This window comes from Rhinatrema bivittatum, chromosome 3, assembly GCF_901001135.1.
Source record: "Rhinatrema bivittatum chromosome 3, aRhiBiv1.1, whole genome shotgun sequence".
Classification (NCBI taxonomy): domain Eukaryota; kingdom Metazoa; phylum Chordata; class Amphibia; order Gymnophiona; family Rhinatrematidae; genus Rhinatrema; species Rhinatrema bivittatum.
Window position 1 is genome coordinate 2,282,828 of NC_042617.1, and position 72,089 is coordinate 2,354,916.

The 72,089-nt window shown below is 48.9% G+C and overlaps 2 protein-coding genes across 6 annotated transcripts in view; both read right to left on the bottom strand.

Annotated features, from left to right (window-relative positions):
- LOC115088464 (cullin-9-like) overlaps positions 1 to 9,395 on the bottom strand; it is a gene marked incomplete in the record, with an annotated part of 195,027 nt that extends 185,632 nt beyond the window's left edge. The window contains 1 exon segment of the mRNA XM_029596738.1: positions 9,276 to 9,395.
- Positions 9,396 to 22,062: 12,667 nt separating this feature from the next.
- Positions 22,063 to 57,118, bottom strand: MRPL2 (mitochondrial ribosomal protein L2). Of its 5 annotated transcripts, none has more exons than XM_029592800.1 (9): positions 56,905 to 57,118; positions 54,596 to 54,717; positions 52,845 to 52,925; positions 46,458 to 46,662; positions 45,549 to 45,690; positions 43,928 to 44,043; positions 43,631 to 43,741; positions 24,253 to 24,326; positions 22,063 to 22,433 (listed from the first exon to the last, which is right to left on the bottom strand). In XM_029592800.1, exons 3-9 carry the CDS (start codon positions 52,914 to 52,916, stop codon positions 22,221 to 22,223), a joined length of 933 nt encoding a protein of 310 aa, XP_029448660.1. In that variant the 5' UTR covers positions 52,917 to 52,925; positions 54,596 to 54,717; positions 56,905 to 57,118; the 3' UTR covers positions 22,063 to 22,220. The 5 variants fall into 5 exon arrangements, with proteins under 5 accessions (XP_029448660.1, XP_029448658.1, XP_029448657.1 ...); XM_029592798.1 differs by lacking the exon at positions 56,905 to 57,118 and adding an exon at positions 54,811 to 54,994; XM_029592797.1 differs by lacking the exon at positions 54,596 to 54,717.
- Positions 57,119 to 72,089: the final 14,971 nt, after the last annotated feature.

Genomic DNA, 72,089 nt, shown 5'->3' on the forward strand with positions numbered 1-72,089 from the left:
GAGGCTCAAATGGAAGCCCACATAAGCCTCGGAGAACTAAATTCAAGCTCCACGCCAGACAAATCTGTCTGACTAGAGGATGCAAATGCTTGGCCCCCTTTAAAAAACGGGACACATCTGGATGAGCTGCCAGCGACAAAATTCAAGCTCCACGCCAGACAAATCTGTCTGACCAGAGGATGCAAATGCTTGGCCCCCTTTAAAAAACGGGACACATCTGGATGAGCTGCCAGCGACAAAATTCAAGCTCCACGCCAGACAAATCTGTCTGACCAGAGGATGCAAATGCTTGGCCCCCTTTAAAAAACGGGACACATCTGGATGAGCTGCCAGTGACACCCCGTCAATTATGTCCCGCAGACAACCCAGGGCCGCGACTTGCACCCGGAGAGAACTGCAAGCCAGACTTTTCTTCAGACCCTCCTGCAAAAAGGCTAGAATTTGCGCCACAGAAGCCCGACGCGGGGGCAAATTTACCCCACCACACCAAGAGTCAAAAACTCTCCAAACACAAATATAGGCCAAAGAAGTGGACGATTTTCAAGCTTGCAGAAGGGTAGAAATGACAGAATCCAAATATCCTCTGTTCCTCAACTGCCTCCTCTCATAAGCCAGGCTGCTAGACAAAAGCGATCCACACGGTCGAAAAATACTGGACCTTGTCGCAGTAGATTCGGAAGATGGTTGAGACGTACTGGACAGTCGATCGCCAAGGTGATCAGATCCGCAAACCATGGCCTTCGGGGCCACTCTGGAGCTACGAGGATCACAGACTCCATGTGGTTTTCTATCCGACGCAAGACCTTGCCCACTAGGGGCCAAGGAGGAAACACGTAAAGCAGAATGTCGCGAGGCCACGGCAGGACGAGGGCATCCACCCCTTCCGACCCGTGATCTCTCCGATGGCTGAAGAAGCGAGCCGCCTTCGCATTTGTCCTTGTTGCCATCAGATCGAAGTGTGGGACCCCCCAGCGATGAGTGAGAAGCCGGAAGGCTGTGTCGGACAATTCCCACTCGCCGGGATCCAGTCGCTGGCGGCTGAGAAAATCTGCCTGAACATTGTCTATCCTGGCTATGTGCGAGGCCACTATCCGGACCAGATGGAGCTCTGCCCAAGCCATGAGCCGTTCGGCCTCCCAGGCCACCAGTTGGCTTCTGGTTCTCCCCTGATGGCTGATGTAGGCCACTGTCGTTGCGTTGTCCAACAAAACTCGAACCGAACACTGAGCTATCAGAGGGAGAAAGACGCACAATGCCAGGCGCACCGCCCTGGTCTCCAACCAATTTATGGACCACGTCGTCTGATAAAGTGTCCAACAATCCTGGGCGGATTGTGACTGGCAAACTGCCCCCCAACCAGTGAGGCTGGCATCCGTCGTGACTATTACCCAATGCGGTTCCTCCAGGTCCATCTCCCGTAACAAATAGGCCAGGATCAACCACCAACCAAGACTGGACCTGGCTGGTTCCAGCAGGGGCAACGGCAGATGGAACTCTTCCGATTTCGGATCCTAACGAGAAAGCAACGTGTGTTGTAATGGTCTCATATGCGCAAACGCCCAAGGAACCACTTCCAGGGTTGACGCCATGGAACAAAGTACCTGCAAATAATCCCATACTATGGGAAGGGGTAAGGACAAGAGCCGACGGATTTGCGCCTCTAACTTGAGCATCCTCTCCTGAGTGAGGAAGACCTTGCCGACCGAGGTATCGAAGTGTGCGCCCAAGAAGTTGAGGACCTGAGATGGTACCAACTGGCTCTCGGCAAAATTGACCACCCAACCAAGGGACTGGAGCCTGAGCAGAACCGTGTTCACTGCCAACCGACAGAAGCACTCCAATTTGGCCCGGATGAGCCAATCATCTAGGTTGCTCTCTTTGTTAACGGGTGTACCCCCCTAGTTTATTGTAAACTGGTACGATAAGACATGGTCTTAAGCATCGGTATATTAAAAGAATTTAAATAAATAAATAAATAGGTAGGGGTGAACCAAGATCTGCTCCCGCCGAAGGGTCGCTGCTACTACCACCATCACCTTGGTGAAGACCGGTTTAGCAACAGCTCCACAGAACAGGAGTGCTTGGAACTGATAATGCTCTCCCAAGGACCATGAACCTGAGAAACCACTGATGGCGCTCACAGATTCCGATATGAAGATACGCCTCGGTCAGGTCCAAAGAAACCAAATATTCTCCCAAGAGGACGGCCGTAATGACCGAGTGGAGAGTCTCCATGCAAAAAACGGGGAACCCAAAGAGCTCGGTTAACTGTCTTGAGGTCCAATATCAGACGGAAGGACCCCTCTTTCATCGGGACTACAAAATAGATGGAGTACCTGCCGGACCTGCGCTCTTCTGGAGGAACTGGAACAATGGCCCCCAGGAATTTCAACCGACTCAGGGTTTTCCCGACCACTTCTTGCTTGGTCAGAGACCCGGCGGGAGAAATCAGAAAGAGATCCCTTAACGGGCGGGCAAAATCCAACTCGTAACCGTTTGCGATGATACTGAGGACCCACTAGTCCGACGTGATCTTGACCCACTCCTCGAGGAACAGGGAGAGGCGGCCGCCCACCACTGGAACTGGGGAGAGGGTCGGAACACCTTCATTGGGACGGCTTAACTCCGACGGCTCCTTGGGAGCCCCCATCCCAAAATGGCCTACGGCCACGAAAGGAAGTAGGCCAAGATTGAGATCTCTGAGTCTGTTGGCGGACGGGAAAGGCGGGTGGCAGCCCCAAAGGGTCTGGAATACTTGGGCTTATCGTCAGGCAACTTATACACCTTGTTCTCCCCACTTTGATTCAGATGGACTGAATCAAATCACGGTGAACCTAGAAGATGTGGTAGGCCTGATTGACAAACTGAAGAGTAGTAAATCACCTGGACCGGATGGTATACACCCCAGAGTTCTGAAGGAACTAAAAAATGAAATTTCAGACCTATTAGTAAAAATTTGCAACTTATCATTAAAATCATCCATTGTACCTGAAGACTGGAGGATAGCAAATGTAACCCCAATATTTAAAAAGGGCTCAAGGGGCGATCCGGGAAACTACAGCCCGGTTAGCCTGAATTCAGTGCCAGGAAAAATAGTGGAAAGTGTTCTAAACATCAAAATCACAGAACATATAGAAAGACATGGTTTAATGGAACAAAGTCAGCATGGCTTTACCCAAGGCAAGTCTTGCCTCACAAATCTGCTTCACATTTTTGAAGGAGTTAATAAACATGTGGATAAGGGTGAACCGGTAGATATAGTATACTTGGATTTTCAGAAGGCGTTTGACAAAGTTCCTCATGAGAGGCTTCTAGGAAAAGTAAAAAGTCATGGGGTAGGTGGGGATGTCCTTTCGTGGATTGCAAATTGGCTAAAAGACAGGAAATAGAGTAGGATTAAATGGGCAATTTTCTCAGTGGAAGGGAGTGGACAGTGGAGTGCCTCAGGGATCTGTATTGGGACCCTTACTGTTCAATATATTTATAAATGATTTGGAAAGAAATACGACGAGTGAGATAATCAAATTTGCAGATGACACAAAATTGTTCAGAGTAGTTAAATCACAAGCAGATTGTGATAAATTGCAGGAAGACCTTGTGAGACTGGAAAATTGGGCATCCAAATGGCAGATGAAATTTAATGTGGATAAGTGCAAGATGATGCATATAGGGAAAAATAACCCGTGCTATAATTACACAATGTTGGGTTCCATATTAGGTGCTACAACCCAAGAAAGAGATCTAGGTGTCATAGTGGATAACACACTGAAATCGTCGGTGCAGTGTGCTGCGGCAGTCAAAAAAGCAAACAGAATGTTGGGAATTATTAGAAAAGGAATGGTGAATAAAACGGAAAATGTCATAATGCCTCTGTATCGCTCCATGGTGAGACCGCACCTTGAATACTGTGTACAATTCTGGTCGCCGCATCTCAAAAAAGATATAATTGCGATGGAGAAGGTACAGAGAAGGGCTACCAAAATGATAAGGGGAATAGAACAACTCCCCTATGAGGAAAGACTAAAGAGGTTAGGACTTTTCAGCTTGGAGAAGAGACGACTGAGGGGGCATATGATAGAGGTGTTTAAAATCATGAGAGGTCTAGAACGGGTAGATGTGAATCGGTTATTTACTCTTTCGGATAGTAGAAAGACTAGGGGGCACTCCATGAAGTTAGCATGGGGCACATTTAAAACTAATCGGAGAAAATTTTTTTTTACTCAACGCACAATTAAACTCTGGAATTTGTTGCCAGCGAATGTGGTTAGTGCAGTTAGTATAGCTGTGTTTAAAAAAGGATTGGATAAGTTCTTGGAGGAGAAGTCCATTACCTGCTATTAAGTCCACTTAGAGAATAGCCACTGCCATTAGCAATGGTTACATGGAATAGACTTAGTTTTTGGGTACTTGCCAGGTTCTTATGGCCTGGATTGGCCACTGTTGGAAACAGGATGCTGGGCTTGATGGACCCTTGGTCTGACCCAGTATGGCATTTTCTTATGTTCTTATGTTCAAGAGACTTAATAAGGGTGCCCAGCTCCTCACCGAACAACAATTTACCCTTAAAAGATTACCCAACTGAGTTTTGGAAGATTACCCAACTGAGTTTTGGAAGAAACATCTGATTACCCAACTGAGTTTTGGAAGAAACATCTGCGGGCCAGTTCCGGAGCCAAAGAAGCCGCCTAGCCGAGACTGCCGTGGCCATGTTGCGCGAAGAAGCCCGGTAGTAGATCATATAACGCATCTGCCGTGTAAGCCAATGCGGACGCCATCCTATTTGCCTGATCTGCTTCCTCCGGTGGCAATTCCTGTGAAGTGAGCATTTGCTGGACCCACCCGAGGGTCGCTCGCTGCATGAGGCTACTGCAGACCACCGCCCAAACACACAGCGCTGACACCTCAAAGATGCGCTTGAGGAGGACCTCCAGTCGCCTATCCTGCAAGTCTTTAAGCGCAGTCGCTCCAGTGACAGGAATGGTTGTCCGCTTAGTGACCGCGGTAACTGACGCGTCCATCTTGGGGATCCTGAGGATATCCAAGGCCTCCTCAGGTAAAGGATAGAGCTTGTCCATCGCCCGTCCCACCCGCAGGGTCGCGTCAAGAGATTCCCACTCACGAGTGACCAGCTGCTTAAGCATTGGGTGGAAGGGGAAAGTTTGGGGAAGGGCACGCAGCCCAGAGAGTACTGGCTTCCCCTTAACCGGCGCCGAGTTGGGGCTTGGTGCCTCAACTTCCAGCTCCTAGAGCACATGGGGGATCAAAGGATCCAACTCCTCCCGCCGAAATAAGCGGGAAACCTGGGGATTGTCCCCCTCTACTGGGTTGGATTCATCGACACCCCCTGTCTATACTTTGGAGAAGAGGATCCAGAAAAGAAGACAGAGCCTAAAAACTCTGTAGATAAAGAAAGTTAAAGAAATCTTAAGAAATTCAAAGGATCAGGACCGCAGGTTCTGAGAACTCCTCTGCTGAGAGTCAGAGAAAATAATGAGGGATTGCAGGTGGCACACCAAGTTAAGAGGGGGTGCCTTCTCAGTTTTTTCTCTGACTCCACCTGCTGAAAGGGAGACACAACCCAGCGGTCTGGACTGATCCTGGTACTTACAGGGAATGGGAAAATTTAATAAGAGCTCTGAAATATCCATTTATTACAGCATCCTTTCTCCAACAAACATACAGAAGGATGCTTAGAGAGATACTGCCAGCCTCTCCCCATGGAGCACACAGAGATCCCCCCCCCCCCCTCCCAGAATCACTCATACCCCCAGGCCCTTCCTCCAGGGGTCACAGACACACACCCCCCCCCCCCCAGCCCTTCCCCCAGGATCACTTGCAGCCCCAGGCCCTTCTTCCAGGGTTCATAGACACTCCCTCCCCAGCCCTTCCCCGGGGATCACTCGCACCCCCAGGCCCTTCTTCCAGGGGTCACAGACACCCCCCCCCCTCCCAGGTTCACTCGCACCCCCAGGCCCTTCTTCCAGGGGTCACAGACACCCCCCCCCCCAGGTTCACTCGCACCCCAAGGCCCTTCTTCCAGGGGTCACAGACACCCCCCCCCCCAGCCCTTCCCCGGGGATCACTCGCACCCCCAGCCTTTCCCCGGGGATCACTCGCACACCCCCAGGCCCTTCTTGCAGGGGTCACAGACACCCCCCCCCCCCCCAGCCCTTCCCCGGGGATCACTCGCACCCCCAGGCCCTTCTTCCAGGAGTCACAGACACCCCCCCCCCCCCCCAGGTTCACTCACACCCCCAGGCCCTTCTTCCAGGGGTCACAGACACCCCCCCGCCCAGGTTCACTCGCACCCCCAGGCCCTTCTTCCAGGGGTCACAGACACCCCCCCCCCTGCCCAGCCCTTCCCCGGGGATCACTCGCACCCCCAGGCCCTTCTTCCGGGGGTCACAGACACCCCCCCTCCCAGGTTCACTCAACCCCAGGCCCTTCTTCCAGGGGGTCACAGACACCCCCCCAGGTTCACTCGCACCCCCAGGCCCTTCTTCCAGGGGTCACAGACAACCCCCCCCCCCCCAGGTTCACTCGCACCCCCAGGCCCTTCTTCCAGGGGTCACAGACAACCCCCCCCCCCAGGTTCACTTGCACCCCCAGGCCCTTCTTCCAGGGGTCACAGACACCTCCCCCCAGCCCTTCCCCGGGGATCACTCGCACCCCCAGGCCCTACTTCCAGGGGTCACAGACCCCCCCCCCCCCCCCACCAGGTTCACTCGCACCCCCAGGCCCTTCTTCCAGGGGTCACAGACACCCCGCCCCACCCAGCCCTTCCCCGGGGATCATTCGCACCCCCAGGCCCTACTTCCAGGGGTCACAGACACCCCCCCCCCCCCACCAGGTTCACTCGCACCCCCAGGCCCTTCTTCCAGGGGTCACAGACACCCCCCCCCAGGTTCACTCGCACCCCCAGGCCCTTCTTCCAGGGGTCACAGACACACCCCCCCAGGTTCACTCGCACCCCCAGGCCCTTCTTCCAGGGGTCACAGACACCCCCCCCCCCAGGTTCACTCGCACCCCCAGGGCCCTTCTTCCAGGGGTCACAGACACCCCCCCCCCCGGGTTCACTCGCACCCCCAGGCCCTTCTTCCAGGGGTCACAGACACCCCCCCCCCCAGGCCCTTCTTCCAGGGGTCACAGACACCCCCCCCCAGGTTCACTCACACCTCCAGGCCCTTCTTCCAGGGGTCACAGACACCCCCCCCCCAGGTTCACTCGCACCCCCAGGCCCTTCTTCCAGGGGTCACAGACACCCCCCCCCCCCAGCTCTTCCCTGGGGATCACTCGCACCCCCAGGCCCTTCTTCCAGGGGTCACAGACACCCCCCCCCAGGTTCACTCGCACCCCCAGGCCCTTCTTCCAGGGGTCACAGACACCCCCCCCCCCAGGTTCACTCGCACCCCCAGGCCCTTCTTCCAGGGGTCACAGACCCCCCCCCCCCCCAGGTTCACTCGCACCCCCAGGCCCTTCTTCCAGGGGTCACAGACACCCCCCCCCCAGGTTCACTCGCACCCCCAGGCCCTTCTTCCAGGGGTCACAGACCCCCCCCCCCCCCCGGGTTCACTCGCACCCCCAGGCCCTTCTTCCAGGGGTCACAGACCACCCCCCCCCCCCCAGGTTCACTCGCACCCCCAGGCCCTTCTTCCAGGGGTCACAGACACCCCCCCCCCCAGGTTCACTCGCACCCCCAGGCCCTTCTTCCAGGGGTCACAGACACCCCCCCCCCCCCAGGTTCACTCGCACCCCCAGGCCCTTCTTCCAGGGGTCACAGACACCCCCCCCCCCAGGTTCACTCGCACCCCCAGGCCCTTCTTCCAGGGGTCACAGACACCCCCCCCCCCCCCAGGTTCACTCGCACCCCCAGGCCCTTCTTCCAGGGGTCACAGACCACCCCCCCCCCAGGTTCACTCGCACCCCCAGGCCCTTCTTCCAGGGGTCACAGACACCCCCCCCCCAGGTTCACTCGCACCTCCAGGCCCTTCTTCCAGGGGTCACAGACACCCCCCCCGGTTCACTCGCACCCCCAGGCCCTTCTTCCAGGGGTCACAGACACCCCCCCCCCCCAGGTTCACTCGCACCCCCAGGCCCTTCTTCCAGGGGTCACAGACACCCCGCCCCCCCAGGTTCACTCGCACCCCCAGGCCCTTCTTCCAGAGGTCACAGACACACCTCCCCCCCAGGTTCACTCGCACCCCCAGGCCCTTCTTCCAGGGGTCACAGACCACCCCCCCCCCAGGTTCACCCGCCCCCCCCGGCCCTTCTTCCAGGGGTCACAGACCACCCCCCCCCCCCAGGTTCACTCGCACCTCCAGGCCCTTCTTCCAGGGGTCACAGACCACCCCCCCCCCCCCCCAGGTTCACTCGCACCCCCAGGCCCTTCTTCCAGGGGTCACAGACACACCCCCCCCCAGGTTCACTCGCACCCCCAGGCCCTTCTTCCAGGGGTCACAGACACCCCGCCCCCCAGGTTCACTCGCACCCCCAGGCCCTTCTTCCAGGGGTCACAGACACCCCGCCCCCCAGGTTCACTCGCACCCTCAGGCCCTTCTTCCAGGGGTCACAGACACACCCCCCCCCAGGTTCACTCGCACCCCCAGGCCCTTCTTCCAGGGGTCACAGACCCCCAGGTTCACTCGCACCCCCAGGCCCTTCTTCCAGGGGTCACAGACACCCCCCCCCCCCAGGTTCACTCGCACCCCCAGGCCCTTCTTCCAGGGGTCACAGACACCCCGCCCCCCAGGTTCACTCGCACCTCCAGGCCCTTCTTCCAGGGGTCACAGACACCCCGCCCCCCAGGTTCACTCGCACCTCCAGGCCCTTCTTCCAGGGGTCACAGACACTCGAACCCCCAGGCCCTTCTTCCAGGGGTCACAGACACCCCGCCCCCCAGGTTCACTCGCACCCCCAGGCCCTTCTTCCAGGGGTCACAGACACCCCACCCCCCAGGTTCACTCGCACCCCCAGGCCCTTCTTCCAGGGGTCACAGACACACCCCCCCCCAGGTTCACTCGCACCCCCAGGCCCTTCTTCCAGGGGTCACAGACACCCCTCAGGCCCTCCTAACCGGAGGACACAGACACCTCCCAAACATTTCTCACCGGGGGAACAGACATTCACACCCCATCCCCCCTCGCCTAGGGGACACAGCCACTCACGCCCCCAACCCCTTCCCGGAACACGCGCGCGCGCCTCTAGCCCCGCATCGCTGGAAACAAACACAACCCTTGCGCCGGGTCACAACCCCGAATCCTCACACACACCGGTACCTGCTCCCACTCCGGCCTCAGCCGCCCACACTTCCGGGTGTCACTGCGGCTACGAACTGACGTCCTAGCGTACGCAACCAACCAGCACCACGTCCGTCTCCTGCGCATGCGCAGCCACCGCTCCACGCGCCTTCATCTGTTCTATAACCGTTTACATTCTTACGGTTTACACCCTAAATCCTTCTCTACCTCAACACGTCACCCCAATTACACAGAGACTCCGCCCTCTGATCATACCCAGTCACACAGCCACCTCCTGTCACACCAAGCCCCGCCCCCATCTCAGCCTCCATTCACTGACTGCCCCCAATTACACAAACCACACACCCAATTGCATCAATCATACACTGACCCCGCCCCACCACACCCAGTCACACACGATCCCCAATCACATTCATCACCACTGACCCTGCCCCACCCTCAGTCACACACTGACCCCCAATCACATTCATCACACACTGACCCTGCCCCACCACACCCAGTCACACACTGACCCCAAATCACATTCATCACACACTGAGCCTGCCCCACCACACCCCGTCACACACTGACCCCAAATCACATTCAGTCACACACTGACCCTGTCCCCACCATACCCAGTCACACACTGACCCCAAATCACATTCATCACACACTGACCTTGCCCCAACACACCGTCACACACTGACCCCCAATCACATTCATTCACACACTGACCCTACCCCACCACACCCAGTCACACACTGACCCTGTCCCCACCATATCCAGTCACACACTGACCCCAAATCACATTCAGTCACACACTGACCCCCAATCACATTCAGTCCTACACTGAGCCTGCTCCACCATACCCAGTCACACACTGACCCCAATTCACATTCAGTCACACACTGACCCCAATCACATTCAGTCCTACACTGAGCCTGCTCCACCATACCCAGTCACACACTGACCCCAATTCACATTCAGTCACACACTGACCCTGTGCCCACCACACCCAGTCACACACTGACCCCAATTCACATTCAGTCACACACTGACCCTGTCCCCACCATACCCAGTCACACACTGACCCCAATTCACATTCAGTCACACACTGACCCCCAATCACATTCAGTCCTACACTGAGCCTGCTCCACCATACCCAGTCACACACTGACCCCAATTCACATTCAGTCACACACTGACCCCCAATCACATTCAGTCCTACACTGAGCCTGCTCCACCATACCCAGTCACACACTGACACCAATTCACATTCAGTCACACACTGACCCTGTGCCCACCACACCCAGTCACACACTGACCCCAATTCACATTCAGTCACACACTGACCCTGTCCCCACCATACCCAGTCACACACTGACCCCAATTCACATTCAGTCACACACTGACCCCCAATCACATTCAATCCTGCACTGAGCCTGCTCCACCACATCCAGTCACACACTGACCCCCAATCACATTCATCACATACTGACCCTGCCCCACCACACCCAGTCACACACTGACCCCCAATCACATTCATCACACACTGACCCTGCCCCACCACACCCAGTCACACACTGACCCTGTCCCCACCATACCCAGTCACACACTGACCCCAAATCACATTCATCACACACTGAGCCTGCCCCACCACACCCCGTCACACACTGACCCCAAATCACATTCAGTCACACACTGACCCTGTCCCCACCATACCCAGTCACACACTGACCCCAAATCACATTCATCACACGCTGACCTTGCCCAACACACCCAGTCACACACTGACCCCCAATCACATTCATTCACACACTGACCCTGCCCCACCATACCCAGTCACACACTGACCCTGTCCCCACCATATCCAGTCACACACTGACCCCAAATCACATTCATCACACACTGAGCCTGCCCCACCATACCCAGTCACACACTGACCCCCAATCACATTCATTCACACACTGAGCCTGCCCCATCTCACCCAGTCACACACTGACCCCCAATCACATTCATCACACACTGACCCTGCCCCACCACACCCAGTCACACACTGACCCCCAATCACATTCATCACACACACTGACCCTGCCCCAACACACCCAGTCACACACTGACCCCCAATCACATTCATTCACACACTGACCCTGCCCCACCATACCCAGTCACACACTGACCCCAAATCACATTCAGTCACACACTGACCCTGTCCCCACCATATCCAGTCACACACTGACCCCAAATCACATTCATCACACACTGAGCCTGCCCCACCATACCCAGTCACACACTGACCCCCAATCACATTCATTCACACACTGACCCTGCCCCACCACACCCAGTCACACACTGACCCCAATTCACATTCAGTCACACACTGACCCCGCCCCACCACACCAGTCACACACTGACCCCCAATCACATTCATCACATACTGACCCTGCCCCACCACACCCAGTCACACACTGACCCCAATTCACATTCAGTCACACACTGACCCTGTCCCCACCATACCCAGTCACACACTGACCCCAATTCACATTCAGTCACACACTGACCCCCAATCACATTCAATCCTACACTGAGCCTGCTCCACCACATCCAGTCACACACTGACCCCCAATCACATTCATCACATACTGACCCTGCCCCACCATACCCAGTCACACACTGACCCCAATTCACATTCATCACACACTGAGCCTGCCCCACCACACCCCGTCACACACTGACCCCAAATCACATTCAGTCTCACACTGACCCTGCCCCACCACACCCAGTCACACACTGACCCTGCCCCACCAGACCCAGTCACACACTGACCCCAAATCACATTCATCACACACTGAGCCTGCCCCACCACACCCCGTCACACACTGACCCCAAATCACATTCAGTCACACACTGACCCTGCCCCACCACACCCAGTCACACACTGACCCTGCCCCACCACACCCAGTCACACACTGACCCCAAATCACATTCAGTCACACACTGACCCTGTCCCCACCATACCCAGTCACACACTGACCCCAATTCACATTCATCACACACTGAGCCTGCCCCACCACACCCCATCACACACTGACCCCAAATCACATTCAGTCACACACTGACCCTGTCCCCACCATACCCAGTCACACACTGACCCCAATTCACATTCATCACACACTGAGCCTGCCCCACCACACCCCGTCACACACTGACCCCAAATCACATTCAGTTTCACACTGACCCTGCCCCACCACACCCAGTCACACACTGACCCTGCCCCACCACACCCAGTCACACACTGACCCCAAATCACATTCATCACACACTGAGCCTGCCACACCACACCCAGTCACACACTGACCCTGTCCCCACCACACCCAGTCACACACTGACCCCAAATCACATTCATCACACACTGAGCCTGCCCCACCACACCCAGTCACACACTGACCCCAAATCACATTCATCACACACTGACCTTGCCCCAACACACCCAGTCACACACTGACCCCCAATCACATTCATTCACACACTGACCCTGCCCCACCATACCCAGTCACACACTGACCCCAAATCACATTCAGTCACACACTGACCCTGTCCCCACCATATCCAGTCACACACTGACCCCAAATCACATTCATCACACACTGAGCCTGCCCCACCATACCCAGTCACACACTGACCCCCAATCACATTCATTCACACACTGAGCCTGCCCCATCACACCCAGTCACACACTGACCCCCCAATCACATTCATCACACACTGACCCTGCCCCACCACACCCAGTCACACACTGACCCCAATTCACATTCAGTCACACACTGACCCTGTCTCCACCACACCCAGTCACACTCTGACCCCAAATCACATTCAGTCACACACTGTCCCTGTCTCCACCTTTTGTTGTGTATGTGAGGGTGCTAGCCTGTGTGAAGGGATTGTGTATGTGTGAGACAGAGCCTGTGTGAAGGGGAGCATGAGAGAGAGACATAGGTAGCCAGTGTGAGGATGTATGTGTGAGAGAGAAAGGGAGCTTGTGTGTATGTGAGGGTGCTAGCCTGTGTGAAGGGATTGTGTATGTGTGAGACAGAGTCTGTGTGAAGGGGTGCGTGAGAGAGAGACATAGGTGAGGGTGTATGTGAGAGAGAGAAAGGGAGCTTGTGCAAGAGAGGGAGTCTGTATGAGGGATGTGTGTATGTGTACTAGAGAGAGGGAGCATGTGTGTGAGAGAGGGAGGGACAGAGGGAGCCCATGTGAGGGGCAGTACTGAGAACGGGGTCAAACTGTGGGTCTGGAGATAGAGTGGAAGGGGGTTGAGCCTAGAGATGGAGGGGAGAGATACTGGCAGGTGGAGGAGTTGGGGCCTGAGAGGGCAAAGTGGCCAGGGGAGTAGGGAGAGCAAGTGGAAGGGACACTCTTACAGTGAATTTCTAGGGAAATTCTGCTCAAAATATTTAAAATTCAGCATCTCTTTTTTCTGTATTAATTAAAAATGTAATTACTTAAACACTGTCATGTAAATTCTGTTATTTTGACCAATATAAAGTTTGCAGAATTTTGCAGAATTTTAAATTTTTTTGCGCAGAATTCCCCTAGGAGTATCCAGTTCAACTATATCTTTTTTGAGATGCGGCGACCACAATTGTACACAGTATTCAAGGTGCGGTCTCACCATGGAGCGATACAGAGGCATTATGACATTTTCCGTTTTATTCACCATTCCCTTCCTAATAATTCCTAACATTCTGTTTGCTTTTTTGACTGCTGCAGCACACTGAGCCGACGATTTTAAAGTATTATCCACTATGATGCCCAGATCTTTTTCCTGGATGGTAACTCCTAGGATAGAACCTAACATCGTGTAACTACAGCAAGGGTTATTTTTCCCTATGTGCATCAGCTTGCACTTATCCACATTAAATTTCATCTGCCATTTGGATGCCCAATCTTCCAGTCTTGCAAGGTCCTCCTGTAATGTATCACAGTCTGCTTGAGATTTAACTATAATATTGTGTATTGGCTTTGAACTCAAGCATTCGGGGCTCACAGTCACCCCTTTTTTGGTTTTAATAAAAGGCAAAGAACTTCATATTGCTGCATGTTAGACTACAATGACAGGATGTTGCGACATGGACCTGTACCTTGCCTCCGGGGACTGTCTCCTGGTCCGTCATCAGTGGCATCATGGCTGTGCACCGCACCGTGGCGTACGAATCAGCTGGACCGCACTCCTCCCCTCACGCTGATGTCCTTCCCTGCGCTAGCACGGGAAATTGTAGTATTTAGCCTGGCGTTGCAGCACAAGCCTTGCCTCGGCTACAGGCTTGCATGTGCTGGTGCTGCTACTCTGTGATTCTTGCGTTCCTTTGAAACTGGAGCACCTACTGGAGTTTCGCCTGCCGCCTGCCTCTGATCCGGATTGAGAATTGGATTCTGTTTTGCCTGCCTTGACATGGATTGGAATTGGATCCTTGCTTACCTGCTGCCTGCCCCTGACCTAGGACTGGATCTGGTTTGCCTCTGAACCTGCATCTGGCCCCCCTCAGCCGACCCTTGACGCTGACCTGGCTCAGGTTAAGGCTGTTATAGGAAAATTGATCCTTACAAACTAATTTTCATTCCTCCCCTCCAGCAGATGGAGACAGGGAAGTTTCTGACTGACACTGCCAGTTAAGTTGAGGTGCCTCCTGCAGTCTGCCAGTATTGAACTGTACCCAAAGCCAGATTAACATAAAAAAAGAACCACACTAACTATATACAACTGTTCCCCAAATGAGCAGAGGGAAGAAGAAACCTTGTATATTTAAGAACTCCTGCGCGCACTACACACCTGCACGGGACCAGAAACTGAAACCAAACACTGATCGAGCTGGACTCTCGAGTGATCTGTGGTACTACAGGAAGGAACATTAGCAGGTAAGAACCAATTTTCCTTTCCCTGTACCTACCCGGATCAGTCCAGACCTCTGGGATGTACCAAAGCTCTCTCACACTGGGTGAGACCCCGAGAGTCCCGCTCGAAGCAAACTGTCACCAAAACCTGAGGTCTGGATGTCCAGACGGTAATGTCTGGCAAAGGTGTGCAAAGATTTCCAAGTGGCCGCCCTACTGATTTCCTGTGGCGAAACCTGATGACACTCAGCCCAAGAGGCCGCTTGTGACCGGGTAGAATGAGTGTGAAGCCCACTAGGCACCGGTCGCCCTTTGGCAATGTACGCAGAGCTGATAGCCTCCTGCAAGCACCGAGCAATAGTGGCCCTAGAAGCTTCTGTCCCCGCCTAGGGCCACTCCACAGTACAAACAGGTGATGAGACAGGTGAAAACTGTTAGTAACCTCCAAGAAATGCAACAGAGCCCGTCGCACGTCCAACCGACGTAAATCTCTGGACTGAGGGGTGGAAGGGCCAGACACTAGGAAGGAAGGGAGCTCTACAGACTGATTCAAATGAAAAGATGACACAATCTTAGGTAAAAAGGAGGGAACCGACCTCAAAGACACCTCGGAATCAGAAATCCTCACACCCGACGAACTGATGATATAGCCACCAGGAAAATCACTTTTAGAGTAAGATCCTTCAGCTTTACACATTTCAAAGGCTCAAACGGCGGTGTACACATAGCCTGCAACACTAGACTGAGACTCCAGGAAGGACAAGGATTCCGAATGGATGGACATAGATGTTTAACTCCCCATAGGTAGTGCACGACGTCGGGGTGAGCTGCCAAGCAAACTCTGCTTACCTTACCCCAAAAACAAGCCAGGGCCGACACCTGAACCCTCAGGGAATTAAAGGATAAGCCTTTGGCCAGACCAGCCTGTAAAAAGGCCAAGACATTGCCCATGGAGGCACGAGTGTGGACCACCTCGCATTCCACGCACCAAGTCTCAAATATACCCCACACCCTGAAATATGCCAGGGAGGTAGAGGTCTTTCTGGTCTGCAAAAGGGTAGCAACCACCGCATCTGAATAACCTTTACTCCTTAAGCGTTCCCTCTCTAATGCCATGCCGCTAGACAAAAGCGATCTGCCCCTTCCAAACACCTGGGACCTTGTCGGAGGAGATCTGGCCGGAGTAGAAACCGCAATGGTCCATCTACGGCTAGGTTTACGAGGTCTGCAAACCACAGCTGCCTCGGCCATTCCAGTGCTACAAGGATTATGTCCCTTCAGTGAATCTCTACTCTTCGCAACACCTTGCCGATTAGTGGCCATGGCGGGAACACATACAGGACATCCGACGGCCAAGGGAGGACCAGAGCGTCTACCCCTTCTGCGCCTGTCTCCTGACACCGACTGAAGAATCTTGGAGCCTTGGTGTTGCTAAAGGTCACCATCAGATCCATGCAGGGGCGGCCCCACCTGTTGCAGATAAGGTGAAAAGCCTCCTCCGACAGCATCCACTTGCCGGGATCCAGGCAGTGTTGACTCAGGAAGTCCATTTGAACACTGTCCACGCCTGCAATATGAAAGGCCACTATCTTTTGCAGATGCAGCTCCGCCCAATTGATCAATTCCCGGGCTTCCAGGGCTACCACTCTGCTCTTGGTGCCTCCCTGGCAATTTATATAAGCCACTGTTGTCACATTTTCCAACAGGACCCTTACCGGATGGCCCATACCAGGGAAAGAAAGGCTTGAAGAGCAAGACACACGGCTCTGGTCTCCAATCAACTGATTGGTCACGAGGACTCCATCTTCGATCATTGGCCCTGGACTGATCTGCCTTGGCAGACGCACCCCAACCGGAAAGGCTAGCATCCGTGGTCACTACCACCCAAGAGGGAACCTCCAGGTCTATCCCTCTGCGAAGCCTGTCCGGGGTGAGCCACCAGGTGAGACTGGACCGCGCAGAGTCTGTAAGTGTGAAGTGGGTAGCTGAAACTGCTTGGAGACTGGGTCCCAACAGGATAGTAAAGCTGACTGAAGAGGCCTCATATGACCTTATCCATTTGGAGCTGCTGCACCCAATGAAGGCCTGCCCTCAACATAAAAATACTGCACATAGCCGCCCGAGCCCCCAGAGCAGAGACCTTGAAGATCTTCTTAAGGTGAACCTCCAACTTCCTATCCTGGAGGTCCTTGAGCGCTGCGGAACCAGTGACAGGGATAATCGTCTTCTTAGTGATGGCGGACACAGCCGCATCCACCTTCGGTATTTTGAGAAACTCCAGTGCCTCATCCAAAAGCGGGTATAACTTCTCCATGGCTCTGCTCACCTTCAACCCGGCATCCGGAGTGTCCCACTCCCTAAAGAGCAGGGCACTGAATGACATATGGAAGGGAAAAGCCGTAGTGGGCCGCTAGCCCTAACATCACTGGATCCACGGCTCCGAGCCCCGAGCTTTCTTGCGGGGCCTCAATACCCAACTCCTCAAGCACAGCCAGAATTAGGGGGGCTAGTTCTTCAGTGCGAAACAAACGCACCACCCTGGGGTCATCCCCGGCAAGGCCCGACTCATCTGGAAGGGACTGGTCTGGGTCCTGGTGACCGCATCGGGAGACCCCCGGGGGAAGCAATGCCTGGGCAGTACCGGGAGAGAATCCATGGGCAGGGGGAAGGGGGGGCCAGAATGAACTGGCCGAACCCCTTTGGAGGCCCCTGACCCCTCTGGGGCCCCAAACTTAGTGGGAGCCACCGGGGTCGCTTCTTCCCACCGTGGTCGCTTGGTCCTCCGAGCCTAAGAACTCCCCTTATGGCTGCGGCGCCGGGAGGATCGGCTCTCTTTAAAGACCTGGCTGAGAGAGCTCATAAAATCAGCCGAAATAGAGGAGGAAAAATCAGATCCGTCCTCCGCATCTTCCTCCAAGGAAACATCCCTGACCGGCACCACATAGTTTGCCCCAGCCCCCTGCGGCCGCGGCGACAATGAGAGGGTGGCATCCCCTTCCCCCTCAGTGGGCCGTGAGAACATCGCCAAAATGGCGTCCGTTCCCGCACTAAGCGGGAATGGGTCTCCCAAGGGCTTTCGCGCCGAAACGAGCCTACCAGGCTCCCGGCGCACAGAAGGCATCCCTGCCACAGCCGCTCCAGAGGGGCCCTCCCCACCGGGGAGGCACTCCATGCACAGGCTGTCGTGTGAGAGTTGCACGCGGCATGGTCCAAACCCTAAAGAATGATGCGCCGAAGGAGCAGGGGAGCCGAGACACCAGAGCTGCAAGCCGGGATGCATTGCCCTACCTGCAGCAAAAAACGGCGAAAAGAAAGAGCACTGATTTTTTGGTTTTTTTTTAAAACACCACTAGAGTGCCAAGCTGCAGGTTCCTACGTCCTCTGGCAGGGTGAGTGAATCGGGCTTCCCGGTGTCAACCCTGGCAGCCACTGGAATGGGAGCGAACGATAAGGTCTCAGACCCTCTGCCCGAAATGCGTCAGCTACCAGGCGGGATGGCCCCCTGGGACCTAGCGACCATCTGGGAGGCGGAAGACTTCAGAGGTCCAATCTTCTCACTATTGTCTTCTCTTTTGCTATTTTCTTTTTTTTAAACTCAGACTGCTGGGATTTGCACCTCCACCATCTGCTGGAGACAGAGAAATACTGTCAGACTACAGGTGGCAGCTCAACTTAACTGGCAGTGTCAGTCAAAAACTTCTCTGTCTCCATCTGCTGGAGGGGAGGCAAAACCCAGGAGTCTGGACTGATCCAGGTACTTACAGGGAAACTATCATTGGGTCCATGAAACGTAGCACAGGAACTCATCAAGGTGCACCAAGCAAAATCTTAAATAGTAAACGAACCCTTTATTATCTGGTAAAACCCCCAGAAGTGCAGGCCAAAGGCAGAGCCCTGAAGTGGCTAGCAAACCATACATCACCCAGGCCTGCACCAGATTAGTAAAGTTAAGCTTATTTGAAAGTACAAACATTTCAACGTGCTGGGCACTTTGCATTAAAAGTGTTAGCAGAGAACAGGGACAATTCAAAGAAATGGAGAAGTTCCCCTATGCACCCGGTAACTACAATTCATTTACGTCTTCATGGACGCAGTATTCTTCCTCCCATTTGCCCACACAAAACAAAGGAGAGCGCATTTTAATGTTCTGCTCATCTAACTCTTCCACCCACTCACAGCAATTTTTGAAATGATCATGGAGGTTTAAATTGTAGGGGTCAGGCCAAAAATAAAGATTCTTGGATCATTTAAGAGCATAAGAACATAAGAACATGCCATACTGGGTCAGACCAAGGGTCCATCAAGCCCAGCATCCTGCTTCCAACAGTGGCCAATCCAGGCCATAAGAACCTGGCAATTACCCAAAAACTAAGTCTATTCCATGTAACCATTGCTAATGGCAGTGGCTATTCTCTAAGTGAACTTAATAGCAGGTAATGGACTTCTCCTCCAAGAACATATCCAATCCTTTTTTAAACACAGCTATACTAACTGCACGAACCACATCCTCTGGCAACAAATTCCAGAGTTTAATTGTGCGTTTAGTAAAAAAGAACTTTCTCCGATTAGTTTTAAATGTGCCCCATGCTAACTTCATGGAGTGCCCCCTAGTCTTTCTACTATCCGAAAGAGTAAAAGACCGATTCACATCTACCCGTTCTAGACCTCTCATGATTTTAAACATCTCTATCATATCCCCCCTCAGTCGTCTCTTCTCCAAGCTGAAAAGTCCTAACCTCTTTAGTCTTTCCTCATAGGGGAGCTGTTCCATCCCCTTTATCATTTTGGTTGCCCTTCTCTGTACCTTCTCCATCGCAATTATATCTTTTTTGAGATGCGGTGACCAGAATTGTACACAGTATTCAAGGTGCGGTCTCACCAGGGACCTATATAGGGGCAATATTACCTCTGTTTTCTGCTGACCATTCTTCTCTCTATATAGACAAGCATCTTTCTTGCTTTTACTGTCATTTTATCTACCTGTTTGGCCACCTTAAGATCATAAGATACAATTACCCCCGGATCCCGCTCTTCCTTTGTACGTAAGAATTTCATCTCCAAAACTGTACCTTTCCCTTGGGTTTTTGCATCCTAAATACATGACTCCATATATTTTAACCTTAAATCTTAGCTGCCATACCTTAAACCATTCCTTAAGCTCTTCGAGATCCCACCCCATGTTTTCACTCCTTCCTGGCTGTCCACCTTGTTACAGATTTTGGTATCATTGGCAAAAAGACCCTTCTGTTATGTCACTCACAAAAATGTTGAAACGAACAGGACCAAGGACCGATCCCTGAGGCACACCCACTAGTAATAACCCCTCCTCAGAGAAAACGCCATTAGCAATACCCTTTTTCGCCTCCCACTCATCCAGTTTCTAACCCAGTCAGTCACTCTAGGATCCATGCCAAGGGCACACAATTTATTTATAAGTCTTCTGTATGAAACCGTGTCAAAGGCCTCGCTGAAATCCTTTGATCCAAGTCTCTGGTCACCCTGTTAAAGAAATTGATCAGATTTGTCTAACAAAATTTATCTCTGGTAAAACCATGCTGCCTAAATACCTAAAATTTGGCAAATTTGCTTACTGATTTGGTTGCGTGCCTTAGATGTCATTCAAATAGCAGCTGCCCAGGTTATAATCATGGTGAAGCACAGAGAACTTTCAGTTAAAACGTGGACCCTTATCCAGAACGTGGCTTATGGGGGTAGTGAAAGTGTCATGTCCCGCATATTGCATTCTTCTAACCAACACTTGCTTCTTCTGCCAAATTTTAACCTTTTTAATTTGCAGAAAACTAGGGATTGCCTATCTGCACTTACAGGTCCACAATCGTGGAACTCGTTGGCCAAGGATTTGCGGGGGGAGGATAATTTATTTATTCAAGCCTCTGGCTGAGTTTTAATTGAGATTTGTAATTTTTTGGTTATTTATTCATCCTGTGTTGTTTCTTCCAATGATTATATGAATGTTCTACTATTCTCTGCTTTGGACAGGATTTCATGGAAACAGATTATAAATGTATTTCCATAAATAAAGAAGGCAAGCACCAGATTCTGATCATCTGCGCAGGCTTTGTCTCTGGCCTTCAGAAATGTAAACGGAAATAAGACTTCGATATTTTAAGGAAGCTCCAGTCCTAGTCTTTATTTATTTAAAGGCTTTTTATACCGATATTAGTGGGTACATCATATCGGTTTACATCAAAAATAGATGGAAAATACAAAGAACAGGGAAATGGGGAGGGGACAAGATAGTGCAACAACTAGAGAGAGCTAAGTAAATTCAATTGTGAATAGGTCAGCAAGAAGAGAAAAACTGGAGAGATAACAAGTTAACTTAATAACTTAGAAGGCATGAGTTGGGATGAATTTATGTGCATGGACCTAGTCAGGGTAGGCTTGGTGGAAAAGTCAAGTCTTTAGCTTTTTCTTGAATTTGAAGGAGCAGGGCTCAAGGCGGAGGTTTGGGGGTAGTGCATTCCAATGGGTGGGGCCAGTAATTGAGAGTGCATGATCCCTTGTGGAGGAGAGGCGAGCATTCTTGAAGGATGGAGTGTGCAGGGTGCCTTTAAGAGTTGCTCTGGTAGGGCGGGTGGAGGGTATGAATCAGAGGGGCTCATTGAGCCAGCTGGAGTTGTGTTTGTAGACGGATTTGTGAATAATAGTGAGGGTCTTGTAGAGGATATGTGATGGGATAGGGAGCCAGTGGAGGTCTTTTAGGAGGGGGGTTATTTGGTCGTATTTACGGGCATTCATGATGGTTCTAGCAACGGCGTTCTGTAGCATTTGGAGGGGTTTGATGGTGGATGAGGTAGAGTAAGGTCACAAGGCTTTGCAACAGGTAGAAGATTGGTTTTCCTAACGTAAGAGACTCATATATATGACCAATCTACCCCTTCTTTGCAAAAGATTTAAAGACAGATGCTGCTATTTAGAAACAAGTCTTTAATATTTAATACAATCCAAGCCAATGGCTTGCTGATGCTCTTGGGAAGCTCGCATCGCAGAGACAGTAAAGTGCTGGGGGCCCCAGTGGCCTTGTGCACACCCTTTGCCCATGTCCTCTCTGGAGGCCGCAGGAGCTCAGAGTCTTGTGGTCACAGGGGGCAGATTCACGTAACTCTTCATAGGGGGCAGTGGCCTAATCTTGCGACCTGCCCAGCCTCCTTTTCTTTTCCACTTCCCACTGGATGGGCGTATGCCAAGCCAGCGGTTCCTCCCGGCTTTGCCAATGATACGCTTGTTATGATCGACGTTTGAAACTCGGCCCACAGTGACCATGCAGGTCTCCAGCACCTAAAGAGAGAAAAAGGCAAGAGTTTGGCCTTGGAAAGAATTCTGTGGTCCCTCTGTGACCCACATATAGCCATCACATTTTTCCAGCCCCCCCTGTTTTTTCCCGTCTTCTCTCCCTCGAACAATCGCCTGAAACAACATTGTACCTATTTATGATGCCTTGTATATAACCCCACCCCCTCCTTGTTTTTCCCACCCCATCCCAACCTTTGTTGCTCCCTGTTGACTCCCTCCCCCAAATTTATTTAGTTTTTGTTTTACTACTGTTTTTACTTGTTCTTTGTTCTATGTAAAGGCTATGCCTATATATTCCCTGGTTTTAAGTTATATGTAAACCGACACGATGTGCAAACGGTTGTCATAAGAACATAAGAAATTGCCATGCTGGGACAGACCAAGGGTCCATCAAGCCCAGCATCCTGTTTCCAACAGAGGCCAAAAACCAGGCCACAAGAACCTGGCAATTACCCAAACACTAAGAAGATCCCATGCTACTGATGCAATTAATAGCAGTGGCTATTCCCTAAGTATAATTGATTAATAGCCATTAATGGACTTCTCCTCCAAGAACTTATCCAAACCTGTTTTGAACCCAGCTACACTAACTGCACTAACTACCTTCTCTGGCAACAAATTCCAGAGCTTTATTGTGCGTTGAGTGAAAAAGAATTTTCTCCGATTAGTCTTAAATGTGTTACTTGCTAACTTCATGGAATGCCCCCTAGTCCTTCTATTATTTGAAAGTGTAAATAACCGAGTCACATCTACTCGTTCAAGACCTCTCATGATCTTAAAGACCTCTACCATATCCCCCCCTAGCCGTCTCTTCTCCAAGCTGAACAGCCCTAACCTCTTCAGCCTTTCCTCATAGGGGAGCTGTTCCATCCCCTTTATCATTTTGGTTGCCCTTCTCTGTACCTTCTCCATCGCAACTATATCTTTTTTGAGATGAACCTGACAAGTCGGTATATAAAAGCGTTTAAATAAATAAATAAGAACATGCCATGCTGGGTCAGACCAGGGGTCCATCAAGCCCAGCATCCTGTTCCAACAGAGGCCAAACCAGGCCACAAGAACCTGGCGAGTACCCAAATATTAGATAGATCTCAAGCTACTATTGCTTATTAATTACCATCATAGCAGTTTATGGATTTATCCTCTAGGAACGTATCTAAACTTTTTTAAACCCAGTTACACTAACTGCTGTAACCACATCTTCTGGCAATGAATTCTAGAGCTTAACTATGTGCTGAGTGAAAAAGAATTTTCTTTGATTTGTTTTAAATGAGCTACTTTATAACTTCATGGTGTGCTCCCTGGTCCTTCTATTACCTGACTTGTGCAAGTCCTTTCATTATATTGTAGACTTCTATCATATCCCCCCCCCCCTCAGTCATCTCTTCTCCAAGCTGAAGAGCCCTAACCTCATAAGAACATGCCATACTGGGTCAGACCAAGGGTCCATCAAGCCCAGCATCCTGTTTCCAACAGTGGCCAATCCAGACCATAAGAACCTGACAAGTACCCAAACACTAAGTCTATTCCACGTTACCGTTGCTTTCCTCATAGGGGAGCCGTTCCATCCCCTTTATCATTTTGGTCGCCCTTCTCTGTACCTTCTCCATCGCAACTATATCTTTTTTGAGATGTGGCGACCAGAACTGCACACAGTATTCAAAGTGCGACCTGGGCATGTACAGGCCATGCGGACTCTCTAGTTCTACATATTTACAGTTACATGAACATTGAGTCTCTCACCTAGCTTGCTCTCTAGATAGTTCTCTTTTTCTCTTCCTCAGGGTCTCTCCCCAGTTCTTACCTGGATCTGTCTCTTGGAAGGTAGCTGTACGATGGCTGTTCCATTCACCTTCCTCAGTAGCACCCCACAGGTTCCTGCGATAGAAGAGCACAGAATGTGTGTGTGTGTGCGTGTCACATGGAAAGAGAGAATGATAGCAGCAAGGCCCACCTAACCTGCCCAGTCCTGATCTCAGGCTTCATCCTGAATTCTGTAAGAATCCTCTCTGCCTATGTCAAGCTTTTTTGAATTCTGAGATTCATTTGGCCTCCACTCCTCCCTCAGGAGACAGCTCCATGCATCCACCACACTTTCTACAAAGGAACATTTCCCCACGCTTCTCCCGAGTCTGCCATGACCTCTTGGTTTAGAGCTTTTTCTCCACTAAAGCCTTCCTGCTTCTGGTGCACCTTTTTTTTTTTTTTCTAATCATTCCCTTTGCTGTTCTAGATGATGTGCAAGGTGGACACTGGTCACTGAGCAGTGAGGAGATAACAGCGACTGATTGGAGAAAAGATGCCTCATCTCTGCTCTTCATTTTATTTATTTATTAAAAATATTTATATTCCGCATATTATGAAATACATTACACCAGGCCAATTACAGATTTTAAGCAAAAACATTAAACAGTAATTAAAAATAAAATGCAATAATAAAATATAAACAAACAATAAAGCTAATAAACTATAAAAACTAAAAATAAGCTGTCTGAAATAATAGCCTTCAGCTGTTTCTGAAACGCCTTTATATCATCAATTGCTCGATGAGAGCCTGGCAAGGAATTCCAAAGGGGAGGGCCTGATTCCTAGCGTCTTTCAGAGGAAACCTCCAATAAGAACTTCCACTGAGAACGCAAGGCACGTGTCACTTGACAGAATTTTAATGAAGAGATGAAGTAACTTGGGCTTCCTGCTTTATAATTTTAAAGATAATTGTAAACAAATTAAATTCAATGCGCTGTTTTTTAAGATCGGTGTTATATGACCCTAGGGAAGGCCACTAACAATTAGATGTTCTGCAGAGTTTTGTAAAATCTGTAAGGCACAAATAGAGGAATTTGGAAGACCTATGTACAGTGAATTACAGTAATCTATAACAGTAAGCACAAACAATTGCACAATAATAATACAAAAATCTGTCCAATCTAATATATATTTCAAATGAAGCAATAAGCAACGTTTATAATATGCAGATCTAAGGACTTACAATATGTGAGTTTTAAAATTCATGTAGTACAATCTTGGACCATAATCCCCCATAGTTGAGCTGAAATACGTTTTCTAACTTAGGGCCAATTTTAACTCCTAGGTATTCCAGGCTTTTATGGACCACCTTAAACGGAAACTTCTTCTGTAACCTGTCAAATTGAGCCGATGGAACAGAGATATTTAACAGTTCAGATTTTTCTGCATTCAGGCGGTATCCAGAAACTGCACTGAATCTGGTCAATGCAGACAATAAATGTTCCGACGACAACTCAGGATGAGAGATGGTGAATAAAATGTCATCTGCGAGAGTTGATATTCTTGAGCTCCCACTTGTAGGCCCTGTATCTCCCCCTTTGATCTAATCACCTCCGCCAAGGGTTCAAGATAGAGTGCAAACAACAGCGGCGAAAGAGGGCATCCCTGCCTCTTCCCCGTTCAATTTGAAAAGTTGGGGAGTAGCCCCCATTTACTTTGATACATGCATAGGGACTTCAAATACAGCTCCATAATCCAAGTAGAAAAGTTGCCTCCAAGCCCCATTTTATCTAATACAGTTAACAGAAAGTCCCAATGCAGCATATCAAATGCCTTCTCGGCATCAACTGTAAGAAGGACCATGGGCACCCGCTCTTCCTGTCCCCACCATATCAAATCTAGTACCCATTGCACATTATCTGATGCAAGCCTGCCAGGTACAAACCCGGTCTGATCCGGGTGAATTAAAGAAGTCGCGACTCCCCTCAGGCGTTTAGCGTTTAGCGATATAGGCCTATAAGACCCACACTGTGTCGGATCTTTGCCTGGTTTGGCCAGGATCGTGATTCCCGCTTTATTAGCATGAGCTGAAATTGTCCCGCCATGGAGCAGATGGTTAAAAGCTCTGGTTAGGGGCCCGGAGACAATATTACCTAATTTTTTATAAAATCCCGCAGAGAAGCCATCCACCCCAGGTGACTTACCCATTTTTAATCCCTTAATGGCTTGCTCAACCTCAAATTCCGTTATTTCCTTGTTTACCATCTCCTGTTGGAGAGCCCCCAGTTGTGGGAGGTTGATATCAGACAAGTAGGCCTGAATATCGCCCTGTGATATGTCCTGTCGTCTAGAATATAATTGTTGGTAAAACTGGGTAAATCGATCTCTAATGGCCGCCTTCTCTGACAGCATTTCTCCCTTCTCATTTTGGATCTTAAGGATTTGATTAAGATTCATCCTAGCTTTGAGGTGTCTAGCTAACAGCCTGCCCGCTTTGTTACCTCCCTCAAAGTAATCCTGTTTCGCCCTGTCTAATTGATGTACAATAGTTCACACATCTAATTGCTCTATGTCTTTCCGTAGGCATTTCAACTGAGAGCTTACTTGGGGATCCGGACTCCGCTTATTGCGTATTTCCAGTTTCCCTATTTGTTGGAGTATTGTAAATCTCTGATTTTCTCTCTCCCTCTTAACATGAGTGGCTCGCGCAATGAGCTTGCCTCCTGCTACCGCCTTAAGGCAATCCCAAACCGTAATAGGAGATATTTCCCTAATATTGTTTTCTGCGACATATTGTTCCATTTCCTGACGGAATTGGAGTTCATACTGGCTATCTTCCAGTAAGCTCTCATTAAGTTTCCAGAATCGTTCCCACCCCCCCGGATCACCTAATCCTTGTAGGGAAATACTAATTGCCGCGTGATCAGACCAGGTAAACACGTCAATACTTTCATCCTTTACAAAATTAACCACATTTTTATCTATTAAAAACATGTCGATCCTAGAGTATGAACCATGAGCTGCAGAAAAGAAAGTGTAATCCTTCTCGGAGATATGAATATGTCGCCATATGTCCACCAAATCCCATTCCTTCATAAAGTTCCTTAGACATTTTCTATGTGTCTTAGAATAGGCGAAGCTGCCCGTACTGGTATCCAGGTATGGATAACAGGGCAAATTGAAGTCTCCACCAACTATCACCATTCCCTCTGCCCATTGCCTCAGAACTGCAGCAATTTTATCTATAAAGGGTCCTTGGCCCGTATTAGGGGCGTAAATATTCACTACCATGTAAACTTGATGGCCAATTTTAAGTTTCAAAAGAAGATATTGACCTTCTAGGTCCCGAACGACTGTCTGCACATCAACAATTATATTTTTAGAAAAAAGAATGCCAACCCCACTATATTTGCCTTTGACCGTAGCCGCCGCATAATACTGAACTGGGAAATGATGGGAAGTCATTAGTTTCTCATGTAAATGTGTCTCTTGTCAAAACAGAATATCTGTTTTGGCATTAAGGGCATCCTGTAAAAACCGTTTACGTTTGTAATGAGTATGTAAGCCCTTCACATTCCATGATAACACTTTAATTGTGCCCGCCATAGTTAGTAGCACCCCCTATTGCCCATAGTGCTATACACCAGTCAAACAAATTATAAGATCCACCCCACTTCCAAACCTGCCTAACTTCCCCTAAACCATATTTTACAGGCCCCCTAACTACCCCTCCCTGCTCCTCCCCCCCTCTTCTTCTATAGAAGGAATGGTCACTCAAAGTTCCCCCTAGGGACCCTAATCCGACCTCTCAAATACTGAATACCATAGTGGTATAATACTGGCAGCATTAATAAGCCAACACTCTAACTCTGTCCATAACATGCAGCTATATGCCTGATGTATAAAGTCTCAAATGTCCATGAACCTCCAACAGTAGGAAAGAAAGAACACTGTGCTTGAAAAAGCTTGCAAGTGTAGTACTTCAGCTATTGAGATCTAAAGATGGAGTGGATCCCTCTGAGTTCCTATGTAGCCTTTTGCCTCCCGATTGCACTCTCTGCCATCGCTGAGGATTATCTCTCCGGTCGTGCTCTGCGGTCTGTGAGTTATCCTCTCCATGTGATGATATCATCCCAGCAGCAGCAAGGATTTTTCTGGCTTCTTCCACCGTATGGACTCTAGTTGTTGTTCCTTGAATGGTGAAGGAGAGTCCAAAAGGAAAGAGCCACTTATAACGCATGTCCCATTTACGGAGGACCGTCACAATTTCCTTAAACTCCCGTCGCTTCCTGATGGTATGAGCAGACAAATCCTGAAATACCTCAATAGGGTATCCCTGCCAGATAATGTCCTTCCGTTTTCGTGCTTGCGCCATTACTCTTTCTTTTATCTGATAAGAGTGGAACCACACCACTATGTCCCATGGCTGATTGCCCCGGAACTTAGCCAGGGCTCTATGAGCCCTATCCAGGATGATCTCCGATCTCCATTCCGGGGATTATTATCAAATAAGATGAGCTCACATATGTCTTTTATCACCACTTTGCAGTCCAAATAGGCAGATTCCTCGGGGATCCCCCTGAACCACAAATTACCCCGCCTCGAGTGGTTTTCCAGGTATCAACCCATGTCCTCAATTCTTTATTAGACTTTTGCAACAATTTCACCTCCCTCTGCAGAGACTCCTGATGTTCCTCCACGTCTCCGACCTGCTGCTCGCTCCTCGTGGTCATGGCGCAGCTCCACAGTCATCGCCTTAATCTCAGCTTTCATGGTGCCCATCCCCTCCTTGAGGTCCCCAAACCAGGCTTGAAAGTTGCCGCAGGTAAGAGGAAGCGTGTCCGCAGCTGAGGTCGAGGGCGATGGCACTTCACTCACTGCTGCTGACGCGGTCTCGCCGCCATTTTCGCGGGCTTCTCCCTCCTCCAGCACTGCTCCGGGAGGCCGTGACTTCGCATGGTCGAAGGAGAAGTGTTTTCAGTCGGTAATTTTCTTCCTTACTGACATCCTGCATATTATAGTCTCGCGGTCCGTCCCCTCGTTTCGCCGCTAAATGGGAGGTCCTGTGCTCTAAACGTTGCTATTTTGAAGATCGAGTTCGGGAGCTCGTTCCCTAGGCCGCCATTCGGTGGAGTGACGTCACTTCCTCCTTTCACCTCCCCTTTTAACCATGCCGGTGATCGTTTTGCCTTCTTTCCACCTTTCTTAATGTGTGGAATACATCTGGACTGTGCTTCTAGAATGGTTTGTTTTTTTTTGGTTTTTTTTTTTTTAACAATGACCACGCTTCTTGCACACTTTTTACCTTTGTAGCTGCTCCTTTCATTTTTTTTCTATTTTTCTCATTTTATCAGTTTCCCTTTTGAAAGTTTAGCACGAGAGCCTTGGATTTGCACACTGTCCCCCTTCCAGTCATTAATTCAAATTTGATCATATTATGATCACTATTGCAAAGGGGCCCCACCACTGTTACCTCTCTCACCAAGTCCTGTGCTCCACTGAGAATTAGATCTAAAATTGCTCCCTCTCTCGTCGGTTCCTGAACCAATTGCTCCATAAAGCTATCATTTATTCCATCCAGTAACGTTATCTCTCTAGTGTGTCCCGATGATACACTTACCCAGTCAATATTGGGGTAATTGAAGTCTCCCATTATTACTGCACTACCAATTTGGTTAGCTTCCCTAATTTCTCTTAGCATTTCACTGTCCATCTCACCATCTTGACCAGGTGGACGGTAGTATACCCCTATCACTATAGTCTTCCCCGACACACAAGGGATTTCTACCCATAAAGATTCAATTTTGTATTTAGTCTCATGCAGGATGTTTATCCTGTTGGACTCTATGCCATCCCGGACATAAAGCGCCACACCTCCTCCCGGGTGCTCCTCTCTGTCATTGCGATATAATTTGTACCCCGGTATAGCACTGTCCCATTGGTTATCCTCCTTCCACCATGTCTCTGAGATGCCAATTAAGTCTATGTCATCATTCACTGCTATACATTCTAATTCTCCCATCTTACTTCTTAGACTTCTGGCTTTAGCATACAAACATTTCAAAGTTTGTTTTTTGTTTGTATTTTCATTCTGCTTTTTAATTGAAAAGGATAAGTTAGAATTTTTTTTAGCTCAGGTGAGTTTTTAGTTACAGGCACTTGGACTACTTTTCTAATTATTGGAACCTCACTGTCGGGATGCCCTAATTCTAATGCATCATTAGTATCCTTTGAAGATACCTCTCTCTGAACCATGAGCTGCTGAGCGACTGTCGGCTTTCCCCTTTGTTCTAGTTTAAAAGCTGCTCTATCTCCTTTTTAAAGGTTAGCGCCAGCAGTCTGGTTCCACCCTGGTTAAGGTGGAGCCCATCCCTTCGGAAGAGACTCCCCCTTCCCCAAAAGGTTCCCCAGCTCCTAACAAAACTGAATCCCTCTTCCTTGCACCATCGTCTCATCCACGCATTGAGACGCTAGAGCTCTGCCTGCCTCTGGTGACCTGCGTGTGGAACAGGGAGCATTTCAGAGAATGCTACCCTGGAGGTTCTGGATTTAATCTTTCTACCTAAGAGCCTAAATTTGGCTTCCAGAACCTCCCTCCCACATTTTCCTATGTCGTTGGTGCCCAATGTACCACGACAGCCGGCTCCTCCCCAGGACTGTGAGGTCCGCCACCTTTGCACCAGGTAGGCATGTTACCAGGCCTTAGCTAAGAGATTTGGTGTACTCCAAAGTATTGAAAGCCTTGTAAACTGATTGAATGAGGTGGCACATGCATTCTTCTGCATCCAGAAGTTGCGGATACACATCGCAACCTGATGAATTGTCTCTGGGCTTGGCGCAAATGACTCCCTCTTGAGGAAGCATGACCAATACCTTGGAGAGGAGAGGTTGAAGCATGCCTTCCTAGTCCTTAGTCACCAGGGAGTCACCAGAAGGTCTTCACCAACTTTACCATTTGGTCTAAGGGTGACATGTTCTTTGGCCAGGTGCTGGGGAACATCCTCTTCTAAAATCTTGATGGTCTTCTGGACTTTGGAATAGCTGACATGAGGTGTGTGTAGAAATCAAAAAAGCCACTGAACAGATAGGATCCAATGTCTCTAAACAAGGACCTTGTATTAGTAGCCTTGATGGAGAAACAGCCCTTGAGATAGGAGGTGGTAACTGGAACATATCACCCTTCACACCTCCCAACCTCTCTGAGAGAGTCAAAGGGATCTGCAGTTTAAGAAACATCTGCATCAGTAGCACAGAGGCCCGGTGCATCGTTAGCATCAACCCAATCTCCAAGGCTCGAGACATCAAGGGCTCCCAGGTCAGAAGCATTTCCAATGTAGAGGACTGATGCAAAGGCCCTGGGGCTTGATGTGCCATTGAGCGGTATGTCAACATGCTGAGGCTTGGTGCTGCTTTGTCAGTGGGTCAAGCTGCTCAGTAGCTTGTGGAAACCTGAGAATGGCATTTTCACAACTTACTTGACCATCAAGGCTTCACAGATGAGGAAAGACTATTCAAGGTGCGCCCGCTCAGCTTGGCTCTTGGGGAGCTATAAGAGGCTCCACTACGGGAATAAGAATAGCTACTGCTCTTCACTGACTTGTACAGCTTCTCCATTTTCCAGGCTCTGTATTTTTGGGTCTATGGTGACATCCGGCTTCACTGGTAGCAGTTAGGTGCATCATGATCAGACCCGAGACATAATAAATGTCATGGCCAGTGGTCATAAACATCTTCTTACCATAGATATATGTACAGTCTTTGAAACTACTGAGGGCGGCCTTCTTGGAGTCAGACATTTTGTTTCCTTTTTTTTTGGGGGGGGGGGGGGGGGGGGAGGGTTGCTGAGGCAGCGAGCCAAGACAGAGTTTGAAAAAATGTAACATATTTTACACGTCATAAAGGGTATGTGCCAATGCTAATGCCTGGTATGAAAAAAAGACTGAGAGGCTCACGAGGCAACTTCCGTGAGGGAACTCCCACACATGCTCAGTAGAGGAAAAGCTCTATGAAGTAGGTGCTGTCAGATGGCTAATTCAGCCTGTTTGGTGATGGAGAACAATGGGAGTGCAGCAGGTTTTGCTGTGTGTGCTCATGTCCATACATAAGTGATGGCCATGTATGCCCTTGAGAGAAGTGGCACAAGGTGGGAATAACACCCATGTCTGTGCATAGCAACCTATGGCACAGCAGTAACTTGCAAGTAAATTGTTTATTTTCATTGGACTCAGACAGCAACCAACAAGGGCCCTGACCTTGACGGTCTGAGAAACTGATAAGTATAGGGGTGACCTGTATGGCACGGCAGATGCTACTGGGCAGACTAGATGGACCATTTGCTCCTTTTCTGCCATCACTTCTAGGTTTCTATATTTTGTTCACCTATCTCATGGTGGCAATAGGTAGGAAAGAGTCTATGAAAGTATTATTTACCACGTGGAACTAAGTGTATTTCTTTCTTAGTGAAAGATGACAGAAGGAATAAATATGAAGCATTTTTCTTTTGCTCATTCAGTTATATGTTTGGATCATTTTCAGGAGCTAGGACTCAATTTGTGGCCCTAGAGACCTCCCTTGCTTGGCATTCTATATAAAAAGAGGTGGAATATCTATTTTGGGACCCTGCTCACCCTACGGACCATTGCTAAGAGATTAGTGCTGCCTTCTGAGAATCCCTCCATCAGCAATATCATGAGTTGGATTTGTTACAGACTTTCTTGCTCTAAATATGGGTTGTTTTTAGCTTGATACAATGTCTCATATTTTGTAAGATTATCTTTCCAAATTAAGTCTTTCCCTGTACGTACCCGGATCAGTCCAGACAGCTGGGTTATGCCTCCTGTCCAGCAGATGGAGTCAGAGAGAAAACTGAAAGCACCCCCTAGATATACCGGGGTGCCACCTGCCAGCCCTCAGTATTATCTCTGACTCCAGCAGATTGAGAGGCATAACCTGCGGTCCTGATCCTTTCTAAATTTGAGTTTGGTTATTCAGGTTTGACTTTTTGCTGACCTTTGACTAGATCAGTTTCTTCTGTTTAAGGTAATTAGATCAGCGGATAGGTTTGGTTTCTGTCCTTTCTTCTAACATGCGCTGGGCGAGGGTCTGATTCTTGGCAGGGCAGTGCCCTAAGGCCTATTTCCCGGAGATAGAGATCCCTTGGGACCAGGGGGAGTATTCACCGCTGGGCCGGTCACTCTCCCCCCCGTATGTATATTCATGGGGTGTTTCACCTCTGAAGGGGGCTCAACTATCACAGGAAAGAAGCGGGGATCAGATTTTACGTTTATAAAATAAATAAAATAAAGCTTACAGGAAGTCCTGTTGGTGGCAGGCTGTTTGATCGCTTCGTTGGCACGGGCTTCCTCGCTAAGGTCCTGGGACTCCGGAGGGGGTGGCCTGGTCACCTGGCGCGTTTTTATTTTACCTCAGTCACAGCTCTGCTGTTTCGCGCGCGTTTTTTTTCCTGCTCTAGCAGCTTTGGGCTGCTAAGCCGCGTACGTTGGCCTGCACGACCTGCGGGGAGTCGGGGTCGCGGCTCTCTCGAGAGGGTCTCTACTCCTGTTGTCTCCCCGGGGGCGAGGGACCCTCTCGGAGGCCCAGCATTGCCCGTGGGTCACCCCTTTTGCGGCCGCGCAAAACGCGGAGAGTGTCTCAGCTCGCGGGCAGAGGCCGGCCCCGCCCCCTCTCGAAGAGGGAGCGGCGACCATCTTGCCCATGCCGAGCAGCGAGGATGCAGCGGACGGAGGGGATTTCCCTCCTGATTCTCCTCCGGCCCTCAGCCCACAACAAGATTGAGATTTTGCGGCGCATAAACCCCCCTCTCCCTCCCCCCCCCAGACCCGCGGAGACAGCTTTAAAAAGGCAAGTTCCATTTCCTTGGCGGTTTGTTCTGCTGATGCATCGAGCTTTCCTAGAGGCAGAGGCTGATTAGGGGGAGAGGGACCCGCATCCTCCCAAAGTCTCCAAGTCCGCTGCAGGCGCTGGGAATGCAGGGGTTCATTGTCCCCGGCCGCCAGTAAATCCGGGGGATGCAGAGCCAGCTGTCCTGTTCCCAGACCCCTTGATTCAGGATGTAGGGGGTGATTTAGAGGGAAATGTCCCGGTTGAAGAGGATGACCCCCAGATCCTCCATTTATTTGGTAAGGACGAGCTGGATCCCTTAATCCCGCAGGTCTTGAAAGAGCTTGATGTTTCCCCGGGGGGGGGGGGGGGGGGGGTTTGTTTTGGTGGGAATTAAGGGACCCCCTCAGACCTTCCCATTTCATCCAAAATTATTTCAGATAGTATCTAGGAAATGGGATTTTCCAGAAGCTGTACCCCCTCCTGGCTGAGTCATTAGATCTTCTCAAGCTACCCAAAGTGGACTCGGCGGTCACGGCCGTCATTTAACAGACTACAATTCCCGAGACGGGGGGAGCAGCGCTTAAGGATCTCCAGGATAGGAAGCTGGACGTTTTATTAAAGTGCATTTTTGAGGTTTCTGCATTAGGTGTCTGGGCCGCGGTCTGTAGCAGCCTCATGCAGAGGGCTACGCTTCGCTGGGTACAGCAATTGCTTACGGCCCAGGACCTACCGCCTGAAGAGGCGGAGCAGGCGAACCGCATGGAATCTGCGGTCGCATATACTGCAGACGCCTTATATGATCTCCTTCGGACTTCCGCCCGCACTATGTACTCGGCGGTATCCGCAAGGCGCTTGCTTTGGCTTCGACACTGGTCTGCGGATGCTTCCTCCAAGTCCTGATTAGGTTCCTTCCCCTTTAAGGGGAAATGGTTGTTTGTAGACGAGCTGGAGCAGCTCAATAAGGACTTGGGGGACAATAAGGTCTACAAGTTGCCCGAGGACAAGCCCAAGCAGTTTCGCACTTTTGGGAATTTCAGAGGCCGTTTTCGTGGTCAATGACGGTTCCGTGCGGGGAGGGGTGTTTCCTCCGCACAGAGACAACAGGCATCTCAGTCACAGGCTTGGACGCACTCCTTTCGTGGCAGACGGCCTCAAGGTTTGGGGGCATCGCATGCCTTTACCCCCAATAAGACGGCACAATGAAGCAGCACCGGCCCATTCCTCCGTTCCTTTAATCGGGGGTCGCCTGACCCTGTTTCGGGAGGAATGGGTCAAGATAACATCGGACCAGTGGGTCCTCGATGTTATAAGTCACGGTTACGTTTTGGATTTTGCTCGCCCATTCCGAGATCTGTTTCTTGTGTCCCCTTGTGGCCCTCTGGCAAAGCAGCAAGTTATTGCGCAGATGTTGGACCGTTTACGGGCGCTGGGAGCGGTGGTCCCAGTCCCGCCTGCCGAGCATCGGACCGGTCGGTATTCCATTTACTTCGTGGTTCCAACGAAGGAAGGAATGTTCCGAGCGATCTTGGACTTGGACTTGAAACAGGTCAACAGAGCTTTGTGCGTTCCGCGTTTTCACATGGAGACTCTGAGGTCTGTCATTGCGGCTGTCCACAAGGGAGAACTTTTGGCTTCTTTGGATCTAACTGAGGCGTATCTCCACATTGGAATCCAGGAGCACCATCAGAGATTTCTGAGGTTCATGGTTCTGGGGGACCATTATCAGTTTTGCGCCCTGGCGTTCAGTTTGGCAACAGCCCCCAGAATTTTCACCAAAGTATTGGTGGTGGTCATGGCTTCTCTTTGCCGTCAAGGGATACTAATGCATCCCTATCTGGACGATTGGCTCATAAGGGCCAAGTCAGAAGCTCTGTGCAAGCTAGCAGTTCAGTCAGTGGTGGAGCAGCTAAAGGCGCTAGGTTGGGTGATCAACTTCCCGACGAGCCATCTAACCCCAACTCAGCACCTGGAGTTTCTGGGAGCCCGATTCGATACCTCGGTGGGCAAAGTGTTTCTTCCATGACAACGAATGGTCAATTTAATGGCTCAGGTGCGGAACCTGTTGGAACTGCCATTGCCTACAGCCTGGGATTATTTACAGGTACTTGGGCATATGTCTTCTACTCTGGAAATGGTCCCTTGGGCCTTTGCTCATATGCGTCTTTTGCAGGGGGCACTGCTTTCCCGTTGGGATCCCAAGTCAGAAGACTACAACATGCTATTGCCCTTGCCAGAACCAGCACGGTCCAGTCTCAGTTGGTGGTTAATACCAGACCATCTCCTTCAGGGGGTGGACTTGGAACCTCCACCTTGGATCATTGTTACGACGGATGCCAGTCTATCCAGGTGGGGGGCAGTCTGTCAGTCCCGAGCAGTGCAGGGACGATGGTCCCCCCGGCAGGTCACATGGTCCATCAATCGCTTGGAGACCCGGGCGGATCGTCTGGCCTTGCGTCAACTCCTCCCGATGGTGCACCATCGGGCGGTGCGAATTCTATCAGACAACGCGACCACCGTGGCGTATATAAATAGGCAACAAGGCACAAGAAGTCACCCGGTGGCTGCCGAAGCGACTTTGTTAATGGCCTGGGCGGAACGCAATCTGACCCGCATCGTGGCCTCACACATCGCAGGCGTGGACAATGTTCAGGCAGATTTTCTCAGTCGACAAGACCTGGATCCAGGAAAGTGGGAACTGTCGGCCGAGGCGATGCAACTCATAACTCGACGTTGGGGGACACCGCACTTGGATTTAATGGCGACTCGGCGAAACGTCAAAGCGGCTCGCTTCTTCAGTCGAAGGAGGGAACATGGATTGGAAGGGGTGGATGCGCTGGTACTTCCGTGGTCTGGTAATTCTAGTGGCCCCAGAGTGGCCAAGAAGACCGTGGTTCGTGGATCTGGTCACTCTGGCGGTGGACGGTCCATTGCGTCTCGGTCATCTCCCGATTCTTCTGAGTCAAGGCCCAGTATCTTTCCATCTGGCGGATTGCTTTTGTCTAGCGGCTTGGCTTATGAGCAGAGACAACTGAGAAAGAAGGGTTACCCAGGAGCGGTGATTTCTACTCTTCTCAGGGCACCCAATTCCTTGACGTCTCTTGACTATGCTAGAGTTTGGAAGGTCTTTGACTCCTGGTGCAGTAAGTTAAAGCTGTCGCCACGGAGGGCCTCTTTGGGGCATATTCTCGAATTTTGCAGGACGGTTTGAAAAAGGGCTTAACTTACAGTTTGCTTCGTGTGCAGGTAGCAGCCCTGGGCTGTCTGAGGGGTAGGATTGATGGTTCTTCTCTTGCCTGCCACCCGGACGTTGCTCGTTTTTTACGCGGGGTTAGGAATTTGCGTCCCCCTATTAGGGCTCCATGTCCATCCTGGAGCTTGAATTTAGTTCTCCGCTGTCTCTGCGCTTCTCCATTTGAACCTATCAAGAGAGCCACTTTGAATGATTTAACTCTCAAGACAGTATTTCTAGTGGCTATTTCTTCAGCGTGTCGTGTTTCGGAACTTCAGGCATTGTCGTGCAGGGAGCCGTTTTTGCGTATGTCTGAGTCCAGGGTGTCCCTGCATACGGTACCTTCTTTCTTGCCTAAGGTGGTTTCGGCCTTCCACGTCAATCAGGCGGTGGAATTACCTGCCTTCTCTGAGGAGGATATCCGCTCTTCTCAAGGTCGGGATCTGAGGCGTTTGGATGTCCGTCGGGCACTTCTGCGGTACTTGGAGGTGACTAATGATTTTCAACGGTCGGATCATCTATTTGTTTTGTGGAATGGCCCCAAGAAGGGACTTCAGGCTTCCAAGACTACTGTCGCCCGCTGGTTGAAAAGCACGATTGCTTCCGCATACATTGGGTGCGGACGGCCTGTACCGGATGGGCTTAAGGCTCACTCTCTTCGTTCTCAGGCGGCATCATGGGCTGAAAGTCAGTTTGTGTCTCCCCAAGAGATTTGCAGGGCGGCCACTTGGAAGTCCTTGCATACATTCGCTCAACATCATCAGTTAGATATCCGTGATCCGTCGGCGGATTCTTTTGGTAGCACTGTGATTCGAGCAGGACTCTCTGGGTCCCACCCCATTTAAGGCGGCTCTGGTACATCCCAGCAGTCTGGACTGATCCTGGTACGTACAGGGAAAGGAAAATTAGTTTCTTACCTGATAATTTTCGTTCCTGTAATACCTAGGATCAGTCCAGACACCCGCCCAAGTCTGTTTGCTACTGGAGAGTCCACTCGTATTTCTTTCTGTTCCTTTGTCTCCTTACAGTTCCTGCAGCTGCAAAGTATCGGAATACGTGTTGATGCGTAGTTTCAGGCAAGTTATACAGGGTTTTCTATTTTCATATAGGGAGACAAGATTGTTTGTGTTTTCAGAGCACTAGGCCTACTTGATCTAGTCATTGGTTGAGTTAAAGGAGTTTACTATTCAGCAGGAGTGGATATTTCTATGATTCATTCTGCTTTGATATTCTTTATACTGAGGGATCACAGGTGGCACACCAGTATATCTAGGGGGTGCTTTTCAGCTTTTCTCTGACTCCATCTGCTGGACAGGAGGCATAACCCAGCAGTCTGGACTGATCCTAGGTACTACAGGAATGAAAATTATCAGGTAAGAAACTAATTTTCCTTTTCTTGTCCTCCTAGTTCCTCTGTGGATCTCTGTCTTTGCTATTGAATATTTTTTTTAGATAAATTTGCTATTTGAATTTTTTTTTTTATTACTTTCTGTAACATTTGCCAGACGCGGATCATCCCATGACTGGCAGCACTCATCCCGAAGCAGTCTTGAGGTCTCTGTATCAGCCCAGCATGGCACCCCAGCTCTTCATGACACCTGCCGCCATCTCAACACTGCCACTGCCAACCCCTCAGATGTGCACAAGTGCAAACTCGCACCTTATCTAGGCCCCAAGGCGAAAACTCTCAGCGCCTTCTGATAACATCAGCCTTGCTGGGCTATTTAAGCACGGGCTCCACACAACACATTGCCTCAGCAACAGATTCTCCTGCTTTATGCATTGTGTATTGCTCAGCATTCCTGAGTTCCAGCCTGCCCAGCCTCATGCAGTCTACCTTGCTCTCTCCAGTTCATCCTGCCCTGTCTTGCCTCATCCTGGTCCCTCACCTGACTGCCCGGTATTGACCTCTGCTACAGACCTGGACGACTCTCTTCCCTAGCACTTACCACTGTCTTCTGCTTCAGACCTCAACTACCAGCCCTGACCCTTGGACCGACTCTGGTATCTGCCTGACCGCGCCATGCCCTGACCTTGGTCCGGCTCTGGACTCTCTCTCTTCCAGTCACTCTGTGGGACTCTCACCTAAATCCTGCTGGCCTCTGGAACCCAAGGGCTCAATTGTGGAGGAACGGGGCTGGTATAGGTGAAGGTCCAGCCTAGGGCATGTTCATCAGCTGTCAGCTTAGCCCTAAGTGGTTTGCCTCCTAGGCTGTGCCAACAACAACAACACAGCATAAGAGTCCACTTCCATTACAAAGCTGCTGAGGCCAAGGACTCGATGGACTTGTCCACTCTCCAAACCATACCAGAATTGGCCCAGAGTATCCAGAGCAACAAGATGTCTTGAACCAAGTAACTGGTGGTAAAAATGGACAAAATTAAACAATTTCTTTGCTTCAGTGTTTACTGAAGAGGATGTTGGGGAGATTCCCGCTCCGGAGAAGGTTTTCATGGGTAATGATTCGGATGAACTGAACCAAATCACAGTAAATCTAGAAGATGTGGTAGGCCTGATTGACAAACAGAAGAGTAGTAAATCACCCGGACCGGATGGTATACACCCCAGAGTTCTGAAGGAACCGAAAAATGAAATTTCAGACCTATTAGTAAAAATTTGTAACTTATCACTAAAATCATCCATTGTACCTGAAGACTGGAGGATAGCAAATGTAACCCTAATATTTAAAAAGGGCTCCAGGGGCGATCCGGAAAACTACAGAACGGTTAGCCTGACTTCAGTACCAGGAAAAATAGTGGAAAGTGTTCTAAACATCAAAATCACAGAACATATAGAAAGACATGGTTTAATGGAACAAAGTCAGCATGGCTTTACCCAGGGCAAGTCTTGCCTCACAAATCTGCTTCACTTTTTTGAAGGAGTTAATAAACATGTGGATAAAGGTGAACCGGTAGATGTAGTATACTTGGATTTTCAGAAGGCGTTTGACAAAGTTCCTCATGAGAGACTTCTAGCCACCTATGCAACTGGATCGATCCAAACTTACCGAGGAGGAAAAACACAGTCAGAGACAGTTAAATCTCTGCCTCTACTGTGCCAGTCTGGGACACTTCATTAGCCGCTGCCTTGAAAAGTCGAGACGCTCCCTCACCTAGGGTTGGTCGGAGAGGCAACTCCAGGCCAGATCTCTCACTCTCCATAAGTAGTGGTCCCTGTTTTCCTAAGCATCAGAGAGATCATGATCCACACCCAGGCTTCCCTGGACTCTGGGTCAGGAGGTAACTTTATTAAGGAAGCACTAGTTTGGCAGTATAACCTGCTCACAACCACCTGGTCGAGGGCTCTTACCATCTCCTCTGTTTACACTGAGCCTCTGCCTGGCCGCATGACTATGGTCACTGCTCCTGGCTCTGCCTGCACAGCTCAACCAGGGACTCCATCCAGGGTCCAGTAGAAAAAAACAAGGGCTCCCACTTCTGATTGTGACCACTGGCTTGGCCCAGGGACTGACTGCAGATCCACCAGTCCAGAAAATACAGAACCACTTTATTGGCCGACTCACTGTTATCCACATTTATTTAGACCTTCAAGAAAATCTAACAGATTACAAGGCAACACTTCCCTTTGCTGAATCCGTGCTGGATGCCCCCCATTCCATCTTGTCTACTCAAAAGGGCTTAATTTGTAGACAGAAAGGAAGTGGATGTGTCAGAAGTGGTGCCAGGATAGGGGGAGGTAGGAAACCTCGCTCCCAAACTCAAACACCCTCTTCCTCCTCCTTATCCCAAGGAGCCTTCATCCCCAGCTCACCCACACCAGTGCTCAACTCCCAGCCATTCTTTCCCAGCAGAGCTCAGTAAGAAATGATGGGCGAAGAAAAACTGGAGGTTGAAGAGATGATGGAGGGTCACTGAGATGAGGAGGAGGAGGGTAGGGAGAATGGAGCCCTCTCTCTCTGCCCTGGTGATCCCGGTTCTCCATCCCAAGCCTCCTCTCCCCACCTCCCAAGATTCCTCCAGTGATCTTTGAGCCCCCAAGCCTCACCTCCAATTTCTGTTGGATCTTGAGTCCCCCGCCCCTGATGGTCACTAATTCCTCCTTTCTAGAAAATGATCCTCTCCATCTTCTCTCCTCCTCTTTGAAGCTGGCTTTGCTCTGCCTTGGGGGTGCACCACCTGCCCTCCTCAGGCAAGGAATTCAAATGTGACTCCTCCTCTGCCTCCTTGGGGGAGAAGTAAGGGAGCGGCACCTTGTTCTGTCCTTCACTCACGCGTTCCCGCCCCCTCCTCTCCTTCACTCTCACTGCCCCCTCCAATCGCCTTTCACAGACTGCTCCTCACTGTTTCACCACTCTCACCTCACAGTCCCTCTGCTCCCCTCACTCTCCCCCCCCCCCACACGCAACCCACAGCCCCACCAAGACCCTCAATCACTTTCTCTCCCCTCCCTCCATCCTCGTTCTGCTTTCCTCCAATCCCTCCATTCACTCTCCCCTTTCCCTTCCCTGGGAAGACGATAGCTGCTGGGGGTAACGCGCATTCACCTCGGCCATGATCCCTGCCAGAAATGATCTGAGGTGCAGGGGAGCTGGAAGTCATTTACTCTGCTTCCTTGGATTCTGTAAAAAAAAGGTGACAGAACCCCATTCTGGGCTGCTCCACCACAAATTCAGCCCTGGGTAACAGACACAGAAAGGAGCTGAATAAGCACAAGTCTGAAGTTTGTCAGCAGTAGTGACAATCATCGAGGGCAGAGTTCAAGACTTGATGATAAGTTTCAAACATCTGCTAATTTAAACCTTTTCTGTCTATTTTTTGCTCTTCCCTCCCTGTTCCCTACAGAAAAGGAGGGAGGGGCTCCAGCTCAACCCTCTCCTCTTCCCTGCGGTGGCTTGAACCTCATTTCCCCCACAAATGATCAGAAATTCTGCTCTTACCCGTAGCTTCTGCTGTGTTACCTGTGGCTGACTTGTCCCTAGCTTCCCAGATCACTTCCTGGCATTAAAAGCTTTCCTGGCATCCTGGCATCCTAAAAGCTTTCCCACCTGACACGTAACCTGCCCAAATGCAACTGCAACACACCACGCCCCCTACACAAGCATCACCATCTTCCCTCCCTTGCACCACCTTCCTCCCACCTATCCCCCCCTCCCCCCTTTCAACCCTCCTTGCCAACCTTAACCTTAAAATATCCTCATCAACAAGTCATTTATGTACATATGTTATATACTATATCAAATGTTCCATGTAATCCTGTTATTTCTGTTACAATTCGTTATATTTTATTACAATGTTATAATTTATTATATTTATTACAATGTTATAATGTAAAATAGGGCTGTTACTACCCTATTCTTTTAGTTATCTGGAAACCGATGTGATATCTCGATCGAACGTCGGTATATAAAATAAATAAATAAATAAATAACACTGCCCTCGCCCCAGGCTTTGGGCACAGCGGCTGATTTTAGGAATAGATTACAGACTGCCAGCAAGAGATCTACAATTGCAGAATTGAGTTCTTTTCAAACTCTGGCGAGAGCATCATCCAGACCTGGTGATTTACTAATCTTTAGTTTGCCAAGTTGTTCCAGTTTCCCAGTTATTTGCTTCAGTTCCTCTGAATCATCTTCTTCAAACGCTGCTATCTTCTCCGCATCCTCCACAGCACAGAGCTCATTTTTCTAGGGTGGCCTGTACTCCCCTTTTTATTTCTGGTCATCTCGTTCTCGGGCTTCCTCACAGCCTTCTTGCTTTTGATCTACTTGAACATATTCTTATGGCAGAATTTCAGAAGAAACGTTTCTTGGTGTGCCTGTCGGTTTTATTTAAAAACTATCATACACCACCCAGTCCATGCTTTTTATTACTTTATGTTCTTTAATTGTATTATCTTATTTAGACTTCTGTACCATTATTCTTTCACTACATTATATCGCCTTATGCCTTTGTGTACCCTGCATTAATTTTTTTAAAGCTTTTCCAATCCTTCAAGAAATAAGGTAACTTTCTTGCTCATTCTTACTGCCCTCATGTGGACCTGATTGCCACATTTTAAAGAGATGCTTTTTTAAATTTAAGAGATTTGTATAACTCAAAATGTAACTATGCTGGCATTTGTTGGGTCTTCTTTCAACCTTTAATGTACAGAATATATTTTCTTTGTGCTTCCAGATCAGTATTTTTAAAAGCTTCCATGCCTCATGCTAGTTCTCCTCTTTTCCTCCTAATCTTCCTTTCTAAAGGCACCCGGGAACACCTGATCCAGGCATTTAGGGCAATCTGTACATCTGGCGGTTGGGAAGAAATTAATTTCACAGCTGCAGAGCCAGCAATGGTCACATTACTCCGAGCGCATGCTGGGTCATTAAGCCCTGAGTCACCATGAAGTGACGCCACCTACCTGCAGCTCGGATATACTGGGATCCTTTACCCGGAGCAAACTCCAAATTATTGATCAATGTTCCGATGGGAAGCGCTCCGAGAGCGTGAGCGTCACCCTCTTTCGCAGACACTGAAAGAAAGGAAACACCGAATAGACAGCATGGCAGAGATTCAAAGGGGCGCTTTCTCCACACGGTAAGAAAAGCAGCGGCAGGGCAGTAACGGCAGGGCTGGCTCATCGCCTGCAAGCACCCATGCCCCTAGGACTGGGATCTCCAAGCATTAACAAAACAGCATGAGGTCTGGGGTCTCGTACCAGCCATCCGCCCAATCTGGCCAGAAGTCGTGATGAGGTCTCCTTCCTGCATATTTTCCGTTGCTATAATCCACCGTTTCCGCTGGCCTCCTGCAACAAGGGCAATGTCAGCTGACCTTAAAGAAGCGAGAGGGATAAAAGGAGAAGCAGAAAAATGTTATCCCACGTTTCTTACTCAAAATTTCAGATGGCATCTATTGGGAAAAAAGCAACTGGAAAACATGAAGGATCACAGAAAGGCTTAAAAAAGTCATATTCCCAAAATATCCACCACAGTACAAAACAGACCTGCTCTCACAATCCTCAGCCCCGTTAACCACCAAAAACCGAGGCAGAGCAGGATCTAAGCATTTTATATAAATAAGTAGCAGGGCCTGAGCCGCACTCCCTCCTCTGCCCCTTAAACTTCTCCCATCAGAGCCTTTGCAGCTGTGACTCGTACAGAGCTCAGAAAATCACACGGCACAGGGGGAGAGGAGTGAGACTGATGCGAGGGGGGAGAGGAGTGATAGTGACGCTGATGCGAGGGGGGAGAGGAGTGATAGTGACGCTGATGCGAGGGGGGAGAGGAGTGATAGTGATGCGAGGGTGAGGGTGAGGGGGAGAGGAGTGACACTGATACTGATGCGAGGGGGGAGAGGAGTGACAGTGATGCGAGGGTGAGGGGGAGAGGAGTGACAGTGATGCGAGGGTGAGGGGGAGAGGAGTGACAGTGATGCGAGGGTGAGGGGGAGAGGAGTGATACTGATACTGATGCGAGGGGGGAGAGGAGTGACAGTGATGCGAGGGTGAGGGGGAGAGGAGTGATACTGATACTGATGTGAGGGGGAGAGGAGTGATACTGATGCCAGGGTGAGGGGGAGAGGAGTGATACTGATGCCAGGGTGAGGGGGAGAGGAGTGATACTGATGCCAGAGTGAGGGGGAGAGGAGTGATACTGATGCCAGAGTGAGGGGAGAGGAGTGACAGTGATGTGAGGATGAGGGGGAGAGGAGGGACAGTGATGTGAGGGTGAGGGGGAGAGGAGTGACAGTGATGTGAGGGGGAGAGGAGTGACAGTGATGTGAGGGTGAGGGGGAGAGGAGCGACAATGATGTGAGGGGGAGGGGGAGAGGAGCGACAGTGATGTGAGGGTGAGGGACAGTGATGTGAGGGTGAGGGACACTGATGTGAGGGTGAGGGGGAGAGGTGTGACAGTGATGCGAGGGTGAGAGACAGTGATGTGAGGGTCAGTGATGTGAGGGACAGTGATGTGAGGGTGAGGGGGAGAGGAGTGACAGTGATGCGAGGGGGAGTGACAGTGATGTGAGGGTGAGGGACAGTGATGTGAGGGTGAGGGGGGGAGGAGGGACAGTGATGTGAGGGTGAGGGGGGAGGAGGGACAGTGATGTGAGGGTGAGGGGGGAGGAGGGACAGTGATGTGAGGGTGAGGGACAGTGATGTGAGGGTGAGGGGGAGAGGAGTGAGAGTGATGTGAGGGTGAGGGACAGTGATGTGAGGGTGATGGGGAGAGGAGTGAGAGTGAGGGACAGTGATGTGAGGGTGAGGGGGAGAGGAGTGAGAGTGAGGGACAGTGATGTGAGGGTGAGAGGAGTGAGAGTGAAGTGAGGGTGAGGGTTACCTGCAGGGATCGTATCGCACTTCTATCACTCTCTCCTGAAATGGGAGCGGCTCCTTCCCAGCTTCATAGCGCAGCCGCTGAAAGTCAATCATGCGGTAGCGCTGCTTGTGTCCTCCTCCAATGCCGTGCACCCGGATCCTGCCTGTCAGAAGGTACCCAGTTACTACTTCCTGTCAGAAGGTACCCAGTTACTACTTCCTGTCAGAAGGTACCCAGTTACTACTTCCTGTCAGAAGTACCCAGTTACTACTTCCTGTCAGAGGGTACCCAGTTACTACTTCCTGTCAGAGGGTACCCAGTTACTACTTCCTGTCAGAAGGTACCCAGTTACTACTTCCTGTCAGAAGGTACCCAGTTACTACTTCCTGTCAGAAGGTACCCAGTTACTACTTCCTGTCAGAAGTACCCAGTTACTACTTCCTGTCAGAGGGTACCCAGTTACTACTTCCTGTCAGAGGGTACCCAGTTACTACTTCCTGTGCCTGCACCCCCCCCTCACACACATTCAAAACAAACTGCCCTCCCACCACTCCCCTTCCCCCTCCCCACCAGTGCTGTCCCTGCCACCTCCCGCTCCCCTTCCCCCTCCCCACCAGTGCTGTCCCTGCCACCTCCCGCTCCCCTTCCCCCTCCCCACCAGTGCTGTCCCTGCCACCTCCCGCTCCCCTCCCCCCTCCCCACCAGTGCTGTCCCTGCCACCTCCCGCTCCCCTTCCCCCTCCCCACCAGTGCTGTCCCTGCCACCTCCCACTCCCCCCCTCCCCACGATCCACCGGTGCGGTCCCTGCCCTCCCTCCCCATGCCCACCTGCGTGGTCCCTGCCGCCCCCCCTCCCCTCCTGCCTGGTTCCTGCCCTCCCTCCCCTCCCCACCTGCGTGGTCCCTGCCCTCCCTCCCCTCCCCATGCCCACCTGTGTGGTCCCTGCCGCCAGTTTTCTTCATGCCTATAGGTTTTATGGTGTATTTAGTCCTCAATTTCCAGTATGGATTGGTGGTAGCGAGGTTGGCAGAGGTGAGGAATCCCCGGCAGACCTGGGTTATCTTTTCAGGGCACAACAGGAGCTGAGGAGAGAGAAGAGCAGTGCGCCAGCTCTGCAGCCCAACACGATGCCTTGCCTGCCATGGGACAGAAAAGACAGCAACAAGTATCCCAAACAGATTCTTCCCAAATCAAGTCAGAAACAGCACCCTGGGAAAATATCATTTCTGTAGTCTGCATGCACTGAACTGCATGTTTTGTACGAAAAACCTGGAGCTATGATTAATGAGTAACGGAAATCACAGCCTCTTATCTCCCAGATCCTATTACTGGTACGGTGAATGTTTACATCTGAAATTACATTTTTCTCACTTTAACAGAGAGTTTGTAAAGACAAAAGGAAAATTGGTTCTTACCTGCTAATTTTTGTTCCTGAGGTACCAGGGATCAGTGTTGCCCCCCCACCAGCAGATGGAGACAGAGAAGTCTTTGACTGACATTGCCCTGTATCTCGAGGTGCCACCTGCAGTCCCTCAGTACTGAACTGCACCCAAGCCAGGGGAATCCAACTTCAAGTCAACACTAACGATAAACACATTTTTCTTTCCCAAACAAGCAGAGGGAAGATAAAAATGTGCAAACTCATTCCAAACCCCGTTCACACAAGAGCAGTGTGTGGAAGCAAAACCGGAGCCATTCACAAGAGTAAACCTTCTGAGAAACTAATCAGAAACGATCGAGTGGACTCTCCATCCCTGCTAACCTGCAATGGGCGGGTGTCTGGACTGATCCCTGGTACTACAGGAACAAAAATGAGCAGGTAAGAACCAATTTTCCTTTCCCTGTACGTACCCGGATCAGTCCAGACTCCTGGGATGTACCAGAGCTCCCCTACATGGGGTGGGAGAGATTGAAACTCCCCTTCTCCAAACCCCATAGCCTCAGGGCCTGGGCATCCAAACGGGAATGCCTAGTAAAAGTGGACAAGTAGCCGCTTGACAGATTTCTTGCAGCAAAACTTGGTGCCACTCTGCCCGGGAGGCCTCTTGCGAACGGGTAGGATGTGCCCAGAAACTGGTCGGTACCAGCCAAGCTTGAGCAGTGAATGCAGAGCTGATAGCCTCTTCCAACCAGCGAGAAGACTTATGTCCCCCCCTACAAAGGCTACGCCACAGCACAAAAGGATGATCCGACAGACGGAAAACTGATCGTAACCTCCAAGTAACGCAACGTCCGACCTACGTAAGACTTGGGACTGAGGAGTGGAGGAATTCAATCCGGAAAGGAAAAGAGCTCCACAGACTGATTCAAAGAAAAAAAATGGAGGAGGGAACCGTTCTCAAGGACCCTGCAGGGATCGTTATCTGCGAGAAGGGTTCCCTGCACGACAAGTCCTGAAGCACAGACACCCACCGAGCAGAAGAGATAGCCACGAGCAAATGCTCCTTCAAGGTAAGATCCTTTACAGGTTCAAATGGAGACATAAACAGAGCCCTGAGAACCATGATCAGGCTCCAGGAAAGACACGGACTCCGGACCGGGGGACGCAAATGTTTCACCTCCCCTCAGAAAATGCACTGCATCCGGATGCGCAGCCAGGGCAACTCCCCATACCTTGCCTCGAAAACAACCTAGAGCCGTAACCAGGACTCACAGGAAAACTAAAGGATAAACCTTTAAGGAGACCATCCTGTAGAAAAACCAAGACTCAAAAATTCCACACACCCTGACATAAGCCAGGGAGATATAGCAAGAGAGTAGCAACCACTGCATCCGAATAACCACTATTCCTCAGCCGCTCCCTCTCAAAAGCCAGGCCACTAGACAAAAGCGATCTGCCCCATCCAAACAAATGGGACCCTGACACAGAAGATTTAGCAGGAAATGTAATTTCAAAAGACCAACCACCGTCAGGTTGACCAAGTCCAAAAACCACGGCTGCCCCAGCCATTCCTGAGCCATGAGGATTACGTCACCTGGATGGCCTTCTATGCGACAGCACACCATGCCGACTAACGGCCACAGTGGAAGAAACGTAAGCAGAACATCCGCCGACTGAAGAATCTCGGGGCCTCGGCATTGCGGAAAGTTGCCAATAAATCCATGCACTGCTTGCCCCACTTGTGGCCTAACCGGCGAAAGGCTTCCTCCAACAATTCCCACTACCCTGAGCCAGAGCTGGCTCAGGAAAACTGCTTGAACGCTGTATGTGCCTGCGATGTGGGTGGGTGCTAACCTCCCCAGGTGCAGGTCCACCCCGCAGAACAGCTCCCAGGCTTCCAATGCAACCGCCCGACTCTTGGTACCTCCTTGGCTATTTATGAAGGCCACTGTTGTTGCATTGTCTGACAGGATCCTTACTGATCTCCCCCTCACCAGAGGGAGGAGATCTAGCAGAGCCAGCTGGACAGCTCTGGACTGTAACCAGTTGATTGACCACAAGGATTCCTTCCCCGATCAGCAGCCCTGCACTGATGGGTCCGGACAGACGCTCCCCAACCGGAGAGACTGGGATTCATAGTTAGCACCATCCAAGACGGAATGACTAAGTTTACCTCCCCAGCGCAGCTTGTCCAGAGTAAGCCCCCAAGAGATACTGGAGCGCAGAGACTCTGTGAGAGGAAGCTGTAGCTGAAACTACTCCTAGATCAAGATCCAAGGGGATAACAGAGCTTGCTGTAGAGGTCACATATGAGCAAAGGCCCATGGAACCAGCTCCAAAGTGAAAGACATTGACCCGAGGACTTGCACGAAATCCCAGACCCAACAGCGCGCGAACCTGAGCTCGTAACTTGGCGATCCGTTCCTCAGTGAGTCCAATTCTGCCTAATCATGTGTCGAAAAGTGCTCCCAGGAACTGTAAGGTCTGGGTGGGGACAAAGGTGGTTCTTGGCCTGACTGACTATCCACCCCAAAGGACCCCAGGAGCTGGAGGACCTGATCCACAAACGTCTAATAGAGGGAATACGACTTTGCTCGAATCAGCCGTCATCCAAGTAAGGATGAACAAGATGCCTTCCTTGTGGAGCACTGTGGCTGTCACCTTGGAAAAGGTCTTGGGCGCCGTCGCTAGCCTGAACAGCAGGGCGCAAAACTGAACATGCTCCCCCATGATCATGAACCTTAGGAATCTCTGGTGGATGGGCCGGATGCCTATGTGGAACCATGCTTCCATTAGGACCAGGAATTCCACCTTGTGGACTGAAGCAATCAGGGAACAGAGAGTTTCCAGGTGGGACCGAGGGACCCTGAGAGTCTCGTTGACCTTCTTTAAGTCGCGTATGGGCCAGATTGTACCTTAGGTAATATGAAGTAAATGGAGTAGTGACTTGCCCCTCGTTCATCCAGGGGCACGTTACAATGGCTCTTAGCTCACTGAGGCGACAGACGGTCTTTTTTTGGTATGAGCATGGAGAGACCAAAAAACGATCTCTGAGGGGCCAAGCAAATTCTAAAGTGTAGCCCTGTTTTATTCCACTTAGGATCCACTGAACTGTCATAACTGCGGCCCATTCCTTGTAAAAGAGAGCCCGCCGGCCCCCTATGACCAGAAGAGAGGAGTGAACCGGTCCCACTGCATTGGGAAGATTTGGCTCCACCCATTCCATGGGAGGAACCATCTCTGCCAGAACATTGGCCATGAAAGGACTGGCCCCATGACCTTCCTCGATGAGGATCCGGACGATCTGGAGGCCTGAAAACTCAGATTTAATTTGGAAACGAGGCCGAGAGGGGAAGAAGGTCTTCACTGTAAGCTTATCTTCTGGCAACTCGTGGGCCTTGTTTCCCCCCCCTCCCCCCCAGGAATTTGATGTCCTCCAAGTCCTTGCCAAAGAGCAACCTGCCCCTAAATGGCAAGGAACCCAGCTGCACCCTGGAAGAAAACACCCGCCGACCAGGACCTCCGCCAAAGGAGTCTGCGAGCGGAGACAGCTGGTATCATAGACCTGGCCGAAGTCCTAAGTAGATCATTCAGCGCATCAGCACCATAGGCCACCCAGGGTCTTCATCCAGTACCAGAGCCCCCGACAACGCTTGATCTGGATCGTGGTTGACCGTATTGGGATTCACCCTCTGAGGGTCCGCCACAGGCCACAGAGGAAGAATCTCGCCACGGGCAGAGACATTGGGGTCTGCAGGAGACGCCTGGATCTGGTGCTCCCCTTCTTCCCCAGTATCCTGGGCTCTGTCAGGGCCGAGACCTCCTCCTTTCCAGGGGCCTTGTGGGTCTTGGAAGACTTAGCAGGGGCTCCCTCATCCAAGCGTCTTTTTTTTTGTGCTGCCCACCTGGCTTTAAGAGCCTTATGCAGCCAAAATACAAAAACGGGGAAAAAAAAGGCAGAGGAGGAGTCTGAGCCCCCCCCCCCCAGTGAAGACGCTTGATCCCCGGCGATTTCGCTCCCCCGGAGGCTCCTGCCTGCAGGGATAAGGTGGGGGAGGGAACTCCCGCTCCCCCTCTGCGGCCTGCGCGGGAGCCGTGAGGATGGACAAAATGGCTTCCGTTCCCGCGCTGAGTGGGAATGGATCCCTGAAGCTTGCGGCACCGGCGAGAGTTCAAACGTGTCCGTGACAGTCTCCCAAGTGCTCCCCCCCTCCCCCCAGGAAACAGAGGCTGCCACGTGAGAGCCACATGTGCGTCACCAGCACGCGGCATCGGGGCGGACCAGAGAAGCAGCGTTGGGGGAGCGGGAGAGAGAGCCGTCAGTGGCAAAGATAGGTCAGAGTAGTAAGCAGCACGGAGATCCTACCTGCCACCCCCATATCTTCTTCTTTTTTTTTTTTAAACCAAACTTTAAACAATCAGCACAAACCAGGCTCCGCAGGCTCCCTCTGGATCCCCCCCGGGTGAGTGAACCAGGCTCCCCAGTATCACCCTGCCCGCTGCCAGACAGGGTGAGCTTGCAGGGTCTCCGACCCTCTGCTCAGCTTCCTCAAATAGCAGGGGGAATGGTCCCAGCAGGAGGCCGTAGAGTCTTCCTCTATTACTTGCATTTCTTCTTTCCCTTTCTCTCCAGACTGCAGGCTTTGCACCTCCACCATCTGCTGGAGACAGAGAAATACTGAGGGACTGCAGGTGGCACCTCTACCATCTGCTGGAGACAGAGAAATACTGAGGGACTGCAGGTGGCACTTCTACCATCTGCTGGAGACAGAGAAATACTGAGGGACTGCAGGTGGCACTTCTACCATCTGCTGGAGACAGAGAAATACTGAGGGACTGCAGGTGGCACTTCTACCATCTGCTGGAGACAGAGAAATACTGAGGGACTGCAGGTTTAGCACCTCTGCCATCTGCTGGAGACAGAGAAATACTGAGGGACTGCAGGTGGCACCTCGAGATATAGGGCAGTGTCAGTCAAAAACTTCTCTGTCTCCATCTGCTGGAGGGGAGGCAAAACCCAGGAGTCTGGACTGATCTGGGTACGTACAGGGAAAGGCAAAAGATGCTACTCTCTGTCTCCAAGGAGGCGAAAGGAAGGACAGATTACTGTCCAACGCATCAGAGACATTCTGATAGCCTCGAGGTGCTGCAGGGAAACCACAAGCAACCGCAGACCTGGATTTGTCAAGAGGCTGAAGGTCTGCTCTCTTCCAGCTGTGCTGAATCTCTCTCAGCACCAAACAGCCCCTCCCCTCCCCTCCCAGGATGGATGGTAGGGGTTAAACAAGGCAAAGAGAGGAGGTTAGGAGGGGTTGAATATCCCAAATTCTATACCCCAGATTCTGGAAATTCCCTTCCTAAACTCTCCAACCTCTCCTATTCTCTTCTCAATCCCGGAGCCTTCCTCTTTCCTTCTCGCATTCCTCCCCCTCTTCCTGAAGTGTTTTCCCTCTGATACTTCTATTTATGAATTGTAATTGTGTTTAGATATTCATATCAAATATGCACTATGCATGTACCTTATTTTATTATAAACTGCTTTGATTTTCAAGAAAGAAATGCAATGAATCGAGTAAAATTAACTCTTTTCTCACCCAATACAGCACACACACGGTTGGAAAATTACTTCATTTTTATAACATAATATAAAATACGGCAGCATTTGCCAGTGTGTTTCAGAAGTCTTATTTTTGCCACAGCAAACTACTTGGCTGGGCCTTAAACCTACTCTGAAGCCAAGAAAAGGAGTCACCAGTATCACTGTGGCCGGACCAGCATTCAGGCAGGCAGAGGGGGCTGCTGGGAGGGATGGTGGGGAAGGGGAGGCCGATTGGATGGAGGCACAGGGAGAAAGAAGAAACCAAAAATGCAAAAAAACCCAACAAAGTACAAACATTTTATTTAAAAAAAGGTGATGAAAGCAAGAGAAGGACTAACCTGGGAGAGCAGAGAAGCTTGTGAGGATGTCGCCAGGAGCCTGAAGGCTCGTGAGAGTAGAGACACTGACATCGATATCGTCTGCCGAAAGAAGAGAACAAGAAAGCTAGTCAGGACGAGAGCCAGACCGGAGGGGGAAGCTCCCACTGCAGCCACCAGTCCCTACATCAGGTCAGGAGGATCCCCTGCAGGCAGCCGGCCACATCACTGGAGGAGGAGCCACATGGACCCCACCTTGCACTGAACAGTGGGCAAGTGAGAGCCACTGAAGTGCCACAGAATCTTTCTATTCTCTACTATGTATTTAATGAAATTTATGAATTGCTTTCTAGACGTAAAGCAAAGTACTCAAAGTGATGTACATATATATAATCACATAAAAAGAGTCCAATTCCGGAGGGAGAGAGAGAGGAGAATCGGGGAACGTAGCGCTTATTTCCACCTGCTGCTGGCCGTGAAGCAAGTTTGCACTCCTGACCAGCTGGACCGGCCCGTGACGTCGGACGCCGAGAGAGGAGGCGGTCCCGGAAGCGGCTTAAGATCAGCCGCGCTGCGGCTCGCAGCAGAGCCGGCGCACGCTGAAGCCACGCGCACTCAAGGGGCACGCGCAGTCAGCGAGCTTTGCCGGGCTTCACCGGATTCGTTGGAATATGTAAGACCTTTTTGATTTACTCCTCTCTCTCTCTGGGTCATCAGTTCCTGTTTTAATCATATTAGTGTAAGGGGAAGTAGTTGGGACTTTCTTTTTCTGATTTATAAAATGCCTCCTAAACGTAAAGGTAGGGTAAGAGTGTTCCCCACTCTTCCAACCTTACCTGCAGTACAACAAGAAATTACCAACTATATGGTCTCACCTATACCACAGGAGAGGGACGCCGAGGACTTTGGTGTACTAAGGGGTCAGTGAGGACCCCTTGTGTCTGCAGAGGAGGCCTCCCTTAGCCCGAATACCGGGCAACCGCCAATACACAGGGCATTGGAAATTACTTCGGGACCAACTGTGAATGGTGATGAAGATTTAGGACTCAGTGTGGGGAATTTTCAAACCCACACTCAGAGTCCAAATGAGAGGAGAGACACTCAGGCTACCCTGTGAGTTTAACAGGGGAAAACGAGAGGTTGCCTCAATGGAGCGGAAGACCCCATGTCTAATATCTAGTCAGCAGGAGTTATGATTCGCCCGGCACTGGTGACAATGGAAATACTATGGGATATGATGGCAGGCATGTCTATAAATATTAAGAATTTGGAAGGGAAAATTGATTCGATATATGGTAAAAATGAGCAAGAATTTCAAAAAATTCAAACTCAGTTTAAAGAAATCAATGATAAGAGTTAAATACTTGGAAAATCAGGAAAGGAAATCTTTGGATTTCAATGCAGTAGTGAAAGACAGGGAAGCTATGAGTAGGTGTATAGAAATGCTTGAAAATAGTACCAAGAAGCTCAACTTGAGATTTTTAAATTTTCTTAGAGTTGTTGGGGAAGAGCCCCTAATTACCTTAAAAAAGATTTTGGTGGAGCAACTTGGTTTTTCCCTGGAACAATCCCCCGCTATTAATAATTGCTACTTTCTTCCTGTTAGAAGGGAATTACCAGGAATGGAAATGTTTCAGGGAGACCTTTCAAATGTCTTGGAGGATTCTTCTATAAATGTTATAAGTTGGGGTACATTATTAGCATCTTTCTATTCTACTGCCGATGTTAATGAAGTAATAAAAAGATATTTTAATAAATATCCAATTACTTACCTACAAAAATAAATAAATGTTTTTCCTGATTTGGCATTTTCCACTCAAATGAGACGTAAAGCTTTTCTGGCCTATCGCCAGGAAGCAATATCATTGGGTTTCTCTTTTCTTTTATGTTTTCCCTGTAAATGTATAGTTAAAAGACAGGAAGATGTGTTTATCTTTTTTGTTCCTGACCAATTAAAGAATTTCCTAGACCAGATGAGGCAACCTACCTCAACCCCGGGTTCCAGTTAAGTAAGGAAAAGTGGGTGTAGGATATGCTAATTGATTTTCTTGAAAAATTTACTCGATAATGCTCCCAATGTAGGAATTAAAATCCCTCTGTTTGATTGATTAAGTAAATAGAGAGGTTAACAATTTTGTTTTTGTCTTGCAAAGTAGGTATTTCCTTTGTTTTATGTGTTAACCATTTATTGATATTTCAACTATGCAATAATGTTTTGATTGTATATTAAAAAACTGATAAAGAATTTAAAAAAAAAAAAAAAAAAAAAAAAAAAAAAAGAGTCCAATTCCAAAAGTGTACCAATGCAACCATATCACAAATATTAATGTGATAAATGTCTAAATCTTGAGGCAGATTTTTGGGACCCTCATAACACCAAGCGGTTGCTTTGTCTATATGACGTTTCTTCCATTTTACCGATCATGCATGATCATCGGTCCCATCCCTAACTCCTGTTCTCTTTTTTTCTTTTCTTCAATTGCTCATAAAAAATGAATGTTTCCCATGTACTTGAACTTCATGCAGTGCTTGTTCATATTTCTACATTAGCCAGGAGGAGCTGATTTGACTTTCGAGAGTATAAATATCTTGGCTTGGGAACAGGTCAATACTGAGGGACTGCAGGTGACACTCTTGTTCATATTTCTAGATTACTCCTCCCCCCCCGCCCAGCAGCCTGAAATACAAAAGTAACACTTGCACAATGCACTGAAAAACAATTACACACAACATTATCAATTAAATAGAAGATACAAATGTATCACGAGCTTAGTACAAGTGAAACAAAACAAATCACAGATTTGATACAAATAAAACATATAATCAAATAATCTCCCTTAGAAATGTGACATGCATAAGAGAGCAAAGGAAAAAACTACAAAAGAGTAATAATACAAGTAAAATTATAGTGAGAGACCCAGGGATCCCAGAGGCTGTGAGTGACCCTGCACCACCTGCTGGAGACAGAGTAAGACTGAGGGGCTGTGGGTGGCACCTTACTATATGTAGGGAAGCCTCACAAGTTTTGCTCTGTCTCCACCTGCTGGTGCGGAGTCACAACCCAGGTGTCTGGACTGATCCGGGTACATACAGGGAACAATGAAATCCCACATAAGCAAACTGATTAGATGTGGTTTCTACAAGCTGCGGATTCTGAGCCGATTGAAACCTGTACTAAGCAGAACAGATTTCAGAATAGTATTGTAGTCTCTCATATTCTCAAACCTTCCTTACTTCTAAGTCTTCCGGCTAGTCACTTAAAACCTCTGCAGCTACTGCAAAATACTGCAGCTAGACTATCGTCTGGAGCAAGGAAATGTGACCACATCAGCCCAACACTGATGGCTCTGCACAGTCAAGAATACATTATAAAGTTCTAACAATAATATTCAATAACATTAACCCGAACAACAATGATCTGCTGGGAACAACATTTAAACCACACAAACCCCCCCCCCCCCCCCCCCCCCCTTCACGCGAACTCTCAGATCACAGAACAAAGGCCTCCTAGAAATCCCAAACTAAGGCACCCCGGAGATATAGAGTGATATAAATTGCTGGCCCAAAACTATGGAGCTCCATGCCAGAGGAACTTCGAACATTAACAGACAAAAAGAAATTCAAGAGCAACTTAAAAACCCGGCTATTCCAAAATGCCTTCTACATGACAGAAGCACCCAGTTCCTCACGACTCAGATAACCACAATAATAATGTAACTATGTTTTCATGTTATACGTCTATATGTGGTACTACTTCCGTTTATAATGAATATCTATCCACCTCATCATAATTATGAATGTTTCACCTGTAAACTGTTAGGAACTAGTGATTCTGACATGGAATGACGGAATATAAAACACTGAAATAAATAAATACAGATATAGGTTGCAGAAGGTACAGCAGCTGAGTCAGGGATCATGCATCTGTTTCCGTCTCTCCATTCCCCTCACCCCGATCATGAACCTTCCTTCCCTCTCTCCTCCATCCACGCCCCGCATCAAACCCCTCCCCAGATCTCACACAGCCGCCTCCTCCTCCGCAGGAATCATTCATCCTCCCGCCCTCTCCCTCCATTCAAACCTCTTCTCCCTTCCTCCTTCCTGCCGCAAGTGCAAGCTCCGTGGCACAGCCAGGCCGCGCAAGGTTGGGCTAATGTTTTCCTGTGGTCCGGGAAGTTATTTATGTGCGGTTTGGGGCCGGGCAGGTGAGTACGAGCTGCCCTTCTATGGTGCTGCTGCTATTTGCTCCGGACTCGAGCAGCCCAGCCAGCAGTCGCAGAGTAAAAACCTCATCGGCAGCAGCAGCCAATCAGAGGTGAGAGCAAGGTGCATTCAGTCGCACAATGATGACTCTTCGGAACGGCAGCCAATCAGAATGAAAAGAACAGCAGGGCGCATGCAGTCGCACAACGATGACTCCTCAGCAGCAGCCAATCAGAATGAAAGGAACAGCAGAGCAAATACAGCAGGAAGAGGAAAGGGCATTCAGTCGCACAATGATGACTCCTAGCAGCAGCCAATCAGAATGAAAAGAACAGCAGGGCACATGCAACATGAAGAGAAAAGGGCATGCAGTCGCACAATGATGACTCATCGGGAGCAGCCAATCAGCGATGAGAAGAATAGCAGAGCGAATACAGCAGGAAAAGGAAAGGGCATGCAGTCGCACAATGATGACTCTTCAGCAGCAGCCAATCAGAATGAAAGGAACAGCAGGGCAGCTACAGCAGGAAAAGGAAAGGGCATGCAGTCGCACAATGATGACTCATCGGAAGCAGCAGCCAATCAGAATGAAAAGAACAGCAGGGCAAATGCAACAGGAAGAGGAAGGTGCATGCAGTTGCACAGTGATGATTCCTCAGCAGCAGCCAATCAGCGATGAGAGGACCATCCTCTGTTTTTCTCCCAACCCCCTTTCTATCCGCCACCTGTCTTACAATGGTGCTCTCTTTCCTCCTTCTCCCAGGAAGCTAATCCTCCATCAGGCAAAATAAAGCGTCTTCCCTTAATGTTGCCTCTTACCTCTGTGTCTCTTTCCAGGCAGCAGCTGGTTTAGGAGTGAAAGATGAGAGCAATAGGATGGAGGTTTGTTGGAAGAGCTCTTCCTCTCCTCTCTGATTCCCTGCTCCCCATGAGTCCTCACTCTGCAACTGCTGGCCTGGCTGCTCCAGTCAAAGAAAAAAAAGGCACCAACAACATAGAGGGTTTTTAGCACTCAGCTACCCAGTTGCCCAGCCCAAACTGGCTTTTGAAAGTTGCTAGGATACAATCCATAGGATATGCATGTGCAAGTCACTTTACGCGTATAAATGGCTTTTGAAAGTTGCTATGATAGTGCGTTACATTTACATGCAGAACTCCCTTTGAAAATTCACCTTACAGTCTCCATCCAGCATTTTCCAGTTTTTCTTCTGTCAATTGCCTTCAATGAAACTGGTTAAATATGCTCTCATGAGTATCTTATATCCTGCTCCACCATTCCCATAGCTATTGAGCATTTCCATATTCCTTCAGTGATTCGATCCCTCCCTGTATTTATTCCACATTTTCCACATGTTTAATGATTTTAACTTTTCTCTCCAGTGTAATGCTTTATATATTCTACAAACCATTGCCAGTTCCATGTCTCTGCTTGAATTCTGCCAGCTCTGACGCTTGCCTGTTTGTTGACATTGCTTGACCTTGCCAGCCTGGTTGTTAGCCTGTTTCACTATACTGTTCTGGCCGTGCCTTGGCTCTGCCCACGGCAAATCAGCTGCCACCTGTCAGAACCAAGTCCGGTCTCACCCTGACCTGGTAGCGCTAATCAGACAGCGGCCCTTGGGCTCATTCCCTGAAACCTGACTCTTGCTCCAACCTCAACCTTATGAAATGCAAAAGTCTGATAGATCACTGTCTCCTCAAAAATGTGCCACATAAAGATTGGCAATATCTGGAGATGCCATTCAGAGCCCATTAGTCTGTAAATGGAATCAAGACTGCAACATAAGATAATGCTCACATAAAATCAAAACAGTCAAGTCATATATAAACCAAGTTCCCTGTACGTACCAGGATCAGTCCAGACTGCTGGGTTGTGTCTCCCTTCCAGCAGATGCGAGTCAGAGAGAAAACTGAAAAGCACCACCCACATAACCCGGGGTGCCACCTGCGATCCCTCAGTATTTTCTCTGACTCCAGCTGATGAGAGACATACCCTGCGGTCCTGATCTTAGTTCCCTTGGGGCCTTGCCCCACCAGGTTTGAATCCCTTAAAAAAAAAAGAAAAAGCTACAATACAGCTTCAGCACCTTTGACTGGGTCATTTAAAAAAAAAAATAGTCAGATCTAAAACCTTTTTTACTAGATCCAGATCTGCTTGCTGTGGTATATTGATATAAAGGGATTCAATGTTCATAGCAACAAGAATTGCAAGAAAGGGGCTAATGGATAAACCGCCTAATTTCCACTACATGCGTTGAATCTTGTACATACGATGCAGGTTGTCAAACAAAAGGTTGTAAAATGAATCCAGAAACAAGAGTAAAGGTTATAATAAAGAGCCATTGAGATGGAGGACTGGCCAGAGACTCATACTTCTTCAGCCCCCATATAATACTAGAGGATATTTCACTTGAAGGAAAGTTTTCTCCTTATAGTATGACAACTTCTGCCTTCTGCCACGTGACCTCCAACTCACCCCGACCCTGACCGGCTTGATGCGATTGGCGCGGGAGGCCTATCGGGGCCCAAGTCTTGCCCAATCCCAGCCCGAGCCGAGCGCATGCCCTACCTTTCGCCGCCCAGACCAGACGATCCGGGTGCCCCCCTGGTGTGCATCACTGCCGATCCGGGAGGACCTTGAAAAGTGAGCAAACTGCCCTCCGGTGTCTTGCGCCAGGCGTCTCACACCGAAGGAGTGCAACTAAGGGGCCTGCCCCTTAGTGTTCCCCTTTGTGCTGCCCTGGTGCTTTTCGACCTGCTGCGACCACCGAGACCTTCCAGACCCGACAACCGACCCACCCACAGACGCCCAGCCGACCCTCACCGAAACCTGAACTGACCTGCAACCTAGCTCACTAATGCCTGAACAGACCTGCAGCCCTCCTCCGAATGGCGCCCTGGCCAGCAGACTCCGCACACGAGGCTCGCACAGTCGGCGCATACCCGCCGGGGTAAGAGCCAACCCCGACCATGTCAGACTCTGCTACGCCAACCCCTAATGATGCACCACTTCAAGGAGCGTGACCAAGGACCCTGCCCCTTGTTGCGTCCCTTTGCGCCCCTTTTCATCGCCACGCAAAGCCTGAAAATCTTGCCGCACCCCCATCCTCTCCATCACCTTCCCAGCTCACAAAACCCCTCCCCCCCCCAAACTCACACCTCATTAACCTCCACCTAAACCCCTCTACCCCTGCAACCCCCAGCACTAACTCTACTCATCAAAGCCAGTCCCAGCAGCAGCTGCAAATACACCACACATGCTCACATTCTACCCACACAACCTCCCTACCCTAAACCTCTCCCCACACCCTCTCACCAACATGCACCCAAAACACGCACCCCCAACTTTTAACCAACACGATGCCTCCAGTAATACAAAAACAACACGCACCTTTAGAACATGAAAACTCATCACAATCCCCACGGACCCAAATAAGCAATCACAACTCTCACTGTAATATCCCTACTCCTACTCAATGCACAGTCCATCACCAAAAAGATACCAATAATACATGACCTCCTAATTGACTCGCATCCCAACATACTCTGCATAACGGAATCATGGCTCAAAAACACAGACACCACCCTCATTAATCAACTACCCAAAGCAACCTACAACATTTACTCCATACCAAGACCAAAGAAGAAAGGTGGCGGCATACTCTTCATGGCCCTAAAGAAACTTAACATCATAGTCCACCCCATCAACCCTCCACCCCCATACAAAACAGCCTTTTCAAATCAAAATCGCTACAAATCATCCTCATATATGCCCCACCTGGAACACTACCACATAATATATCTGCCCTAATTGAAACCATCATCACCAACAATCCACATGGCCCTACCTGCTATCATTCTAGGGGACTTCAACCTACACAAGGACAAAGCCCCACTCTCACCTACCGGCGAACTCCTCCTAGAAACCATGACAGCCATTGGTTTCAAACAAATAATTAACACCCCCACCCATAATTCTTGACACACCCTAGACCTAATATTCATCAATAATCACATAGATCCATTCCCACCCCTCATCAGCCTCCACCATCCCCTGGTCAGACCACAAACTTATCCACACCAACCTACAACTGACTCACCCACCCATAGAAGCAAACTGAACCAACAAACCCATCAAATTCATTAAACTATGCCCAATCAACAAACTCATCGAAATCCTACCAAACAAGCTAAAAGACCTTGACATGAACGACACAAACTCCACCACGAACTCTTGGACAGCCATCAACACAGAAGTAGCAAAGATCAAATGCCCAACTATCAAAAAAGTAATCAAGACCGCCAATAAACACAAAACACCCTGGTACACGCCTGAACTAAAAAACATCAAGCACCTTCTAAGACAATCAGAAAAAAAATGGAGAAAAGACCCATCCCCTCAACTAAAAGATAGATATAGAACCATACTATACATTTACAGATCAGACACTGAAAAGGCCAAAAAGATCCATGACCACCAATTTAACCCCAAAACCTTATTTGCCTATGTCACAGACCTAATACAACTGATCCCCAACACACCTTATCAAGAAAACTCCTCCAGAGCTTGTGAAGAACTCGCCAACTACTTCAATGACAAAATTACTAAAATAATCGCCGCCAACCCGCACACCAACCAGCCTGCACCCAATTCAGTACACCTCACCACACCATCCTGGACACAATTTGAAAAAGTTGCCTCATCCGAAGTAGAATCAATAATTCAAAAACTAAACCCAGCTGCACACCCCATCGACCCCATCCCTATAAAACTTCTAAAGCAAATCTCAAATCCCAAACACCATAGCCAGACCTATAGCAAACATAGTTAATATATCACTTGAACAAGGCATTTTCCCTGACTCTCTCAAATGTGCCAGCATCAAACCAATCCTCAAAAAAACACAACTCAACAAGGCTGACCCATCAAACTACCGACCCATCTCCAACCTTCCCTTCATCACCAAGATCCTTGAAAAAATCGTCAACCGTCAACTCTAAACACACCTGGAAAATCATAATCTCCTATCACCATCCCAACATGGATTCAGAAAATACTTCAACACCAAAATGCTCCTCCTTTCCCTCACAGACCTCATCCTCAGAGGCCTTGACCACGGCCAATCCTATCTCCTCATCCTACTCGACATCTCTGCCGCCTTTGACACTTAAGCATGAAACCTTACTAAACAGACTAAGTGACATCAGCTTAAGTAACACCACACTTAAATGGTTCAAATCATACCTGACAAACCAGTCATACAAAGTCAGACTTAACACCGCTGAATTCAAACAAATCCCCCTCACACATGATGTACCTCAAGGTTCATCCCTCTCCTCCACCCTTTTCAACATCCTCCCTCTATGCACACTTCTAACCGAATTAAATCTAACCTTCTTCCTATACGCAGATGATGTACAGATTCTACTCCCCATAAAAGAAACCATCACAAACACACTAAAAACCTGGGACAACGACCTTCCGAAGATAACACAACTATTATCTCAAATGTCCCTCAATCTCAACCACAACAAAACCGAAATACTTCACATTAACAACAAAACCATCTCAACTCTCAAAGACAACAACTCAGCACCTGCCACAGATGGTAGAATAACCTCCTCAGCCAGAGACCTCGGTGTACTCATTGACAATGAACTCAACATGAAGAAACATATCAACTCAATAATAAAAGATGGATTCTTCAAACTGCAGATACTCAAAAAAATCAAACCACTTCTCTTCGCCCAAGACTACAGAAGAGTACTCCAAGCACTGCTATTCTCCAAACTCGACTATTGCAATGCCCTACTCCTGGGCCTCCCATCCAATTCTCTCAGGCCACTACAACTGCTCCAAAATGCAGCAGCAAGATCACTCTCAAACACCAAAAGATCTGAACACATCTCACAATCCTCAAAAACCTGCATTGGCTCCCCATCCCACACAGGATTCAATACAAAGTTCTAACACTCATCCACAAAGCACTTTACACTGAAAAATTTGACTGGCTGAGCCCTGCCGTACACTTTCAATCCACCCAGAGAACACTCCGATCCACCAACACTGGACTCATTCCAACTCCCTCACCAAAAATCACCCACCTAACCTCAACAAGAGACCGATCCCTAACAGTGGCAGGTGCAATACTCTGGAACAGCCTACCACTTCAACTCAGGCTCAACCCCACAACCCAATCATTCAAAAAGAACCTTAAAACATGGCTCTTCAGGAGATCACGTGATGTGGTGAGCGGGGTTGGACGTGTCCACAGGAGCTCTGAGCGTCGTGACCTTCCCCACCGCCCTTAGATTGACTAAACGAAGCTCTTAACATTCTTAACAACTGCTGGACCTGTCTATGTCAATCACCAATTTTATGCAAAAGTCCCGAGCAGTGATGCCGGCGAAAATCGCAAAACGCGACCAAGAAAAGACACGGGGGACAGAAGGCAAAATGGCGCCGCACATGAAAGAGGCCGCAAGTGGTGAGAGTCCTACAAAATCCTCCCTACCCCACCCGACTATGGCTGAAATAACCGGTGCCGTTACTCATGCCCTAGAAGGCAAACTTATGGGTATTTCAGAGCAAATTACATCTCTGCAAGCACTGCAGCCATAACCGAATATGCACCACGCTTAGATCAAGTGGAAGGGAGGACAGCTGCCGTGGAGGAGGAAGTCTCGGCGCTCACGACTAAAGTAAGCGCAATGGAAAAAAACTATCTCGGCTCAGGCTGAAAAACTTGATGATCTTGAAAATAGATCTAGGAGGTCAAATATCCGGTTTCTGGACATACCTGAAATAGTAGAAGATAATTCGCTGCGCCAAGAGCTTTTAAAATGGCTGCCGACTGTGCTAGATCTCCCGGAGTTAAAAGACTCCCTAGAAATCGAAAGAGCGCACAGGCTGGGGGTTCGAGCAACAGGGCAAAATCACCCACGAATTGTAATAGTAAAAATTTTAAATTACCATTATAAGCAGGTAATCATGCAGGCAGCTCGTAAACAACAGAATCTGCAGATGCAAGGTTCTCCTGTCTGTTTGGCACCGGATTACTCGGTGAAAGTAGCGGCATTGAGAAGATCCTTCATTCCCCTTTGCAGTCAGCTTATCGAGAAGAATATTAGGTTCTCTTTGCAATTCCTGGCTAAACTGCGGGTAAACTACGAGGGTCGTTGGACCACTTATGACACACTGGAGGAGGCCAGTCATTTCCTTACCACTATCACTAAGTGACTTTTGCTACGATGGTGCTATCATTGTTATTACTGTTTCATGGGTGCTGGGTGAAGGTTGTGTAACTTAAACACATTGTTGCAGTCTGGGAAGCTGCAGTTCGAGAGTGGACCCTTGAGCTGAACCACCCTGGGTAGATAGCTCGGGAGGCGGAGCCACAGGCACAGATCTTCACCCGGGAACCAGGAACCCCCCAGGAGGAGCCCGTAGGGTCCTGGAGCCTTGGGACTTAGGAGACACACGAATGGATCTTCACCCGGGAACTGGGAAACCCCCCAGGAGGAGCCCGTAGGGTCCCAGAACCTTGGGACTTATGCACAGTGTCAGTCTCTATAGAAAGGCCCGGGCAAGGAGTAGGCACAGAGTCCAGCAGCAAGGGCCAATAGGCCAGGGAGCACAGAGCAAGCGGGAGCAGGGTCAGAGTCAGTAATGTCTTTAATGGTAACTTGCAGGGTGCAATATGAGAGCCAGCAGCGAGTAGGCCTGAGCCTGGCAGGAAGTAGAAGGTAACAAGACCCAAGACAGTCTGGCAGTAGAGAGAACAGTTCCAGCCCAGACCTGCGTAGGACGCTGTCCGGAGGACAGGAGCGCAGCCGCTGCGTCGGAGAAGCCGTGGACTGAGGCAGGCGGCAGGCAACAGCAGAGTCAGGAACGAGCAGAGGTCAGAGGCTGGCGGCAGGCAGAAGCAGAGTCAGGAACAAGCAGAGGTCGGTGGCTGGCGGCAGGCAGAAGCAGAGTCAGGAACGAGCAGAGGTCGGTGGCTGGCGGCAGGCAGAAGCAGAGTCAGGAACGAGCAGAGGTCGGTGGCTGGCGGCAGGCAGAAGCAGAGTCAGGAACGAGCAGAGGTCGGTGGCTGGCGGCAGGCAGAAGCAGAGTCAGGAACGAGCAGAGGTCGGTGGCTGGCGGCAGGCAGAAGCAGAGTCAGGAACGAGCAGAGGTCGGTGGCTGAAGCTGTACAACGGAAGTGCAACTAAGAACTACACACTGTAGCAACCCTCGTTGCAAGGCAATGAGAGGACTGAAGAACGCTGGTTATATCGGGCTTGGGGCGTGGCGTGGCCGGCTCAGGCGGGGTCAGGCTTCCGGTGAGCGTACGTCCATAACGCGCGTCCCCGCGTGTGTGCGGGGCAGCAGCGAGATGGCCCAGCAATGGCGGACGCCCTGAATACTCAGCAAAGCCACGGAGGTGAGCCCTGATTACAGCTAGTAAGGGGAAAGCGGTGGAGACCGCAACACACATCCATATGATCTCTGCACTAGGCTCTAGGAGTCTATGGGGTTGCGTATGGGGGGGGGGGGGGGGGGGGGGGGGAGGGGGGAAGGGAGGGTTACCAGGTCACCAAGAATACCTGCATTTCATTTTCATATTCTTTTGGTATGTCTGTGCTACTGCTGATATGTGTAACAACATGGTACTATTCACACGAGGATGTAAGTGGAAGACATATTTTAAGGGGGGGTGGCTAGGCTGGGAGCCAGAACCCCGTATCTCTATTATATGGTTATGGATTCTGGGAAAAATTTCTTTTCAATATGGGGGGTAAATACAGGCTGGTGTCATGGAACACAGACGGATTGGGATCTCCTATAAAACGGAAAAAAGTCTTCCAACAGCTACAATGTCTAAAGGCTAATATTGTCTGTTTGCAAGAAACGCATTTATCAGCCCTTGAAAGTGCAAAATTATGCAGAGAATGGTTAATGGCATGCCATTACTTCACTGCCCTTGGTAAGAAGAGAGGAGTAGCTATCTTAATTCATAAAAATATGCCATTAACAGTAACTAAAGAAATTGTAGGTACTGAGGGACGATATATTATCATTCTGGGAACCCTAGCTGGCTGTCAGATCACTCTCTGTAATATTTACACCCTTAACATTCATGATCCTCTCTTTTATTCACATATACTTGGCCTTTTATTGGCTAATACAGAGGGGGAATTATTGGTGGTCGGTGATTTGAACTGTGTCCATGATGCCAAATTAGATAAATCTCAACTCCCTCAGGGTTATAAAATCCGAAAGGATAATGGGGTTCAGATACTTAGCAAAAATTTAAAGCTGCTTGACCTTTGGCGAGTATTACACCCTGAAATGAGAGAATATACACGTCTCTAGAGCACTTGGTACGATGTCAAGACTAGATTATATCTTAATACAGGAAAGTGTGTTTAGTAGAGTGGAAACAGCAGATATAGGAACTATAGCCATAGCAGACCACGCTCCAGTGTGGGCGGACATATGGTTTTCAAATGATAAAACCCAAGCAAAAAAATGGAGATTTCCCAGTCATTTGAATGAGGATCCTAAATTCCATCTTTTTCTACGACAAAAATGGGAAGAATTTGCTCTTAATAAGGATCAACATAGCGAAAACCCAGAACTGTTTTGGGAAACTAGTAAAGTTGTTTTAAGGGGTGAAATTATAGCATACTCCATCACTTTTCCACGCTCAGGACTTTAGAACAATCTTGCAAGCAATAATCTTTTCCAAACTAGATTATTGCAACTCATTACTATTAGGCCTCCCAGCTTCTTACACCAAACCTTTACAAATGGTTCAGAACTCTGCAGCCAGAGTCCTTACAAATTCCAGGAAAATTGACCATATTTCCCCTATCCTCAAAAACCTCCATTGGCTACCAATCCATTATAGAATCATGTACAAAACCATCAACATCATATACAAAACTATCAATCAACATACGCAAATCGACCTACAAATACCACTTAAAAAATACACTTCCGTCAGACCCATCAGGGAATACTACAAAGAGTCACTCCAAATTCCAAAGGCCAAAACCTTCCAACATAAATCCTTGAGTCTCAGAGCCCTCTCTTCAGCAGGTCCAGCTCTCTGGAACTCTATCCCACCAGATTTGAGACAGGAGCCATGCTCTCTAACATTTAGGAAAAGACTAAAAACTTGGCTTTTCAAAAAAGCATTTCCAAGCCCTGAATAAAACCTTCACGCAACAGCACAATTGGATCTAAATACTGTGTCATATTTATTCATATATTCATATTCTGTGTCATATTTAGCCTTCTGGTTACGCATGTTCCGTCTCATAGTGATGTACCGCCACATTTATTCGCATAGTCTTATTTACTCATCTTGCTACTCTATTACATTAATTGGCTGAAATGTAAATATTGCTCTGTTCTTTATCTCCCCTCTTCCAGTTCCAAGTTAATTTTTCCCTGTTTTATTGTAACTTTCTCACATCCTTTTTCTGATTCCCTGTATTTAAAAGTTCAAGGTTCTTATTGAGAATATTGTTTAATACGCTACGTTATGCTTTTCACACTTTGTTAATTGTAAACCGGGTTGATGTGATGCCTGTCATGAAACTCGGTATAACAAAAACAATAAATAAATAAGAAAAATAAGCAGCTGAATAATATCATTTTGTCGCTAGAAACCAGTTTGCAGAAGGCTAAAAAGAAACTGGCAGCAGATCCCTCAATGTCACACAGAACTGCATACCAGACGTGTTTACACGAACTGAATGCCCACTTACATCTCAGGGCACAGAGAGCTTTGCAGTCCTCTGGCCATTATTTTTTTAGATTTGGAAACAAAACCAGCAAACTTCTGGCCCACTTAGTCACTACAAAGTGGAAAAAGACTTTTATAAGTGGTCTGAAATCCGCCTCCGGGACTTGGGTAACAAAAACCGTAGAGATTTGTGAAGTCCTTCAGAGTTTTTATGAATCCCTTTACACGGAAGATAGGGAGGGAAGTGGAATTGATGAACATGAATTTTTCAAAGATTTAGTACTACCTCGTTTATCTGCTTCCCAGCTTGAATTTCTGTCTAAGCCTATCTCAGCCGTCGAACTCCAGGGGGTGATCAAATCTAGTAAAAGTAACAAATCACCGGGCCTGGATGGGCTTACGGCCAAGTATTATAAGATACTCAACCCACATTTAACGGGAGCATTGGTTAATTTATTTAATGCTGCCTGGCAGCAGGAATCCTTTCCTAATACATTTAACCAAGCCTATATCATGGTTCTGCCAAAACCTGGGAAGGATCCTGCACTGGCGGCATCATAGAGACCCATTTCGCTATTAAACTGTGATCTAAAGCTGTATGCTAGAGTCTGGGCAATGCGGTTGGGGGTGGTATTACCGGATCTAATATCTCCCTATCAAGTGGGTTTTGTAAAGGGTAGAATGGCTACCTCCCATGTTATCCGTTTAATTTCAGCGCTAGAGACTTCCCGGCATTTGAACCTGCAACCGATGGTGATAGATTCGATTCCGAGAAAGCCTTTGATAGGGTGACATGGGGATATATGTTTTCAGTACTTAATAGGTTTGGTTTTTCGGAATCCCTCATTGCCGCTATTTCCATTTTGTATCGAACCCCGGAATCTCACATATTAGCTAACGACTCTATCTCTGGGGCCATAAAAATTAAGTGAGGAGTCCGACAAGGATGTCCTTTATCCCCAATCCTATATATCCTATCTTTGGACCCATTGTTGAGAAAATTGGCGGAAACTCCCATTATCTGAGGCTTTCGTTATCATCAGGGGTGTTTTACTGTGGCTGCGTTTGCAGATGATATGTTGGTGTTTTTGAGTGACCCAGTCCTTTCTCTACCACATGTGTTACATATTCAACAATCATTTGGCCATTTTGCTGGCTTAAAGATTAACATTGACAAGTCAGAAGCCATGGATATCAAAGGCACACTAAAAAACTCTTGGCCTGGAAATTTTCCACTAAAGTGGGTTCAGAACAAATTGAAATATTTAGGTGTTTATATCTCTGATAATCCCAAGCACCTGTATGATCTTAACATTACTCCCCTAAAGCACAAGATGCTCCAACACTTGCAAACGTAGCAAACCTTGCCTATATCTATAACAGGGAAGGTGCTCCTTCTGAAAATGATGGAAATTTCTAAGTGGCTCTACCTATTTAATATGTTGCCTGTTTGGTTGAAAAAGACAGATGTGGTAGAGATACAAAGAGCAATTGGGAAGTTTCTATGGGGTGGAAAATGGGCTCATATCCCCCTTCATGTATTAATGCAGCCAAAAACTGCGAGTGGTCTGGGTTGCCCGAATTTAGTTTTATATAACCAGACAAGTTTGATACGTCATATAAGAGACTGGATATGTAATACTGAACTGTTTTCACCTGTTGCATATTATCAGCAGTGGCTGGTACCTTTTGCACCAAGTGCAATCCTGCATGCTCCCAGACATCAATTGCCGCATCATATTTGGGATAGTGCACTCATAAGTCCCTTCCGGATGGCGTGGAAGTGACTTTGTCAGAGTTTCCAGATAGTACCATCCGCAACAGCATGTCCCTCCATCTGGGGATCCCCCATGTTTCTTCCTGGACTGGACCAATCGATTTTCCAACACTGGCGATTGCGAGGCCTCACCTCTATTTACCAACTATTGAGTGGAGATTTACAATCTGTTCATGTGCTGAGCTTTCAGGATTTGCAACAAAAATTTCATCTGGACAATCATGATTTTATGGATATCTCCAAGTTAGACACTATATTGTCAAGGAGTGTAAAAAACACCCCAGTTTCATGCAATATCACAGCATACTTGGCTTTTTAGCTGGCCCAGATGGTAAACGAATAAGATGTTCTCAGTATTATCAAGAATTTCTGAGGCTTCAGCCATGTTCGCATTTGGCTATCTTATTGGATAAATGGAACCACACTCTGAAATTCGGCTTATGAAAGCAGATCTGCTATATTGCTTTAAGATGATTCCTGTTTTGATGGAAAGTGTGAATCTTCGTGAAAAACAGTTCAAGTTTTTACATCAAGCCTACTGCACCAACAACAGGCTTATTATATGGGAGTTACTAGAGACAAAAATTGTATCAGATGTTCACATCCTCTTCCAGATTTTTCTCATGGTTTTTGGCTATGCCCAACTATACAATTATTCTGGGGCTCTCTACAGACTTTAACACAGTCACTCTGGAAACAGACAATCCCTTTGACTCTTGAAATATGGCTTTTTGGTCTCCCCGACTACGTACCAGAGGCAGTTACTGATACTCAACTGCTGTTTCTGGGGAAAATGACCATTATTGCCAAAACTGCTATATTGCTAAATTGGACACAGAAGACCCCGGCGTTATGGAAGCCTTGGGAAACCCAATTTCTTCAGTTATTACATATGGAGTATCTTACCGCATGAGCAGGGACACATAAGAAATTTACCTGTATGAAACAAATATGGCAGAACTATGCAAGGACTCTTCCAGCAGAGGCACAGCAGTCTTTTGACTTTACAAAGCAAAAATAGGTTACCTCTATGGAGTACTCCAGACGCCACAACAGAACAACTTTTGTATGTTTTGTTTGTTTTGTTTCCATATCCTTGTTTCACTAACTTGGTTTTATTTATTTCATTATCCATGTTCTTTATACTTCATAGTGTTGGACATTTGGCATTATAATCTATGCATATAAGGGGATGGGAGGGAGGGGCTGGGAATGGGTAAGGAAAATCCTGTGGGGTAAGACATGACTGGTAAGGGAGGAAATTCTCAAAATCTGTGATCAGTACCAGGAGCAGAGATGTGCCATACGTTTTATATTCCCATCTCCTCTCCCCACCCTAGCCACCCTTAGATCCCTGGACCACCCGGCCTCCACCTTCTCCCCTGTACTCCTCTCTCCCTCTACACCCTTAGTTTTTCCCATTAATTAAGTTATATCCTAGTGAATACCGCCCGCCCAATCAATATGGCCGGTTTTCCAATACTTCCTTAGTACTACTTAAGTTAACAGTACCTGTACATTTTCCTACTGTACATAGTCTCCCTCTATTCTATTTTATCTTTGTTTTATATTTCATCTAGATATGCCTTTTCCCCTCCCGCTCCCCAGCCCCCCTTTCCCACTCCCCCCTATCCTCCCTCCCTCCCTACGACCTTCCTCCCCCCTTTTGTTATTGCTCCATTTTGGTTCATTTTGTATTCTGATTCTTGTTTCTGCTATCAATTTTATATTGTTATTTTGTTATATTGTTATATTGTTTTATATTGTTTTATTGTATTTCCCGCCTGAGTTCTTTGTAAACTGGCATGATGTGTTCCACGAATGTCGGTAGATAAAAGTTAATAAATAAATAAAATAAAATAAATAAATGGTAACTGTTCAGTATGCAATAACTGAGCCGCTCTTTACACCGGAGATGTCCGGAAGGTTAAACGGTTGATATGTTTTGTTTACTCATATGTAGAGTTTCTACTATACTATATTGCGGTTTGTATATCCCATTTCTGTGTTGTACCATGGCTATGGTGTCATTCTATTTTTGTAACCTAACTTCCTGGATGCTGTTCATGCTAATAAAAAGAATTACACAAAAAAAAAACAAAAAAACATGGCTCTTCAACAAAGCATATTCAACAACCACCCATCACCCACCACCCAAGACACTAAGATGAACCCTCTCCCGCCACCAGCACACACTCCCCCCTTCCCACAACACCCCCCACAGAACCACATAATCATATATTGTGATCAACCCCAATGACTCAAGTGCTCTTATTAAACTTGATACAAAGTTTTAGTTTTCTTATTACACTTGATACAAAGTTTTAACGTTTTCTCTACCTCTATTATGACTTACAATAACTCTCCATAGGCCAATTGCTACGCATGTTACAAAATTTCAATGTAAAAATGTTACAAAGTTATAAAGTTGAATGGAAAATGTTACAAAGTTTCAATGTAAAATAAGAAGTCTACTTAATAGACTCCTCTGTTACACTGTGTCATGAATCCTGCCTGCGGAGATATCCCCCATGAGCAGGCTCCTCA

Excerpts from the sequence above, each read along its gene's own strand:
- MRPL2 (XM_029592795.1), bottom strand. The coding sequence starts at position 56,743 with ATGATCCCTGACTCAGCTGCTGTACCTTCTGCAACCTATATCTGTATT. Across the intron at positions 46,663-52,844 it reads AAGCTTCTCTGCTCTCCCAG|GCAAGGCATCGTGTTGGGCT; the intron begins GTTAGTCCTTCT and ends GTCCCATGGCAG. Across the intron at positions 44,044-45,548 it reads GTGCGATACGATCCCTGCAG|GTCAGCTGACATTGCCCTTG; the intron begins GTAACCCTCACC and ends CGCTTCTTTAAG.